This window comes from Miscanthus floridulus, chromosome 2, assembly GCF_019320115.1.
Source record: "Miscanthus floridulus cultivar M001 chromosome 2, ASM1932011v1, whole genome shotgun sequence".
NCBI lineage: Eukaryota > Viridiplantae > Streptophyta > Magnoliopsida > Poales > Poaceae > Miscanthus > Miscanthus floridulus.
The window spans coordinates 7,452,001-7,523,842 of NC_089581.1; the positions used below are offsets into that span (position 1 = coordinate 7,452,001).

At 47.2% G+C, this 71,842-nt stretch overlaps 2 protein-coding genes across 2 annotated transcripts; one reads left to right on the forward strand and one right to left on the reverse strand.

Annotated features, from left to right (window-relative positions):
* Nucleotides 1-32,904: 32,904 nt before the first annotated feature.
* On the forward strand, nt 32,905-56,672 carry LOC136516201 (protein argonaute MEL1-like). The gene is given in 23 exon segments (XM_066509565.1): nt 32,905-33,276; nt 33,279-33,791; nt 49,959-50,164; nt 50,253-50,402; nt 50,497-50,630; nt 50,729-50,829; nt 50,934-51,040; nt 51,425-51,563; nt 51,643-51,759; nt 51,859-51,966; nt 52,068-52,139; nt 52,396-52,515; nt 52,602-52,774; nt 52,862-52,982; nt 53,066-53,206; nt 53,360-53,505; nt 53,588-53,650; nt 53,733-53,796; nt 53,887-54,022; nt 54,073-54,150; nt 54,204-54,321; nt 54,416-54,447; nt 56,266-56,672. Coding segments are annotated over 23 exon segments (3,258 nt in total). The 5' UTR covers nt 32,905-33,042; the 3' UTR covers nt 56,451-56,672.
* A 1,007-nt stretch (nt 56,673-57,679) lies between these two features.
* Nucleotides 57,680-63,952, reverse strand: LOC136537808 (splicing factor Cactin-like). Its single transcript, XM_066529776.1, has 13 exons — nt 63,613-63,952; nt 63,411-63,502; nt 62,109-62,205; nt 61,745-61,816; nt 61,562-61,624; nt 61,137-61,277; nt 60,850-60,945; nt 60,202-60,486; nt 59,764-59,902; nt 59,541-59,683; nt 58,909-59,082; nt 58,233-58,499; nt 57,680-58,158 (listed from the first exon to the last, which is right to left on the reverse strand). The coding sequence occupies exons 1-13, from the start codon at nt 63,919-63,921 to the stop codon at nt 58,039-58,041; spliced, it is 1,998 nt and encodes a 665-aa protein (XP_066385873.1). The 5' UTR covers nt 63,922-63,952; the 3' UTR covers nt 57,680-58,038.
* Nucleotides 63,953-71,842: the final 7,890 nt, after the last annotated feature.

Here is a 71,842-nt window from a genome sequence, read left to right on the forward strand (position 1 = left end):
AAAAGTGGTTTGACAAGGCTAAGTTTGACAATTTTTGTACAATAATCGGGTTAACGTGTGATGGGGTATTAGGGCCTGTTTTAGTAGCTTAACATGCCCTCTCGAGTATGAAATAGGTGGTTTAGCAATTGAATCATCGAATTGGGTTTTTGGGACGCTTTAAAAAGCATGCATGGCACATTTTGAGCCGAGTTCCGCGCGTGGACGTGGTCACCATGCTCCTGTGCCATCACCGGCACGCCGACCACGCGCACGCAGCTGCTCCTCCCCACTGATGCATTGCGCGCTACCACTGATGTCGCTGCTGATGCTCTGGTGGCTGCCGTGTCACTCCGTGCTGGCTCTGCTCCACCTAGCACCGTCGCGCTAGCTCCGCATCGCTGCTACCGTGCCAGGCTATGTTGCATGACCAGAGCACGTACACTCCCACGCTATGCACCGCCACGCTTGGTGGGCTCGATGCCCTGGCTGGCCCACTGCTGCCTGGCTGCCTGCCTCGTCGGGTCATCACCACGCCGCAGCGTTGTGTCGCGTCCGCCTATGCTGCTGAGCCACCGTCATCCCATCACTATTGCGCCATGTTGTCACCGTCACGTCTAAGGATGAAAACGGAACGGAAATATCCCAAACTGAATCGCATCGTTTTCTATATTTAATCCGATCGAATCCGTATTTTCTTATCCGACTTTACCATTTTCGCTTTCGCATTTCAGATGTTTCGTATTTCAAATGTAAAAGTAGAAAGCGGTTTAGATATTTTTCGACCGTTTTCTACTTTTCTACTTTTAATTTGAAATATTCCAAATTGAAAATTCGGTTTAAACCGAATTTGGCCAACTGCACAGGTCATATAGCCCAATTACAGGTTGTTCACCATGCAGCTGCGTTCTTTCTACTGGTGGCCAGTTGCCCTCTCTTATAGACGGCGACCAGCCTCATCTTTCTTCACCTCATGAGATGGTGCTAAATGTCAGGAAACCAGCAGCATCTACACGAAAGCCCACCTAGGCCATAGCCCATCAAGCTCATCGGTTTAACCCCCACTTGCAAAGTCAACCATTTGATAGTTTTTGCATCAGCTGAATAAATCTTTGTTACTCAAAAAAAAATCTGAATAAATCTTTAAAATAAAATACTACATCTATTCTAAAAAGATTAATAAAATTGTTCTGACTCAGTTCGAGTTCATGTTTCTATAATATGCACTTGATAATTATTATATGCACTTGAACTTGATCATGTATGCACTTAGTCATGCACTTGGTCTACGGGTCGGTATTCCGTATTGAGTTTCCATATATCGACCGTGTTCGACATAAATCCGCTCGAATTGGTTCGTTTTTGAAATTCTCGATAATTCGTAAGTTCGCGTTCGTTTTCGTGTCCAGTTTTACTGTTTTCGCTTTCATTTTCGTATTTCAAATGTAAAAGTAGAAAACAATTTAGGAATTTTTCGACCATTTTCGACCGTTTTCATCCTTAGTCACGTCTACCTATGCCTCTGCATCGCTGCTGTCACAAATTAGTGCACGTGGCCCTACTAAGGCCACCGCTTATCGTTTGTCATTAATGGTGCCATGACTGCACGGCTGCACTGCCACCATCCACACGTAGGTGTGCCCCCTCTCCTGGCTGCACTGGCTCGCAATGACTGCTCGGGTGCGGTCGTCACATCCCGCCAAGGCTCAGGCCTACAGCCGGACCCCATTCCCTTCTTTTCCCCACCTTCCTCTGCTACCGGGCCACCCTGGTCGTGCCTTCAATCTGGCATGGTGAGGTCGTGTCCTTTCAATTCAACACGTGTCTGGCTCCGTCTTCTAGCCCGTTAGCCAACCGTCCCTGCACCGTGCCGCGTCGTACCTTGACAAGCTCAAATTTGGAGCCGGTGCCCGCTGTCATGCCATTAAAGGCTTAGACGCCATTGCTGTAGGCAGTAGCCGTCTAGTTCTCCCAAGTCCAATTGGTTGCGCGCCCCAGTCTTGCCTCACAGTCGTCCACCCCATGCGCACCCCAAGTTGCACTGCTACTGCTTGCCCAGCGCCGTTGACGCGGTCGCGCCACCATGGCCATCGCCGTGTTTGCCGTGTGCGCGTGGCTGGACTCACTTGGCCCATCCCCAGTCAAGCCATCACATCTGGTAGGTTCTAGGTGAGTTGCAGATGCCCGTCCTCTAGTCCTTTAGTCTTGGTTGTGCCTGAGCTCATGGGAACATGGCCGCCGCCACTGTAGGAGGTCCACCACCGTGGAGGGAGCTCAGGACCATGTCTCTGTTCATCGCTTCACCACCCATCACCTCGCTATCGGGGGTAGGGAGCGGCTAGGATAGCCGGCGTGATTGCCATATGCCAGCACCACCACGCCGGGGCGCGCGCGGGTGTCCAAGGACGTGGCCGTGGTAAAGATAGTTTGTACCGAGGGTTTATCTATAAAATAGCTGACTGTAGGAATAGTGTTGTGGATCTCAGGGTGGTTCACCGGTAGGTTAAGGATGTTTTCGCAAAATAGCTGAGGCGCACGGGCCTTCCCATTGTGGGCCGCTGTCGCGTGGTTGGGCCACGCCCGCGTGGGCCGCACCAGTGGGTCGCGCGTGCGCGCGCACGCTGCACGGACATGGGCCGCACCGCGAGTTAGTGGGCCACAGGTTGAATTCAGTTTTCTTTTTCTAGGAAATTAATAGATGCTTTTCTAATTTGAATTATGAGCTGATCTTTGGAAAATGATAGTAAATGTTGTAGGTGTCCAAAAATAGTGAAACAAAATTTGTTAGGTTCATAAAAATGTTATCTATTTGTTGGTGTAGTTAGTTTACAGTTAGCTATGATATTGATAGATTATTAATTCATTTAGGAATGCTTAGTATTATTTAGCTTAATATTTGTAGGAATTTTTGTGGCAAATTGGTGATAGTTTTAGCCATAAAATTTTGACAGTAGGTTTATTAGATTATTATGTGCTCACTGTAATTTTTGTAATCCTAGAGTAGGTTGAAAAATAGAGTATCTAGTACACCTTGTTTTATCATATATAGAGTAAATAGATATTAAGAATAGGGATGCCTTTAGTTGCTAAGTTAATATATGAAATATTTCATACCTGTTTAGTGGAAATGATAGGCAACTTAGCATCTTAGTCGGTAGAGCTAGTTTAGTAGCTTGACAGATGTATTGTATTTTAAGAGTTGTTGTTGCCGTATTATTAAGTATTGCATCAGCATTTCATGCATGTAGATAACGAGTTGGTAGAGTTTATGCCTGTGGACGACTAGGAGTATGAGGAGATCATTGAGGAGTACGAGTAGGAGATTCTCATATAGAAGGGAGCCATAGAGACTTCAGTTGCTAACTTTGTAGACACCCCGCCTGTCCAAGGTAAGTCCCGGTGCATAATCCTTATTTTTCTGATCACTGAATATATAGATGATGTGCATTTACGTTACAAGCATTTTATGGAACCTACCTACATAGATATACCTACCTATGACTATGAGTCCTACTAGCATAGGTCATGTAGTTACTATGCTCAGGATGTCGGTAGCATGAGTAACCTGCCGTTATTCACAATAGGCGATTATTATGATCACTCATGATAAAATGGTGGAAAGGAAATTAGAGACCAGGTAGGGATATGGTTTGGGTATTGGTGGATGTAAGGGGTTGTGTCCTATGGCCAACCGGGCATAGCTTGGTTACACTTTTTCTCTGTTTGTGTCGGTTAAAGACCGGCCATTGCAATGGACTCTAGATAAGTCACAGATTTATTATCCTGAGCACATACTTGGGTATGGGCGCAGAGAAGACTTGTTGCTCTCTTGTCGTGGGTTTTGGCTCTTTCCAGACCCACTGATTGGAGGCAGGGATGATGGAGGTCTAAGCATCGCACTGAGTCTGGGACTCAGGAGCAGGGGCTTGGAGTCCAAGTTTGGACGGAGACCTAGACCCCATGACAGGAGAGTGGTGGGTTGGTCCTGTTTGTGCCTGGGGTACAAATGGGGCGTGTGTTTCGGGGTATGCAGCTAGGCTCATTGATTTGTGAATTGCCGCCATGTCGATATGACTTGTCTACACTCTAGCATCGTAGTAAGAACTGAAAGATAAAAGGTGGTGAAATGGAACGGTTTGCTCAACTCCTGCTTGAAAGTAGAACATGTGCTTACATAGAATGGCTAGATAATGAAATAATTATGACTGCTTATAATAACATAAATAAGGATTCACTATTAGTATTGCTTTCTACAAAAGGAAAACCCAACAAACCATAAAGCTTATCATATTCCTTGGAGTCGGGAAATTATTCCTACTAGTCGGATAAGTCTTACGAGTACATTGTGTACTCAGGGTTTATTTACCCCTATTGTAGGTACTGCTTAAGGAGTAGCCATTGTGTGAAGGAGTCTTCTGATGGGCACAGACGGATCCTTGTGTATTATCGATAGATGTTTCTTTTTATTCCGCTGTTAAATTTCCGCACTCTGAATTTGGTATTGTAATAATATATCTTTCAAGAATTCTGGATATATGAAATGGACTATGTATTGTAACTCATTCTCATTATTGGATCCTTGGGAAAATGTGGATTATTTGGGCTCTCCCTTGGGGTGTGCTCGACGGAATCCGCCCAATGTAGCTCGCTCTCGGGGTGCTTAGTGTCTAGTGGAAGACAAACACCTCTGTAAGCACGTTATTTCAAGCGGTTCTGCCACAGTTGATATCAGAGCTAGGTTGAGCCTACGAGTTTCATCACCCTTTCCAAAACCTAAAATTCAACCAACAAAAGTTTTACAAAAAGTAGGATGCGATAAATTATGTAAATAAGTATAAGCCCTAGCAATATGGTCTATCTAGGATAGCGGCACTAGTTTTATCTAATCAGTTTTCTGCAGGTACACTAACTTATGTTGCATAAGAAATCGTTTAGCATACGGAAAGTGAGTGTGCGATGTGCTAAAAATTTTGCTAATGCCACTATATTCTGGCTTGAGTGAACATACATGCCGATGCATATCTCATGATAAGAGAATCTTGTTAAACTAAACTCTCCTACACGTATAATTGGATTAGTAAATTGATAGGATGAACTAAAAGAATGCTTTAATAAATGTCCTATCATTTCTCTAATCTTTTATTCCTAATCTAGAGGGTTGTCCTAAATGGTTGGTTCCTATCTGTTTTTAGATGAACTTGAGGTTTGGTCATGGGAGCACCAGTGCCGGAGCGGGCCATGGCCTTGGCGAAGGCCAGGGTGAAAGTGACCGAGGCAATGGGAAAGACAACGGGGAGAGCCATGAGGCCCCACTTCTAGCTCCTCCTCCTCCACCACCACCACCTCCAATGACTCATGTGGAGATGATGGCAGAGATGTTGGCTGCTCATCGCGAGTCAGCCCGTGCCATGGAGCTGTTGGCATAGGCTATCGGTGGCTTCACCCATGGAGGTCATGGGGGAAATGGTGGGGAACGGGGGTGGTGCCCGTGGTCCTAAGGGACCCTGCTCTTATCAAGATTTCTTAAAGACACACCCACCCATGTTCACGCCCATGGCTGAGCCTTTAGATGCGGAGCATTGGCTTCGCTTTCTGGAGCAAAAGTTTCTGCTGCTCACTGCAACTAATGAGAAGAAAGTGTGCTTTGCGATGCAATAGTTGTTGGGATCTGCTAGTGCATGGTGGGACACATTTAATGCCATGTAGCCAGTGGATCATCGGGTGACCTGGTAGGAGTTCACTATGGCATTCAGAGAGTATTACATTCCTGCTGGTGTTCTAAATAGGAAGTTGATAGAATTTCTAGACTTGAGGCAAGGAAGCATGTCCATGATGGACTATGTCAACAAGTTCAACCACTTGTCGTAGTATGCTGGGACTCATGTTGATACAGAAGAGAAGAAGAGAGACAATTTTTATCGTGGCCTCTCTTGCATCTTGTAGATGGAGTTATATATAGGAAACTACCAGACCTTTGGGGCGATGAGGAACACTGCTATCGCCATGGAGGGATTGCAGCATGACTCTCAGGTAGAATGGAAGCGCAAGCGGGTGGCTACTGGGTCTTCTAGTCACCCCTAGGCGGAGAAGGTGCAGGTTGTTAGGCGGGTGCCCTATCAGTCCTCGGGGGAGCATTCGTTTCGACCTCAGCAGACCTTTCAGGCACCTTCCACTCAATATCGTGCACCTACTCAGCAGGTGCAACCTCAGCATCCCCAAGGACAATAGGTCCCACCTCATCTGGGATAGGGGAACAAGCCTAGTGCTTATTTCAAGTGTGGCAAGGAAGGCCACTATGCCCGAGAATGTCCACAAAATCAGCCCACACAATCAGCTCAACCCTCAGCTAACTCCCGCCTAATCAAGTGAACAATTATAAAGAAGAAAGTGCTAGTGAGCCAATATGGACAGGTTAATTTCATGGAGGCTGAGGAAATATTGCAAAATAAACCTATGATGGCTGGTATGTTCACCATTAATTTCCATCCAGCTTATGTGTTGTTTGATTCTGGTGCATCACATTCATTCATGAGCATGGGATTTGCACACCGGCATAATATACCTCTCATGGTTGTACCTTTTGCCTATAGAATCAGTACTCTAGTTGTGTAGTTGTGCATTAATACTCTGACGGACACAGCGGGCTTAGTGTTAGCCACTCATACTTACCGTCTCTAGTTCATGGTGTTGCCTGGACAAGGCATTGATGTAATTCTGGGAATGAACTGGTTGCGTGTATATGGGGTAGTCTTGGATTTAAAGCAGAGAGTTGTTGAGTTATGACTTCCTTCTTCTAAGGATAGGATGTCTCTTCTTATGCCCTCAGATTTAGCCTTACCTGTTGCTGCTCACGCTGAAGCCTCTCCTAATCTTGCCTCTATTCATGTGGTCTGTGAGTTCTTGGATGTCTTTCTTGAAGATCTACCTGGGTTGCCACCAGAAAGAGATGTGGAGTTCTCCATTTAGTTAGAGCCTGGCACTGCTCCTATCTCCCGACACCCGTACCGCATGGCCCTTAAGGAATTGATTAAAATGAAGAAATAGTTAGAAGAGTTGTTGGAAAAGGGATTCATCCATCCTAGCTCATCACCATGGGGTTGTCCAGCCATTTTTGTGAAGAAAAAGGATGACACTCTTTGGATGTGTGTGGATTACCGCCCTCTCAATGCGGTAACCATTAAGAACAAGTATCCTTTACCTCATATTGATACTTTATTCCATCAACTAGCTGGTGCCAAGGTGTTTTCCAAGATTGATCTCCGTTCAGGCTATCATCAAATCAAGATTAAACCACAAGATATACCAAAGACAGTTTTTTCCACTAGGTATGGGATGTATGAATACCTAGTCATGTCATTTGGTCTCACCAACGTTCCTGCATTCTTCATGTACCTCATGAACTCAGTCTTTATGCCGGAGTTGGACTAGTTTGTGGTGGTATTCATTGATGATATCTTGATATATTCCAAGAACAAGGAAGAGCATGCCCAACACCTTTGGATAGTACTTTGACTTGATTAAGGGAACACTAGTTGTATGCTAAATTCAGCAAGTATGAATTTTGGTTGGATCGAGTGTAGTTTTTGAGGCATGTTCTGACTCCAAATGGCATCTCTATGGATCCAAGCAAGGTGCAGGATGTGCTAAATTGGAATTCTCCTAAGTTCGTGCATCAAATTCGTCAGTTCCTTGGTCTTACTGAATATTATCGGTGCTTCATTCCTGACTTCTCCAAGATAGCTTAGCCAATGACCAAGCTGCTACAGAAAGATTCCAAGTTTGTTTGGAGCCTGGCTTGTGAAGAGCCTTCCAATCTTTGAAGAAATTTCCTACCACTGCTCCTGTCTTGGCCCAACCAGATATTGATAGACCTTTTAATATATATTGTGATGCCTTAAAGATAGGGTTGGGATGTGGGCTTATGCAGGATGGGTGTGTGATAGCTTATGCTTCACGTTAGCTGAAAAAGCACGAGGTGAATTATCCCACCCATGATTTAGAGTTGGCTGCTGTGGTGCACGCTCTAAAAATTTGGAGGCATTATCTGTTGGGAAACAAGGTACACATTTTTACAAATCATAAGAGCCTCAAATACATTTTCACTTAGTCTGAGCTGAACTTGAGGCAAAGGAGATGGTTGGAATTAATCAAGGATTATAACTTGGAAGTACACTACCACCCTAGAAAAGCTAATGTGGTAGCTGATGCTTTGAGCCAAAAGCCATATCAGGTTGAAGAACCACCCCTATCTCTCAACCATACTGAGGTGCTAGCTCCATTGCCTTAGTCTTAAAATTATTTGAGCAGATTATTATAGAGCAAAGGCAAGACACTTTAGAAATTCCTCACATCAAGAAATTAATTGTAGAAGGGCGTGGCCCTCAGTTTAGTATTGATGAGCAAAGTGTAGAGAGATACAAAGATAGATTGGTGGTTCCATCAAATGAGGAGCTGGGAAGGAAGATTTTGAATAAAGCTCACTATTCCAAGTTGTCTCTCCATCCTGGCAGCAACAAGATGTACCATGATTTGTGCCACTTATATTGGTGGTCCAACATGAAGTAGGACATCACCAAGTACATCGCAGAGTGTGACACTTGTGGGAGAGTTAAGGCCAACCACATGCGTACCCTAGGATATTTGCAGCTCTTGCCCACTCCTGTGTGGAAATGGAAAGATATTTCCATAGATTTCATTATAGGTTTACTCCGCATATCCAAGGGCTATAACTGTATTTGGGTCATTATGGATCGCCTTACCAAGTCAGCTTATCTCCTCCCAGTGGATTCCAGATATTCTGCTAGATGCCAAGTTGTATTTAGACTAGATTGTGACCCTGCATGGAGTCCCCCTTACTATTGTCTCTGATAGAGGGTCTGTTTTTAATCTCTCGCTTCTAGGAGCAGCTCCATGAGTGTCTTGGTACTAGTCTCCTCTGTAGTTTAGCCTATCATCCATAGAGTGACAGCCAAACAGAAAGGGTAAACCAGGTACTTGAAGATATGTTGAGAGCTTGTGCCATTTCTTTTCCTGAGAAGTAGGACGAATGCTTGAAATTAGCTGAGTTTTCTTACAATAATAGCTACCAAGAAAGCATTCATATGGCACCCTTTGAAGCTCTATATGGGAAGAAATGTGGGACACCACTCAACTAGGTTGAAGTGGGAGACCATGGATACTTTGGGCCTGACTTCATCAAAGAAGCTCGAGAGCAAGTCAGTGTTATTCAGAGTCATTTGAGTGCAGCTCAGAGCCAACAGAAAGGTTATGCGGATAAGCAAAGAAGGCCTTTGTAGTTTGTAGTTGGGGATTATGTGTATCTCAAGGTGTCTCCTATGAGAGGGGTGCATCAGTTTGATGTCCATGGCAAGTTAGCTCCTTAATATGTGGGTCCTTATAAGGTTTTAAAGCAGTGTAGCCCAGTTGCTTATCGTCTCCAACTTCTAGATATTTTATTGGCGGTACATGATGTGTTCCACGTATCCCAGTTGAAGAAATGTTTGCGGGTACCTAATGAAGCTATGAAAATTGAAGGACTTCCCCTCTACCCTAACTTGACGTATATTGAGCATCCTGTCAAGATACTAGATGAGAAAGAAAGAGTGACTAGGAACAATATGGTGAAGTTCTACATGGTTCAGTGGCAAAACCACTCGGAGGATGAAGCAATGTGGGAGCAAGAAAGTTATATCCTGGAGCATTATCCCCATCATGTTTCTGGTCACTAAGGTAGTTGCTTGCGTTGAAATGTATTTGTCATCTCTTTTCCCACACTAGGCACATGAAATCTCGGGATGAGATTTTGTTTTAGGGGGGTAGATTTGTAACACCCTCGGTGTTACACTATAAATCTTTTGCTAAAACACTGCATGGGCATCATGTTTATGTGATAGTGTATGTAAAATAGTGTGTAAATCAATTTATGTAACTCAAAACGATCATCAGAAATGCAATAGTCAAGTTATATTACTTTAAATTCACATATTTTGATATTCAAATTTGTTATTTTTCCAAATAATCTCAGATGGAGATGCATCCTATATATCAAAGTTAGTCCTTGATAAGATTTAAAACTTTGTAATTGAAACTTTTTTCATTTGGGTTGATTTAATATAAAAACATTCAATACAAGATTATAAATATTTGCAAAAAAGATAGAATCCTATATATACTCACAAGTGAGCGTGTGGTGCAATGTTGTGCAGCTTTGTTAATTGATCTTTGGAGGCGGGCATCCTGACTTCCTTTGAAAATAAAAAATGCTCGCTCTGAAAATGTTTTTGTACTAGGGATTGTTTTGCTAGTATCATTACAAGTGTCGGTATTTCAAACAAACACCAACTAGTAAATTTATATCTATTGCGCGTTAAGCCCGGATGGTGTGCTAAAAGACACAAGGTTTATACTGGTTCGGGCATAATGTCCCTACGTCTAGTTTGCTGCTGCTGCTTGTATTATTAGCACTGAAAGGTTCGTAGTAGGGAGTACAAACGGTCGAGAGAGGGACAGGTCCCAAGTCTCTGATGGAAAGGTTGAACGGGTGCTAAGAGCTTAGATGCTACCTAGCTATGTGATGTGTGTTGTGGAATTGATCCATCCCCTTAATGGGGTGCCATGTCTTCTCTTTTATAGATCAAGGGAGAGCAGAGGTTATAGATGGGAGAAAGAAGAAAAACCAGAGGCTAGGAAGGTCCTTCGAAGGTGCTGGGTCTTCCTTTTCCTCTAAGCCAGCCCCACTGACATGGCAGATGGTGCCAGGGATAACACATTCACTGATCTTGATAGGGCCGTGCTCTGGCTTCGTTCATCAAGTGGTCACGTCCCATCCTGCCCCGGCGGCTGGCGCAACACACCAGGGTGCCGAGCCGCGACCCTACGAGGAGCAGATGGGGAAGTGACCATACGTCCGTACTGTAGATGATGTGAGTTCCCTCCTAGATTATAGTGGTTGTCGTATGCTTATGTCAGGATCCACATCTAAGGGTTGATGGCGGCGCCCACAACACTGTAAGACAAAAGTCAATGCCTACAACACTGTTCGGGCTCTATCATGCCGAGAAGGGCTTAAAGTGTCCGTCCCATCATATCCTGGAGGTACTTGCCCACAGGCGTGCAGGGCATGGTCCTCGGTACTATGGTTGACTTGAGTGTCCTATCTTACCCCGTGCTCATCATTATGAAGCAGCAGGGTGCAGACGTTGGGTGAGGCGGAGCCAGCCCCGGGACGTCGGGCGAGGCAGAGCTAGCCCACGGACATCGGGCAAGGCAGAGCCTGCCCCCAAACATCAAGCGAGGCGGAGACATCCCCCGGTCCTAGGTCATTGGGCGAGGCGGAGCCAGTCCTCGAATGTTAGGCGAGGTAGAGCCAGCCCTCAGTCGTCGAGAGAGGCAGAGTCCAACCCTCGGGGGTCGGGCGAGGCGGAGCCAGCCCTCGAACGTCGGGCGAGGTGGAGCCTGCCCTCAGACGTCGAGCGAGGCAGAGCCAGCCTCTAGCCATCAGGCGAGGCAGAGTCTGCCCTTAGACGTCGGGTGAGGCGGAGTCCAGCCCTTGGGGGTTGGGCGAGGCAGAGCCAACACTTAGGGGCCGGGCGAAGCGTAGCCAACCTTTGATCGTATGAGCAAGAAGTGTAGTTGTGTTCTTGTCTGTTCAGAAGCATCAACGTTTGGTGGTTATTAGCTCCACCTCTTTGGGTACCCCAGTATTTGGTCCCCGACAGTAGCCCCTAAGCCTTCGAGTGATTCGGATAGAATCGCCCGGGGGGTATTTCGATTTGCTAGATGGTGCGTGCAAGCGCACCCATCGGGTGTAGCACCCGAGCCCCCGGGTGATTCAGATAGAATCGCTCAGGGGGTAATTTGGACCCTTCATAGGTATGGCTGTGAGTTTTGGTGTTTTAACAACTATATAGTTTAAAGGGAACCCTGGTATCCTATTCATGGGGATTCGTGCAGGGTCAGCCCGGTTGAGACTCAATCATGGATCGAGACTCCCTAGAGGCTCATGCGCCTGAGTTTTGGCCATTCATGGGACCATCCCTCGTTGGGATGGCCGTCGAAATCATTGGGCCAGGCCTTGAACTCCTAGGCCTAGGCGGGCTAGAGAAACACTTTTTTGGCCCGTATCCCTTCTCTAGGAAAAGAGTCCTGGTCTGCTCGGGAAGGCGAAATGTCCAGCGCGACTTTGGTGAGAAAGGATAGGGATTGAAGGTGCATATCCCGCGTGGTGACATGGTGGTGAATCGTGGCAGGCGCGGAGATCTAGGCATATGGTTGCGCTCCTCGCATCCATCGCCCCTATAAAACCAAAGGGTTCGCCCTAGGGTTTCATACATTGCCTCCTTGCCTTCGCATCTACAACCTCCACCTCCAATCACTTGAGCCTTCTGCACCCGCAGCGCAGCCACCATCAAGCTCGCATCCATCCACCCCGATCATCCGATGGAGCCATGGTGCAGATCCAATGTCACCCTCCAGCGCCTAGAGGGCCTTATTCACCATGGCCTTCTTTGCGCGCAGACCGTCGCCGAGGAGTGGCGGCTGCTCGGCAATGAGGACGCGTCGTTGTCGCCTGATGACTATGTTGTGTTCTTCGCTCACTTTCATGAGCGGGGATTCATCACCCCCACTCACAAGTTGCTTCGGGGGTTGCTGAATTAGTACAATGTGGAGCTGAGCACCTTACTCCCAATGGGATCCAGCACATTGCGGCATTCATCACCCTATGCAAGGGGTTCTTGGGGATTAGTCCCCACTTCGACCTGTGATGGCACTTCTTCACCGTCACCCTCCTAAAGAAGCGGGAGAAGAGGTAGGAGCTGAGCGTGCCGATAGGATGCGCCGGCATTCAGCTCCGCAACAACCGGGTCAACGAATACCTATCGATGCGTCTATCGACCTCCAACAAGGGGTGGCATTCGCATTGGTTCTACGTCCAGAACGACACAGCTGCCCCCTTGCCAGCGTTCATCGGACGCCTCATTGAAGAGGCCCTGGAATCATGGAGGAAGTGGGGGTCCCGGATAAAGACAAGAAGAAAATCCAGGACCATCTTACTACCATCCAAATTTTGAAGGAGAGGGGCATGAAGGGGTCGGGGATCATCGGCGCCTACCATACGTGGAGGGTGGCGCCGCTGATGAGTCGCGCGCTTCCCCTATACCTGATGGTGCCCGAAGCATCACTTGATGGGACGACGCTTGCCGATGGAGCGCTCTCCCCCTTTCGAAGTGGTGTAGTGCATCAAGGAGGTGATGGAGCCTTCATGGGACGATGCTAGTGTCGCTCTTGATTTTGTGTATCCGATGGTAGGTACCCCCGATGCGTCTAGAATCGGGGTACATCGACTTCATAAGTTATCTTTCCCCGTGCCCCCTTTTTAATTGATCTCCCAACTCCTTGATGCTGATATTGAGATAGTGGGACTAGCAAAAGAGGCTCATCCTTATGGACCGCATGGCTCCGCTGCCGAAGGATCTGTTCGTGGCGGCGGTGAATTGCACTATTGCCAAGTGGCAGAAGAAGATGAAGGAGGCCGAGAGGAAAAAGAAGCAGCAGAAACTATAGGCACGGGAGCGAGGAGAGGAGATCGACAGTGATGATAATGATGATGATGACAAGGATGATGACGAGGTGCCCTAGGAAGCAAGGACGCACTGATAGGTACCCACTCATCAATGCAGGGACCCTTCCCGTTCCACGCAAGCGAAGGTGCGGCCATGAGGCCAAAGGAGGCGGGCTAGACCGTTGGCCCATCCTTAGAACCATTAGGGGTGGGCGGATCTACCGCTCCGCCCAAGGTCCCAGCAGAGGGGAGCGGCCTTGCCGCTATGCCTGAGGAATCAGCGGGGACAGGCGGACCTGTCGCCGCGCCCCAAGAGCCGATGGGGGCAGGTGGATCCGCCGCCGCTCCTGAGGCACCAAGAGAGGGGAGTGGCTCGGCCACTGTGCCCCCAGACATGAGGGAGGTGAGCCCCTCAACCAAGGAGCAGGGACATGCTCAAAATTGTCCTGCCCCGATGAGCTAGAGTAGGGAACTAGGGGTTCATCCCCCAAACGTCTCCACCGCCCAACATCACCAATGTAAGTTATCGACTCCTCTGTTATCTCTGTTTTCTCTATTTTTCATAGTGACTCACGCCTTTTGTTTCTTCTGCAGTGTCAAGAGACGGGTCAGATGGGGCAATTCTATAGCGCTGGCGCCCAAGAAAATCGTCGCCCTTCAGGCAAGGCGGGGGCCACCGCCTGACGTCGTTCTCATTTCGGGCAAGAGCGGAGCCAGCATCACAACCTCATTGGCTGATCTAGCACCGCCAATGGTGGTGCCCGTGCCCTCAATGGGTCAAGCGGTTGGTGAGGCTAAGGGGGCGCCCTTGGAGGTTGCCGCACAACCAGCGATGGAAGTGATTTCGCTGTCGATGTCGGAGCAAGCGAAGCTGTCGGCCGCACCCGTTACGTCGACCATGGTGGGCATGGCATAGCTGGTCGAGGTCCTACCGATAGAGGTGGAGGCGATGGTGGCTACGATGGATGGGTCACAGCCAGAAGCTGTGGTTGTGGCACCTGAGGCAGCGGCGCATCCCGTGCTACTAGTGGCACCAGAGACGATGCCTGTTGTGGGTAGAACGGAGGGGGTCATGGCCAAGGGACCCTCAGACACCATGGTGGTTGCTGAGGAGACTGGTAGGGAGTTGTCCCTAGTCCAGACATTGGAAGGCCACCACCCGCCCATGCAGGATGAGCCCCTGCTCCGATGGGTGAGTCCATGGGACCTATCGTCGGGACTCTTCACTCTTGATGATGCCACCGAGGGAATGGAACAGGAGAATCTCAATGAAGGTTCATGGCCACGCTAGAAGCTCTGAACTAGGCTAGGGGCATCCTTCGAGACATGATCGTTCCTACCGGCCAGGTATTCACTTGGTCTTTCCTCTCAATCTCTTTTTTCTTCATCTATTTTTGTTTTCTGACCACTGTCTTTTTTTAGTCCCTTGTTGCTCACAGCCGAGAGAAATCCTGGTTCCTTCATGAACACAAGGAGGATTGGGACCACCTCGTTGATGAGGAATGGCTACATAGGGATGTGACCACCCAACTTCACCAGAGGGTGGGCGAGTTGACTCTCCTTGCCACGGAGGCAGACAATCTTCGATGGTGGGTGGCCGAGGCCCACCAGGATGCGGAGGACGCCGAGAAGTTTTTTTATGAACTATCAGAGAGGGCGCGGTGGGATCAGGAGGAGGTTGCCACAGTGTGGAAGGAGCTAGACAAGCTGCTCCAGTGGGATGTCGAGACCCACCAGTGGATCATCGACCTCCTAGGTGAGGCCAACAAGGAGCGGGATCTTAGGCTAGAAGCCAAGGAGAGGTCTGTGGCGCTAGAGCAGAGGGTGAAACTAGACACTAAGGTGGTCGCTCGGCTTCATAAGGAGTGAGACGAGCTATGCTAGACTACGAAGAGGCTCTGCTTGGAGCGTGGTACGACGCATGGGGAGCGCGACCAGGCTGTTTGAGAGTGCGACGAGGCACAGCAGAGGATTAGCTCCCACCAGGCCAAGGTCAAGTCCATGAAAGCCTAGAAGTTGGAGGCCAAGGGCTCCGCTGCCAAACACCGAGGTGAGGGGTCTTCTTCAAGCAGAGAGTGATGAGCTCAATGTCCTAAAGGTTGCCCTTGGCATAGTCTACGATGACCTACAGGTGGTGCAGGCCGAGGGGACCAGCTCACTCACGGCCAATGCCATAGATATCATGGCATGAGTGCACTAGCTGGAGAAGGAAGCTCTTCGCTCAGGGATCATCCAAGCCTTCACCATCACCTACTCGCATTATGATGACAACATTGACTTGGAGGCGATGAGCCTTGGTTTCGTGCCAAGCTACGAACCCTCCGAGCTAGATGAAATAGAAGCGACGGTGACTCCTCTTGTAGAAACCCTAGCGAGCAAAGTTGAAGATATGGTTCTCCCCCAGAGGGAGTAGTTAGTCAAATGAGTCTGATGGACATTTATCTATAATCTGCGGACAAGTGTCAGCACTTTGGTATTTTGAAAATAGATTCACAATTTCGCTTCATTTGATTGAACTTGCTTTCTTCCCTTTTTGCATTCGAAAAAAGGTGCTCATGCAATCCAACCATTCCGTTCGTTAAGACGGTAGGGCCCGAGGTGTATAAGAGGAAAACTTTGATTATGATGGTGAGCAAAGTAACCGTAGTCATCGGGGCATGGGGTTTTTGCAGTATGACCAAACACGCTCGGTTATTTGTTCCCACAAACCTTGCCACTAGCCTTAGCATGAGGAAGAGGTCTGATGAAGTGGCTATTTTGAAAAAAAGAGGGTATTTATACCTTTATTAGCCCCTGAGTGAGATCCGACCCCTTGCGGTTGCTGGAGTCGAATGTCACTGGAGATCGAAGAGAGGATAGCGAAACTACTCTTGTATTCCCATGTACCCCTTCCTTAGGATTTTAGCTATCATTCTATGGCCGTGCGTTCAGTCTCATTGCAAGTCTATCCTTCCCCGAGCCCCCACATGTGGCGGGGATTTGGTTAAGGGTCAGCTCGTTTTTATGACTATCGCCCCGTCCGTGGTTTTCACAACTGGAGGGGTTGAGGCGACGTCACTTACATTGATGGCTCGAGTGACGCGCTTGATGAGCTCGTTAATGGGGATGTTCTAATGGACTCCGGTCCTGTCGCTCATGATAGGGTCGACAAAGCCCTCGGGTGGTATTCCGTTGCTCCTTAACCTACCTTCTAATAGATTCCCCCTCAATGGGGATTCTATGGGCTCGGCTAGAGGCTGGATTGAACTAGAAGGTTGAGATGACCCTATCCGCCTCTATGCAGGTTGGGCGAAGGCCACTGAGGCTCATCTGCATTTTCTCCCCTGGCTTTTGTTCGGCGCGAGGTGGCCTCGGGCCCTTCGCGGGCTGGCCTTCAAACCTCAGTCTCTTAATCTAGGATCGAGCGGCTCGAGCCCCCAAGCCCCTTGGGGTTTGATAGGAGTCGGTTGTGTTTCATGTGTCAACCCATCCTCGGCTTCTGCAACCGAAGGGGCTGAGCTAACGACACTTGCCTCGATGGCTCGAGTGTCGCGCTCAATGAACTTGCTAACAGGTATGTTCGTGTGGAATCCGGGTCTATCATCCACTGATAGGGTCGGTAGAGCCCTCATGTGGCATTCCACTACTTCTTAATGCGCCTCCCGGTAGATGCTCTTGCCGTTCGATAGGCTCAGGTGGCCCATTGGCCTCTCCTCGACAGAGATTTTGTGGGTTTGGCTCAAGGATAGAATCGAACAAGAAAGGTCGAGATGTCCTTGTCCGCTTTTGAGCGGGGTCGGGCAAGGCCACTGGGGCTCATCTCGGGTTTTCTCCCCTGGCTCTGTTTGACATGAGGCGGCCTCAAGCCCTTCATGGGCCAGCCTTTGAACCTCAGTCAGTTGCCTCTCATATCAAATGAGGTGACTTACCGCTTTGTGACGCGACGCGAAGCGTTGAGATGCGACAATTGCATATGCAACGCTTGAATATATGGAATGAATGTACGATGTAATGGAAATGAAAGTGAGGGTTGGTGATGTTACCTTGGCGGCATGAGAGATGAGAAGCTCTTATCAGACATGTCCGTGCAGGGTTTAGGTCCAAAATTTGCGACGGGGCCGGTGTAACCTGCACGAGCATCGCAATTTTTTGTTTCTATCTCTCGGCAGTGATCCGAGCCATTCGATCGACTTGGGTGACCTAACAGCTTCTCCTTGAATGAGATTCCATAGGCAGACCCCTCCAGACCCTTCTTGAGAAGGCGGAAGCTAAAGCTAGGGGTGTGGGGACAAAGAATTCGATTACGCTGGTGAACAAAAAACACCATAGCCACTGGGGCGTAGGGTCTAGCGGTTCATCTAGTTTTACTCAAAGTTTACACCCACACACCATGCCTCTGGTTTTTTAACATAAGGAGGGGTTAGACGAAGAGAATGTCTAAATGAGTAGACACTCTCGGTAGCCCCTGAGCGATGTCCGCGTCCCTACCATTGCTGGGGTTGGAGGCTCGGTAGTGAAATTGATATATAAAGTAAGTAAATAAGGATGCTTATCTTTCGGTGTCTATTTGGTTTCTCAACCCCATCGCTTGGGGTTCGCTTGGGCTGTCCGATCAATTCAGGAGGCCCATTGGTCTCCCCTTGATGGAGGTTCCATTGTTGGGTCCTTCTAGGTCCTGCCTAGGAAAGCGGAGAGCCGCCTGCTTGTGGCTGCGCTTTGTTTCTCAGGCCCGGCGTGCGGTAGTGGTGGACCATGCCTAGGCCACGTCGCATTTGATTAGGCACTGTCACATCGAGCAGGGCGTGACCCATCAGTCAAGATGCATCCCCTCGAATTCCCATCCGCATTGAATAGGGGAAGGAAGAGGGTTTTTCGCTCCAACCCTTCGTCTTTCTCCAACTGCTGTGTCTCCTCCTTAAATAGGGGAAGGGAGAGGGTTTTTGTCCCATTCTTCTGCCTACTCTTGAGCTGCTGCCTCTCCTCCTTCTTCCTTCTCGCCGAGTGTGTTCGCATGTTGCGGCGGTTCCTAAGTGAGAGAGGGTAATGCGAGGGAGAGGAGAACTCATAAATCCGTTCATGAATCCAGAGCGCGATGTTGAGCTAGAGGTCATCCAACGTAGATGAGATACTGCTAGCCGCCTTTATCGAGAAGGGGTCGCTTCTGCCAAAGGAGGAGGTGCACTGGAGGGTGCCGCCCGTCGCCGACTTTGTTATCGTCTGTGAGGCCTTCGTTGGGATGGAGCCATACCAAGACTTCTCTCAGTGAATCTTCTCCGGGCAAGCCTTGTCGGTGGGGGAGCCCCCCAGGACAGTGTTGATGGGGGGCTTCACCCTTGTAGCTGCTTAGATCGGTTAGTTCATGAAGTTTAATGAGATGTCAGAGACATCCACCAGTCATGGCGGCCATACTTTGGTGGGTAGCGTCCTCGTCGAGGTGTCGTTGTTAGGGTTACGGCTAATCACGGTGGCGTAGTCCCTAGATGCCCCGGTGAAGACGCCACGGTCACCGACGTGGTGCTCGACGTTGCAGACGATGGCACCCTCAGGGATCCCATGGAGTGGTAGGACGTTGCTGATGGAGAGCGTGGCGCGACAGCCGTGGTAGTACTTAGAGTAGAACTGGTCAGAAAATGTAATCGTTTAAGTTGTGGGGGAGCCCCTGTGTGAACAGTTTTTTGTATTCATGAATACATCAGTCCCTTCTCATGATGGAATCACTTTGTAAGCGATCAATTTGTGCAAAAATGAACAAGTTCTCAGATTTTGTCACGGCAAATAGCTTTTTAGCTCTTCTCTCTCTTTTTGTAAAAGAGGTTCAGTGCCTTCCGATGCTTCCCGTAGTTAAGGTCGCAAAAAGCTCGAAGTATGGGGGAGCTAATTCTGATCACGCTGGCGAGCAAAGAGACCGTAGCCACTGGGGCGTGGGTTTCCCATAGTCCTACCAGTTATACTTAGAGCTTGTTCCCGAAATCCTAGCCCTTAGGACTTACCATGAGAAAAGAGGGAAAACACAGAGAATGTTTGTAAGATAAACATACTCAAACCAACCCCCGAGTGAGGTCCGACCCCTCACACTTGTAGAGGTCGGATGTCACAAAAGATTGGGGATTTTGATGACAAAACTAATAAGAGAAAGTATGTGTTTATTTAGGGGTAAAAATGATGTAGCTGCTCGATGTTCCAGGCATTGGTGAAGACCTCACCATCGATGGTTTTTAGCTTATAGGCGCCTGGCCAGAGTACTTTTACGACAACGTACGGCCCCTCCTAGGGTGGGGAGAGCTTGTGGCGGTCCTTGTTGCTCTGGACGAGGCAAAGGACTAGGTCCCCAACATTGAAGGCTCGGCCCCACACCCGTCGGCCGTGGTACCATCGCAACGCCTATTGGTACTTGGCTGAGCGAAGGAGGGTGACGTCACATGCTTCATCCAGCTAGTCCATGGTGTCCTTGTGGGATGCCTCGACTCCCTGTTCATCATATGCTCTGATCCTCAGCGCTCCATAGTCGAGGTCAGTTGGGAGGATGGCCTTAGAACCATAGACCATGAAGAAAGGTGTGTAGCTGGTTGCTCGGCTAGGAGTTGTCCTTAGGCTCCAAAGTACCGCGAGGAGCTTGGTGACCCACCGTGCGTCGAACTTGTTTAACCAGTTGAAGATCCTAGGCTTGAGGCCCTGTAGGACCATGCCGTTTGCGTGCTCGACCTGCCTGTTTGTTTGGGGTGCGCGACGGCGGCCCAATTGACCCGGATGTGGTATTCATCACAGAATCGAAGGAACTTTTTTCCGATGAACTGCGTATCATTGTCCATGATGATGGAATTCAGGACTCCAAAGTGATGGATGATGTTGAGGAAGAACAGTATGGCTTGCTCGAACTTGATCGTGGAGATCGGCCGAGCTTCTATCCATTTCGTGAACTTGTCTATGGTGACAAGCAAGTGTGTGTATCCTTCGGGCACCTTTTTGAGAGGTCCAACCAGATTGAGCCCCTAGACCGCCAAGGGCCATGTGATAGAGATCATCTAGAGTGCCTGGGTTGGGAGGTGAGTTTGCTGAGCATAGTACTAACACCCTTCGTAGGTGCGCATGATCTGCTCGACCTCGGCTACTACAGTGGGCCAGTAGAAGCCCTGTCGGAATGCATTTCCAACCAAGGTTCTAGGTGCGGCATGATGACCGTAGACCCCACCATGGATATCGCTCAGTAGATGCTTCCCCTGTTCGATGAGGATGCAGCACTATGGGATCCCGGTGTGGCTCTGCTTGTAGAGTTCACCCTCCACAAGAACAAAGGACTTGGCGTGACGTGCGAGCCACCGAGCTTCCGTCTTGTCCATCGGCAGCGTATCACGAAGGAGGTAGTCGATGTAGAGAATTCTCCAGTTGATCAGAGGGTCAGGCTCTGTTACTGGATCTTGTTCAATCTCCATGACCTTAGGCCTAGCCAGAGCCGTCGATTGGTTAGCCCCGAGGCTGGATCGGGTGGACCATTATGGGCATGCTTTGACCCATCATAGTGCACCGAGGGCTCATGTTGGTCACTGGCAAAGACACCAGTTGGCACCAGCTCTCGGCCAGATGCCGTCTTCACAAGCGCATCGACCGCCTCGTTGAGGCGCCTTGGGATGTGATTGAGCTCAAGGCCATCAAATTTGTCCTCCAGCCATCGGACTTCTCAATAGTATACTGCCATCTTGGCATCGTGATAGCTTGACTCTTTCATGACTTGGTCGATGACCAGCTGAGAGTCACCCCGGACGTTGAGGCATCGGATGCCCAACTCAATGGCGATGCGTAAGCCATTGATGAGTGCTTCATACTCAGCCACATTATTGGATAAGGGGAAATAGAGACAAACCACATACCTCATGCGTATCCTGAGGGGTGATACAAAGACTATACCTACACCGGCGCCCTTCTTCATCAGTGATCCATCAAAGTACATTGTCCAGTACTCTTGGTCGACGACCGCCGGTGGCATTTGGACCTTGGTCCATTCCGCGATGAAGTCCGCCAGCACCTGGGACTTGATCGTTGTTCAGGAGGCATAAGTAATGCCCTGATCCATCAACTCGAGTGCCCATTTTACGGTTCTTCCTGTGGCATCCTGGCTTTGGACGACGTCGTCAAGGGGGAACGATGTCACAACCGTCACCGGGTGTGACTCGAAGTAGTGGCGTAGCTTCCTCTTGGTGATGAGGATGGCTTATAGGAGCTTCTAGATTTGGGAGTAGCAGGTCTTAGAGTCAGATAGTACCTCACTGATGAAGTACATAGGGTGCTGCACCTTAAGGGCATGCCCTTCTTCCTCCTGCTCCACTACTAGGGCAGCGCTGACCACTTGTGTGGTGGCCGCTATGTATAGCAGAAGGGATTCTCCATCGGTTGGAGGAACCAAGATCGGGGCCTTTGTTAGAAGCAGTTTGACCATGCCAAGTGCCTCCTAGGCCTTGGATGTCCATTCGAAGCGGTCGACTTTCTTCAAGAGTCGATAAAGGGGGAGACCTCGTTCGCCAAGGCGCGAGATGAATCGGCTGAGTGCGGTGAGGCACCCTGTGACTCGCTAAACCCCCTTTATGTTCTTAATCGAGCCCATCCTCGTGATGGCTGAAATTTTCTCTGGGTTGGCTTCGATGCCATGCTCGGAGACGATGAAGCCGAGCAACATGCCCCTCAGCACCCTGAAAACACACTTCTCGGGATTGAGTTTGATGCCATTCGCTCAGAGTTTTGCAAAGGTTCGCTCAAGACCAGCAACGAGGTGGCCACCCTATTTGGACTTAACCACGATGTCATCAACGTAGGCCTCAATGGTCCGCCCAATGAGGCCTCCGAAGCATTTGAGCATACAACACTGGTATATAGCCCCAGCATTCTTCAGACCGAACGGCATTGAGACGTAGCAGAATGATCCAAAGGGGGTGATGAAAGACGTTGTGAGCTGGTCGGACTCTTTCATCATGATTTGATGGTACCCAGAGTAAGCATCAAGGAAGCAGAGGGTTTCACACCCTGAGGTAGAGTCGACTATTTGGTCTATGTGCGGCAAAGGAAACGAATCCTTTGGGCATGCCTTATTGAGACCTATATAGTCAACACACATCCTCCATTTCCTGCCCTTCTTTCGTACAAGGATGGGGTTGGCTAACCACTCTATACTTCTTTGATGAATCCGGCCGCCGATAGCTTTGCTATCTCCTCGCCTATGGCCCTGCGTTTCTCCTCGTCGAAGGGGCGCATGCGTTGTTTCACCGGCTTGGAGCCTGGTTGGATCTTCAAGGTATGCTCGGTGACTTCTCTCAGGATGCCTGGCATATCCGAGGGTTTCCACGCGAAGATGTCTCTATTAGCGTGGAGGAAGCCGATGAGCGTGCCTTCCTATTCGAAGGAAAGCGTGGTACCAACGCGCACCATTTTACCCTTAGTGCTCCTAGGGTCTACGAGGACTTCTTTGGAGCCCTCTGTAGGCCTAAACGACCCGGTCGACTTCTTGGCATCGGGCGCTTCTTCGATGACCTCCTCCTTGAGGGCGGCGAGCTCCCCAGAGGCGACGATTGCTGCGGCGTGACCGCAGCACTCGACCTCGTACTCATAGGCACGAGGAAGGAGGTGCCAACGGTGATGACCCCGTGGGGCTCGGTATTTTTAGCTTGAGGTATGTATAGTTGGGGACGGCCATGAACTTCCCATAGCATGGACGTCCCAGGATGGCGTGGAAGGTTTCGGGGAACCCAACCACCTCGAAGGTGAGGGTTTCAGTCCTATAATTGAACTAATCCCCGAAGGTCACGGGTAGATCGACCTACCCAAGTGGCATGGCCTGCTTCCTGGGCACGATGCCGTGGAAAGGTGCTCGGGTTGGGCGGAGACGTGTCCGATCGACGCCCATTTCGTCGAGCATCTTGGTGTACATGATGTTGAGGCCACTGCCTCCATCCATCAGTACTTTGGTGAGCTGCTTTGGGCCAATGATCGGGTCGACCATGAGCGGATACCTCCCCGGATGTGGGACGCTCTCTGGATGGTCGGTCCGATCGAAGGTTATGGCGGACTCTGACCACTAGAGGTAGGGAGGTGTGGCTGATTCGGTCATGTAGACCTCGCGGTGCGCAACCTTCTGACGGCGCTTGGAGTCGTAGGCCACTGATCCTTCGAAGATCATAAGGCAGCCGCCTGGTGTCGGAAGGCCATCATCCTTCTCCTCGGCGTCGTCCGCGGTGGGGATAGGGTCCTTTCCATGCTCCCCTTTGTTGGAGCATCCGGACAAGAACCGCCGTATGAGGCTGCAGTCCTTGAACAGATGCTTAACTGGGAAGGCATGGTTCGGGCATGGCCCCTCGAGTAATTTTTTGAAGTGGTTCGGAGTGCCCTCCGTGGGCTTTCGACCACCCTTGCGGTCAGCAGTGGCCACGAGCGAGTCCTCGCATCGTTGCTTCTTAAGAGTGCCCTCCGTGGGCTTCCGACCACCCTTGCGGTCAGTAGCGGCCACGAGCAAGTCCTCGCGTCGTTGCTTCTTATTCTTCCTTTTGGCAGAAGGATTGGAGGCGTCTTCATCGGTGCCCTTGTCTCGCCTTGCCTTGCCCTCGAGACAATCGAAGATCGCTCCGACCGCCTCTTCTCCTAAGGCGTGGCTGGTGGTGATGTCCAGGAGTTCCTTCATGGTTTCGGGCCCTTACGTCCTAGCTTATGAACCAAAGACTCGCAGGTAGTTCTTGAGGTCCCATGGGTTCCCAGGGCGCTTGTATGTGCCCTAGAAGTTCCCCACAAAGATCTCCTTCAGATCCGCCCAACTCTGGATTACGTTGGACGGTAGGTGTTCCAACCACGCTCGTGCCGAATCAGCTAAGAACAGTGGAAGGTTGCGGATAATGAAGTCGTCATTATCCGCACCACCGGCTTGGCAGGCAAGCCGATAGTCTTCGAGCCATAGTCCAGGGTTTGTTCCCCAGAGTACTTCGAGATGTTGGTTGGTGCCTTGGTGGTCGGTAGCTTGGCGGGAAAGCAGCGTTGAGGATGTGACGGCCTTCAGGGGTCGGGCGAGGCGGAGCCAACCCTTAGGGGCCGGGCGAGGCGTAGCCAACCTTCGGTCGTATGAGCAAGAAGTGTAGTTGCGTTCTTGTCTGTTTGGAAGCATCAATGTTTGATGGTTATTAGCTCCACCTCTTTGGGTACCCCAGTATTTGGTCCCCGACAACAAGTAACTTGAATTACAAAATGAGAGAAATCCTCCAAAATCCCTAATATAAAAAAAATCGCATGCATAAGGTTAAATTTCAAAAGGCATACGAAGTGGATGTCAAATGTTGAGGAGCGTGCGAACTCAGGGTTAAATATCAAAATTTCTCTAGTTAGCTAGTTTTGTACTGCAAGATAAAAGAAGCAGGTGCCTTGACGAAGAGGGGTAGTTGTTGAATACGTTAGTTTAATTTCATGTTGTAATTTTCTGAAAATTTTGGTTCTGGGACAAAGAAGAGCCCCTCTTGCGAGAGAGGTGCTTTGGAATGCATGCATGGAACCACGTGACGTCGTATACATACATATCATCAAACACCAAGTCCCGGGTCCATGTTTCTTGCCTTAAGCTAACCCAGTTTGAAACTTAGAATAACGAGACATCCCCGGTCAAAGTGAAAGGTGTAATTTGCTGGGAGCTACAGACTACACTGTGTACAAAGGTCCAAGCGTCCAAGCTTAGCTAGGGAAGAGGACGCCTTTGCTGGATGAGGATGACAAACGTTCAAATGAAATATCGAATCAAATGCTACAATGTAATACACAGGAAGAACGATGACCAAACAATAGATGGATGCAAAACATATAAGATGATGCTTAATCAACTTATTATAGTTTTTAGTAATTTATCAGCACCAGTAGTTTTTAGTAATTGGAGTCAAGTTCAATAACTTATAATTATAACTTTTTCAATGTATTTTATACTTCAGTTTATATACAATTTATCAACATAATTATTGGCGGACAAACATTTCATAACGATTTCTCAACATATATATATATATATAGCGCAACTTTTATATAATGAATTTACGAATAACATAACTTGTACATATAAGTTTTTGTTCTTCAACATCATTTTGAAAATATTTATACACAACTTTAAAAAAATTGTTGTAGACTAACTTCTAAATCTAAAATATACCAGGTTGATAAAAGAAGTCGTTTTGGACAAGGTTTAGATCAAACATTGGAATATAAATCATGAATAACTTTTAAGTTGTTGAGTTTGAAAATGTGAAAATCATATGAATAGATTTGTCTTGAGATATACTTTCATAAAAATATACATATACCTCTTTTCAATAAATATTTTTATAAAAATAAAGAAGTCCAAGTTATACTTTGGAGCTGCTGATACTGCTACTGGACATGGCGGTGCTGGCCGAGGTAGTAGTGGCGTCCTGGAGACCTGGACCTGGAGTTGCCGATGCTGTCGATGGCATCGTAGACGAGGTAGTAGCGGAGGTGACGCTGGACCCGCGCGTGACGCGTGGCTGAGGGACAGAACAATGACGTACGGTGACGCCCTGCTCCTCAGCCATCTCGACCACGGCGTATGCAATCAGGTCTCGCTTCTATAAGCGCGTCTGCTCATGCGGATCAGCGGATGGCCAGGGAAGGGAAGACGCGAGAAGCGGCCGTCGCCGAGAGACGCGCGCAAAGCTAGAGCCTGAGGCCTTCCACTCCCCTCCGTCCGACGACGTTCTTCCCGGCCAGTCGGCCACATCCATCCGTAGGCCCTCCAGCTTGCGCACCGGATCTCCCTCCCACCACCCTCTCGTCCTGGCTTGCCGGTAATAAGCTAGGTCAAGCCTATCCACGCCGCGGTCCAGCACGTAGCCACGTAGATAGGGACGGAGCGCCGGGCCGCAGCCCGCAGCCATACATTATGGCTGACGCTCCGGCCGGGCTGGCGGCGGGGGAGCGAACGGGTGAGAAGGGGAACGTGGGACTGCCATGCACGGGCACGGCACGCAATAACTCAGACTCCAACTCGCCCAAGCAAAGGATGAACAACGGAGGTTCGTTCGATGCAGTTGACGCGGATGCGTGATTGTTCATTTGTTGGCACAGTGGACGACGTACGGCCTAATTGGAGTCGGAGCCGTCGATCATCTCTCAATCAATCATCAAATAAGTAAGGGAAGAATCCAAGAAACCAGAGCATACGTGTTGTTGTTATAGTCCAACATGCCGACAACAATATATATACTCCGTATCTCTTAGCCGCCGACCGGCCTCTCCACGTAATAAAACGAAATAAGGCCCCGGAATCTTCAAAATATTGCATCGGCTTCTCACGACGACGATATATAGCTGCTCTTCGTACGTATCTGATGGATCAGAACACCCAAAGTGACGCCTCGAAGTACAGGTATATATACGCTACTATATATATCTTTGTTAAAATCGTAGTTCATATCTTTATCTTGCAATTTCACTATAGCACCTTTTTCGATGCAATGTACCATATTATTGTTTTCTGCTAGCTGCATGTATGATGTATCTGATCCGATATGATACGGCAATGCCCTAATAAGCCACGTAGTTTCAGGGACCATTATATGTGCATCGTCTTCTCTTCTCAATTAGTGGATGAATCTTGAATTGTATATTAAGGGCACGTTTTGAAGGGCTTCTCATTCCAAAACACCTTTGATTATTCGAAAATCTTGATATGCTTCCGCCAGGTATGGTCTTATTAGCAGCCATGGTCCCACGAGGGAATAGGAACGGAAACTTGTTATTATTTTATAACGTGGGAACATAAATATTTTTGTTCCGGGACGTGGACGTTCCCGGAACATGGAATGTGGTCATGTTCCCATTCCCAGGCTACTAAGGGTATGGTAGCTTGAAGTCACAGTTAGGAGAAACCCTCCCAAACTATATAGCCCCCATAAAACTTCAATTTTAGGGGCAACGATAATGTCCTAACTATAATAGTGTGGGATCCAGTGTAAGTCGGAAATAATTAATTGGTGCAAGTCCCACATCATCATCATCATCATCATCATCATAATAATAATAATAATAATAATAATAATAATAATAATAATAATAATAATAATAATAATAATAATAATTGCAGCCCCAAACAAATTTGTTGAAGATAGGAGTGGGAGATTTAATTGGTTCATATTCCTATATGACCGTGTAACAAGCTTATTATTATTACTGGCTATTTGTTGTTTAACTGCATGTCCCTCCTACCTGGTAGTAGTAGGGATTTTTTAGCAATTATTAGCTTCTAGAGTAACGGGGTGTTTATGACAGCTCCACAAACTCTACCGTAGAGCAGCTCCACAAAAAACCGGAGTTTGTGCGTGGAGCACCTCTTTAGGTGCTCTCACAACTTCACCCTTTTATGTGGAGCTGAAACCGTTTGGCTGAAAATATAGAGCGGAGCTGAAAAACGTGGAGCGGAGCAGTCCCAAACACCTCTTAAGTTGTGGAAACCATTATCATTTTATATAATTATTACATCACTACTAGGTGGTGGCTTATAGTATATGTCTAATTTGCAGACGAGGACCTTGGAAGATTGTGTTTAAGCTGAGAGGAAAGAAATCTGGTATATATGTTAAAGACAAGCTTGGGACACGCAAATACGGTCACCAAGATGAACTACTCAAAATGACATCATTGGGTCGCGAAATAATGCAGCGTGTCGGGATGAGAATGTTGAAAGACAAGTATGATGATCTCAAATCTAAGGGGTTGCTACGGTGGGTAGCCTATAAAGAGGAACGGGCTAACATTAACCGTCTGATAGACTCTGTTAACCGGTCCCTTGCCATATACAAGCATCGGCGCCTGCAAGTAGGATTGTACTATTTGGTGCCATGTGCAAATGTTTACGATATTGACATCAAGAGTCATATCTTGCGGATGCCCTTAAAGGAAGCTCTAAAGAGGCGAAGGCTAGACATGAAGAAGAGGAGAAAGATTTTAGCTAATTCGAACTACAATGCTCCTGATACGACTGTGAATGAACATGTAACCGTTGTCCGACAATCAGTATTTGGGTCAGAGTGTACAAAGAGGTTGTTACTGTACACCGTAGCTTCAATAGTTTTAGGTTGCATTATTGTATTCTTCTAAGAAGATTCCTTATTTTGTGGAGGGGGTGTAATTTTGTTACTTTGTGAGAAGTGCACCGGTGTGCACGTTGATTAATATATGGTTTGTTTTTAAAAGGGTTTTGCTACGGTACTCTTAAATAGTTGTGGACCGTTGATTTGGATAGTAATTATCACATATTACCTCCTACAATGAGGTAATAGAAGAAAAAATATTTTTTTTGAAATAGGAAAAGGAAGCAATTAGGAATTATTGATTAGATATTTGGATCTAATGTGCATGCACATATGCACGCTGCGTGGGTCATATGGATATTTTTTTTAGAATTACACGGTACAACGTGGCACGGCCTCGTGGCTCTGCCGCCACCCTGCTCGCCGCCACGCTGGCACTCACGGTGGCCAGTCTGCGTCCGCGCGACGGAGCACGCGCAGGGGCAGCCGCTGCTGTGGTTCGGGCTAGGAGGAGTGTTCAAGGTGGCCCTATTCTCCGACCTGCATTACCGCGAGGATACGTGGACGAACTGGGGCCCGCGTAGGAAAAAACGTCCGACCGCGTCATGGCTGCCGTCCTGGACGCCGAGAACCCAAGTCCCCTCCCAGCTTGCCGACGCGTACTTCCGTCCAAGGCAGGGCGCTAGAAAGCAAGAAGAAAGGGGGAGAAGATGGAGAAGACAGGTGGGCCAGAGGAGGTGACTGATGGTTAAGCAAACCATCAGTCACCTGCCACAGGGACACACCCATGAACAGAGAAGACGGGTGGGGGTGGTGACTGATGGTTAAGCAAACCATGAGACATCTGCCACAGAGACACACCCTATAATAATTTTATCAGTGGCCAAACATTTTATTAGGATTTCTCAACATACCATATCTAGCGCAACTTTTATATAATGAATTTACGAACAACGTGACTTGTACATATAAGTTTTTGTTCTTCAACATCTTTATTTTTGAAAATATTTATAATTTTTTTTGTAGACGGACTTCTAAATCTAAAAAATTGTTTATAGTATGTAGAAGAGACATGGGTTGTTAATATGAAAATAAAAAAGGAATGAAAGAATAAAAGGAGAACAAAAAGAAACTGAGAAATAAAATTGCGTGGATGTCTAGTGGGACCACGACATATAGCTAAGGATTTGTTTGGACCAACTAGAACTAAAATTTAAAAGTTCATGTGCATAAAATTTGGTCTAGTGTTTTTGGATACTAGGACTAAAAGTGAATTAAAAACGAGTAAAGTACCTATACAAAAAATCATTTGCACCTTTTAGTCCCTATATCACCGTATGAGTTCACCTTTGCCAACTAATTAATGAAATAATTGCTAGTAGAATTGAAAACTAAAGATTAATTCATTCTTTATTCACATGTTTGGATATCATGGACTTAATTAACACAACTAAAATTTAGTACATGGTAAGGCCCTAAATTGGATTTGTAGTACTGCATTTAGCTTCCGTCATCGAGTGCCTCGCCTCAAGTATCTTCCGTCCAGTCTATAAAGCAACGTCCCCATCCCCAGTCCCCTCTCTCGCATCGGCATCCCACTTCCCACCCATCTGCTTCCGTCTCTGCCATCCCACCGCAGTCATCCGCCTGACCCGTGCCGCCCTCAGCCCATGGAGAAGTACCCCGCTCCTCCCGCTGCACGAAGCCGACCCCGCGGCAGCGCACATCCGCCGGCGCCGCCGGCGCGCGCACCCTCGCCAAGATGGCGAAGCCGAAGAAGGTCGGCGTCATGGTCAAGGAGGGCGGGGGCACCGAGGTGTTCATCGTCGAGAAGCCCATCCGCGGCGGGGAGCAGGTTCTTTCAGCGCCGGTCACCCGCTTCGCGGCTCTCGTGAGGGAGGAGGAGGCGGCGGCGGCTGAGGAGGCTCCACAGGCCGTCGACGGCGTGGCCCCGTAGGAGGAAAAAGCAAGCCGGTGGTGTGACTAGTTATCTTCATACGCTACTACTAGTATTATAGTATCATCTGCTGAGTTTTATGGTATCTCTACCAGTACTGTCATGTTAGGGACTTAGGGTGGATGGATCTGAGTTTGTATGGTGATTGATATATCCTTTGTCATCTGAGTTCGTGTATGGTGACTGTTACGTTAGTATCTGTCGTCTTTGCCTACTATCCGTATGTTGACGATGATTCTGGATGAACTGCATGCGTTTGATTTGCGGCTCTATCTTTGATTCCGCGTTTATATTTCGTCATCCATTCAAGTGCGTAAGTATAGTTGCTCTATTGAATTTCGTTGGATGGACTTAATTGGATGTGCATCCGTATTGCCAGGTCTAGTGTTGTTCCGATCCATTGTACGCATCCAGTTTTATTTCCCCACCACTACACTAACCCGCGGAGCGCTTTCACGGAGACGGCAAAGCTATGGCGGCCCTGGCCCGCGCGATCGCCTGACGAAAAGATCAGGCCTCTCCATCGCTGCCGGATCGCTAGACGAACTCGGCTCACGAAGCCTCTCTCTACACCGCGGGTCCTGCAGTGCTGCCTTTGCCACCGCGGGTCCCATCGTTTGGAAGCAGGGCTGATTAGCCCAGGGTGTGTTTGTTGATTTGAACGAGTAAACGTAAACTATAGCCAGAGAATCCTTGGGCTAACAAAAGCACTTGCTTTCCCGTAATTCTTTTTTAACAAGGAAAAAGAATATGCGAGCAAGGAAACTAAAACAAGTGCACAAATTAAAAAATATATATATCAGAAAAATAGAAAAAAAAATCAACGAAAATTATGAGAAAATATAATATACGATGAGAAAATTACTGCAACAAACTTATTTCAACCAAAAGAACTGAAATAAAATCAATACCATGATTAATTGATAAACATAATGACAAGAATACCCATACATTCGAGTTACAGTAGTTTCATAGTGTATCAAAAAAAAAAAGAGCAACTCCATGGAATGATAGCACGTGTAGCATTGAATTATCCAAGGCAATTTAACAAAATCCATCACCATGGTGGAAAAGAAGATTTGTACCAAAGAGGCTCAGGCGGTCCGGCCTCGAGATCTCGTACGTGTCGCATGCTGAACGGCCGTATTCACGTACGTGCGAGCCGAGCGTGCGAGAGAGGACGAGACGATCGAATCGAGAGCGTGCTGCGCTGTGCCATTGCCATCCATCGTCGCCTGCGCACGGCAACGGCATGCATGCATGCTTTCCCCACCACCAACCCGCGGAGCGCTTTCACGGAGACGGCAAGTGCGTACGATACGGTGGTCCGCGCGCGACGCCGAGTGCCCGGCAAAAGGAGTCTTCGCGTCCGCGCTCGCCCTTGGCGGGACGCGCGCCTGCATGCAGCAGTCCCCCGACCAGCTGCTCTCTGCTGGCGCTGGCAGTCCTCCCTGCAGCGCCTGCAGCCAGCCCCGGGCGGCCATGTGGCCTTGCTACCTTTTGCAGCCATACGTGTGGCCTCTCCCCAGCGGAGAGATGAGATGAGACTGTTCAACTGTTGATTCAAACTGGAATTTGCACCGTACGTGGAGTATGTGTCCAGGTCCGGATGATAACGTTCAAATGGAAATGGAATGCTAGGCGGTTCAAATCGAATACTATGCTTAACCAAGAAACTACATTTGATTATCGAACGAATTTGATTGTTGGGGGCTTTTGCATAATATTGTCTTATTATTCTGCAAGTAAACCACGCATGATTTTATGTCTGGGTGTTGACATGCATGGAGCGACACATGTGCATGGCAAGCCAACTCTCAACCTAGCAGATCTGAAACAAAGCTAAAACCAAAAAAAAAATCTTGAGGACTAGTTTTTTTTGACGAAAAATCTTGAGGGCTAGTTCGTTTGGCTCGTTTTTAACTTGAGAGGAAGCGAGGAACCAAAGTTAGCTTCATATATGGAAAACCTGAGGGGCTAACTGCTATTCACGCCCACAGCGTGCCAGGTATGGTTCTCAAGGGCAAAAAGGTCTATTCTCATTCTCACACCACTCCTTTGTGTTGTCCATGCATGTGTGCACCATGTCCATATACACCCATGCTCCACCTGGATCCAAGCATCTAGCCGATCTTGTTAATTAACAAAGACCCTGGGCCCTACTAAAGGAATTAAGAAAGACCTAATCATCCAGTGGCTTCTGTTGCATTAATTAATATTCCTTGATCGTCAAGCCAGTCACTAATCATGATTAGGCACTCGTACGGACACACACAGAGCGCGGTAAAGCTACCGTTGCGGTGAGTGGAGAGTGGAGACGGCGTACGTGCTGCACGCCCCGGCTCATGGCTCTAGGGTTTCCTCGCCCCCTCCGCCTAATAGCGGCCCTCTCTCCTCCTCACCTGCTCATCCGCTCCGCTCCGCTCCGCTCCCCTCTCCTCTGCTTTCCCTCGTTCCTATACACAGCCAAGGGAAACCACCAACCCCAGAGCCTCTGCTTCAACCCTTCTCCCATGGCTTACCGCCGCGGCGGCGACCGCGGGGACCAGCGCCCGCCGTATGGCCACGGAGGAGCCGGGGGATCCGGAGGCGGCGGTGGTGGCGGCGGAGGCGGAGGCCGGCCCTTCATCTGGCTGCCACCGCCTTCCACGCCGCGCCCGGTGACGCCGGCGCCGCCGGGGCTGTACCTGCTCCCGGTGCCGATGGGCTACCGCGGGCCCATGGTGATGCCGCACCAGGGCGCGTACGGGCCGGGGTGCCGATGGCCGTGTACCGGCCGTCCGGGCAAGCGGCTGTCTTCAGGGCGCTCGCGCCAGCGGCCTCCCAGGTCTCCTTCTCGCCTGCGCCTCCGGCAGCCCCGGTCACTATCAGGGCGCCGCCACCATCCTCGACGGCGACGTCGCCGGCTGCTCCGTCTTCCACTCCGGCGCCTCCACGCCAGCCCGCGCCGCAGAGCGCCTCCACGCCGGCGTCCGAGCCGGACCCGGCCGCCTCCTCCGCGCCGTCGCCCGCGGCCCTGGCGAAGGAGGCCGAGAAGAAGCTGTTCGTCTCCGAGACCGCGCTGGCGCCGCCAGCGGCGGCAGCGCAGGGTACGGCTGCTGCCGGTGCGGACGACGCGTCGGACCTCGACCTGGCGCCGGTCTCCAAGAAGGGGCTCGCGCACCCGGCTCGGCCGGGCCTCGCCACTGTGGGGAAGAAAGTGATGATCCGCGCGAACCACTTCCTCGTCAACGCCGCGGACAACAACTTGTTCCACTATGATGTGAGCTAGCCCTCCTCCTTCCCATCTCCCCCCTCATGTACTAGTATCTTCTCGTATCCATGCATGCTTGGTAAGATCTGGTAGTCCTGTGTGTGCGCGTGAGTCTGGTATATGGATATGCGTACGTATGACGTGATAACATGTGATGATGGTCTGCTCTCGTTTTGGTTCTTGCTTTTTTTGTTCTTGATCCGTCAGATTCAGTGTTTCTGCTGCTTGTTCTTGTGGTTTCTCGTTTGTAATTGGCTATCCGTGGAACGTTGGCCTACTAGCATATGAACATCTTGCGTTTCCAGTGCTATGCTATATATTGCTATGCACGTTCATGTGGGGCTTCTGTTCGTGGCTCTGTGCGCTAAAGCCTGTGTTTTCTCTTTAATTTGCTTCGGTTTCTTGTCCATGGTGCTGTTGCCTCGGTGATGGGACTGCTATTCATCTGGCCACATCTCTACAGTCATGTGAGAGGTTGTTCTGCAATCAGCACCCACGCCTTCGAAAAGAAATGGCAGGCTGTGGCTCTGTGCGCTAAAGCCTGTGTTTTCTCTTCTTGTCCATGGTGCTGTTGCCTCGGTGATGGGACTGCTATTCATCTGGCCACAACTCTGGGCCTTGTTTAGGCCTCGTTGAGATTGCAAGTTTTTTCACTCTCCCTCCATCACATTAAATCGTTGAACACATGCATGGAGTATTAAATGTAGATAAAAAAATAACTAATTACACAGTTTGATTGTAAATTACGAGACGAATCTTTTGAGCCTAGTTAGGCCATGATTGAACAATAATTGTTAAATACAAACGAAAGTGCTACAGTGTCAAATACTGATTCCTAACCCCAATCTAAACGAGGCCTTAGATTGTAAGTTTTTTCACTCTCTCTCCATCATATCAAATCTTTGGACACATGCATGAAGTATTAAATGTAGATAAAAAAAATAACTAATTACACAGTTTGATTGTAAATTACGAGACGAATCTTTTGAGCCTAGTTAGACCATGATTGGACAATAATTATCAAATACAAACGAAAATGCTACAGTGTCGAATATTAATTTCTAACCCCAATCTAAACGAGACCCTACAGTCTATGAGAGGTTGTTCTGCAATCAGCACCCACGCCTTCGAAAAGAAATGGCAGGCTTTCTCTGCAACGATTTTCTGCTCTTGTTTTTTGGACTGTTGTTTCTTGCATCGAGGAAGTGAACTGCAGATCAGTGCCCTGTTCCGTAAAAGGCTCTTGCGCGAAAGATGGCAAGCCTGAACATGAAATCAGAAAAAATCACCGCGCAGATGCGTTGGAAATCGTATCGATCTGCATCTACTTGCTCGGTTGCATCCGTTTGGTTCGTATTCTTTCGTTGGCCGTCGTTTGAGCACAAGCTTTTTCAGCTTTCAGAGGTAGGGATTTTCTTTTCGAATATTTTGCGTCTTTTTTCATTTGAAACTAGTTAGTTTTTGGCACTGTTGAATTAAAATCTCTCCCTCGGCTTGCAGTGAGCCTCGTGTCGTGTAACACATACTCCAAAACGTTCCATTGTTGCGCAGAAAGGCCCCAGCGGCCAGCGCCGTGCTGTCTTGATCTCTTTTCCTTTTTCTTCTTTCCTTTCTGATTTGTCAGATGCAGTTTTTGTGCTGCTCGGTTTTTTACCTTTTTGACTTGAGCTTTGTATACATGGAACTTGCTTTCAGTTCCATATGTGGTTCTTTCTTGTGTGAGAGATGGCCATCCATGAACCAAAATCTGAAGAAACAATAATGCAGATGCATCGTCATGGATGCAGATACATCCATGAACCAAAATCCCTGCAGCTTCTTCAGACGGTTGTACCAAGTTGGGGATGTGTCCTTTTGTTTGCCTGCCATTGGAGGTAGAAGCTTTTGATGAAACAGCTGCGTGCTTGGATGATAGTACATATTTGGCATCTTTACTTTTGTCCGCTTTTTGGTTGTTGTTGTTGCTCTTCTTTGCGATCTCCTTACCAGCTGAACTTTTGTTTTTAGAACACGGTCAGATCCATTGTGGGGTTTCTACAGTGACCCTCCCATGCCCTGCAGCACATATTTCCAAAGTTGGTCAGGAGAGGAGACCTGTCTGTACGAGAGGGGGAGATTCTTTGTGTCGTTTCCTTTTTGGAACTTTTCTTGGAATTTTCTCATCTTCGATTGACTATACAAAAATTTACAATGTTCTTGTCTAGGGCAGTAACTTTTCTTTTGGTACATAAATGATCGATGCTTTTTGAACGTAGTAAATTCTCGAACGAAGGGTTTCTTGGTGAACCGCGTTTTACAAATGCTTGAGTTTTTTTTCCTCAACTATTAGCAGCCAACGAAGTGTATGTCTTTAAGATTGTAATTTTATTATCACTTCCGTAAATGTGTGAAGGAACTGTTTAAAGTTAAAGCTTCTTTAACTAATGACCTGTTTGCTATCTCTATTTGAATTATTAAGTAGATTTGTTCTACTGTTACGCTGTTTTATTATTTTTTCTGTCATGTTTACAAGTGTAACCTGAAAAAAAGGAAAACGCATAGGCGGTCCTTCAACTTAGCATAGGGTGCCATCTAGGTTCCTCTACTTTCAAAATGCTAATTCTAGGTCTATAAAATTGGTTTTGGGTGTCATCTATGTCCAAACGGGTCCAAACAAGTACAGATGAAGACAAACTTTATATCAAAATTGTAGCCCACAGCAGGATCTACAACTTTGCAGTTGAAAAGTTTTTGAATTGAAACTGTTAAGGGTCCCAAAATATTGTTGTTAGTGCATATATTTTGAAATTTAAAATTTAAAATTATCCAACAATCTCGGATGTTGACATGGTCTATATGAAAGTTATAGTTATCAATACGATCTAAAAAATTGTAGTTTAAAAGTTTTTTATTTGAAGTTGTTTAGTGTCCTAAATATGTGTTATAAGTTTAGAGATTTGGAAATAAGAAACTTATAACACATATTTGAGATACTAAACGACTTCAAATAAAAAACTTTTCAACTACAAAGTTGTAGATTATATTGATAAATATAACTTTCATATAGACCATGTCAACATCCAAGATTTTTTGATAAATTTAAATTTTAAATTTCAAAACCTATAAACTTACAACAGTATTTTGGGACCCTAAACAGTTTTAATTAAAAAACTTTTCAACTACAAAGTTATGGATCCTATCGAGGGCTAAAATTTTGATATAAACTTTATCTTCATTCGAGCTCGTTTGGATCTAGATGGCACCCGAAGCCAAGTTCATGACCCAGAATTGGTATTTTGAAAGTAGAGAGACCTAGATGGCACACCTTGCCGGATTGCATTTTTCGTACACGGTAAAAAACATTAAAGTTACTTCATGTTTGGTTACTGTCGCTAAAGTTTAGCTTCTATCACATCGGATGTTTGACATATGTATGGAGTATTAAATATAGATTAATTACGAAACTAAATGCACAGATTGAGACTAATTTACAAGATGAATTTTTTAAGACTAATTAGTCTATGATTTGATAATGTTGTGCTACAGTAACATATGCTAATGATGAATTAATTATGCTTAATTAATTCGTCTCGTGGAGTACTGACGAAATTTATAATTTGTTTTTTTATTAGTATGCGAATACCCCACAACCATGACATCCGATGTAACACCGGTTAGACTTTAGTCACCTCATCTAAACACCCCCTTACACACTTCTTCCTCCTCCATGGTCCCACTTCGCCCCCCAATCCCCAACACCCGCGCGCGCTCTCTCTCCACCGCCGCCGCCGAGCTCGGATCAACTCAGCGGCGGGCGGCCCGCATGCGCGTGTTGCTGTGTCACCGGGAAGCCGCGCCTCTCCCCTGCCGCAGCTTAGCAATATAGAAGAACCCTAATCAATTAGCTCGTTGCGACTGCCAGATTGGGTCCTTTTCTAGCCAAACAGGCCACGCCACTGGATCCCCATGGCAGCGTCGTAACCAAATTGGCATACCAGGCTCTGCCGCACGAAGCAACCAACACCATGGCCACCACCCCCAAAATGCAGATCCTCTTCAACCCCACAATAGCTTAATTGGCTTGTCAATCCACCCAGAACTTGACAATTTCCTTCATACTTCATTGTAAGTTGCTTTACATTTTCTTAACCCTAGGATAAGTAACTTGTTATGTTGTCTTGTTTACTGCATCTAGGATGAGATTTTCATTATTCTTCCACTAAGGATACTAACTTTTTAGTGTTTATTTGTATGTTGTGATGTGTGAAACCATGTGTCGTGCAGAAAGTGACCAACAAGTAAATATTTGTAGTTTTGCCGTACGTTGTGATCGGAGGTGGCCTAACACTCAATGACACAGGGTTTATACTAGTTTAGGCAACGTGCCCTACGTCCAGTTTGAGTCGGTCGGTGACTTTATTTCTGAGCCCAGGTGCTTGAAGTTTGCTGTGAGGTTACAAACGGAAGGGAGAAAGATAGAGGGTATAAGAGGCCCGGTCGGACTCTGGTCTGAAGGGCCAAGAGCGACGGGAGCCCCGCTATGTGCTAAGTGTTCGAGCGTGTACTCGGTATAACTTTAGAATGTCTAAAGTTACAGAGGGTGGATTAATGTAAGTGAACTGATTGATCTGAATGAACTGAGTCTTCTTTTTGGGAGAGAGCGCATCTCCTTTTATAGTTGAAGGGGATGGCCTTATAAGTGAGAGGGAGAGAGTTCGTATGCTGCTAAGTCTTGTTGCCCATGTTGGCGGGTACAAGATGATGGTAGGCGCCCACAATACTGTTCAATGTCGGATGCACATGGGAGGTTGCGTTGTTTTCTTCTGGTATGGCAGATGTTGGTGCCTGCCACACTGTTGATACCCAGAGGCATGTAAGGGGTTTTACCATATTCGTCTGGTACGGTAAATGTCGGTGTCCACAACACTATTGATGCCTAGAGGCATGTGGGGAGTCTTACCATATTTATCTGGTATGGGAGTTGATGGCGCCCACAACACTGTAGGAAAAATGTCGGCGCCTACAACACTGTTGGGGTTCTGTCGTGCCAGGAGGGTCACAGGGTACGGTCTGGCAGGTGCACAGGGTATGGTCCCTGGTATTACGGTTTTGACTTGTGCGCCCTGCCTTACTTTCTCCGTCCGTTCCCTAGTCCTTACCGAGTGGGTGTCCTCGGTCGATTGGTCCTAGTCGGCTCTGATTGCGCCAGTCGGAGAGGAGCTGTAAGTAGGGGTTCAACGCTTTTCCAGTCGAAGAAGCGGGTAGGAGTCAGAAGTGGTGTTTTGGCCAGGCCTTTTGGTCAGAGAGGGCGTCCAGAGGCGGGCTGGAGACCGAAACGAGTGCTTCGGTCGGAGAGGCAGGCCCAAGTCAGAAGCGGGCGTCGTCCCCCCTTGGCCAGGCCCTTCGGTTGAAGATTGGATCACCCTTCCGGCATATCGTTTAGTTACTTGGGCCGGCCGAAGAGTTGCACATTGGTTCGCAACGTTGTCTGCTGGGTCGAGCCTTTGCTAGGAAGCCGGTCCATGAGGGACTCGGGTTTATGAACCCGACAGGAGCCCCCGAGCCCCCGGGTGATTCGGGTAGAGTCGTCTAGGGGATTTTTGTCTTGATGGCGGGTGCGCGCGAGCGCACCCGCGGGTGTAGCCCCCGGGCGATTCGGGCAGAATAACTTGGGGGGTTTTTGTGTTGCCAGTGGGGAAAGTTTCATTTTATCAGCGGGTGTGCACGAGTGCACCCACGGGTGTAGCCCCCGAGCCCTTAGGTGATTTGGGCAGAATCGCCTAGGGGGTTGTCAGCAGGCGCGTGTGCAGTCGAGGTGGTTAGTTTTAGGGATTGGGCAAGATGGACCCGCTCGGGTGAGACGGAGCTCGTGGATCCTAGCGTCGGTGCAGCCCGCGCAGCTGAGGCAGTTAGTTTTGAGATCGGGCGAGACGGAGCTCGCGGATCCTGGCATCGGTGTAGCCTGCGCAGATGAGGCAGTTAGTTTTGGGATCGGGCAAGACAGACTCATGGATCCTGGCGTCGATGTAGCCCGCATAGCTGAGGCAGTTAGTTTTAGGGATGGAGCGAGTTCAGGGTCGCAAACCCATGTGTCGATGTGTAGATCCAGGCATCGGGCGTAGCTGAGGCATAGCCGAGGGATGGGGCGAGTTCAGGGTCGTAGACCCAGACATTTTTTTGGGTGTCTTGAACCCCTGAGTCCCGTTGGGCTTGGTAGGGGTCAGTTTGAGTTTTGTGCGTTACCCCGTCCTCGGTTTTTTCCAACCGGTGGGGCTGAGTTTTGTCGCTTGCCTCGATCGCTTGGGCTTGAGTGATGCGCTTGGTGAGTTCGCTAACGGGTATGATCGAGTGGAATCCGGGTCCATCGTTCGTGACGGGGTCGGCATAGCCCTCTTGTGATATTCCAGTGCTCCTTTACCTACAACCCGGCAGATGTCTGGGTCGTTTTGGAGACCAACCCGGGTGGCCCGCTAGCCTCCCCTCGATGGAGATTTTGTGGGTTTGGCAGAGGTTTAGGATCGAATGAGAAGGTTGAGATAACCCTATTTGCTTCAGGGCAGACTGGGAGAGGGCTGCATGGGGCTCATCTGTGTTTTTCTCCCCTGCCTCTATTTGATGCGAGGCGGCCTCAAGCCCTTTGTGGGTCGACCTTCGAACCCTGATCAGTCGTTGCTCATGTTGAATGAGGCAACTGCCGCTTCATAACGCAACACAGAGCATTGTGGTGCATTTGACTACATACGTAATGCTTTAGCCCCCGAGCCCCCGGACGATTCGAGCCCGAATCATCCAGAAGGCACAGGTGCATGGAATGAGTGAGTGTATGGATGTATGAATGATTATATAAAGAAAGAGTGGGGGTCGGTAATGTTATCTTGATGACTCGAGTGACGGGGTTTGAAGAGCTCCAATCGGAAATGCCCGATCGGGACCCGTACTCGTCGTTCATGATGGAGTCAGTATGGCCTACATGGGGCGTTCCTTTGCTCCTTACCTGTCTCTCGGCATTTTCCTAAGTCATTCGATTGACTTAGGAAACCCGTTGTTTGGGTTTTTTCACGTCCCGCCTGGGGAGGTAGAGAGCTGCCTACGCGTGGTGGCGCTTTGGTTCTCATGCCTAACGTGCGGTAGTGGTGGGCCATACCTAGGCCATGTTCCATCTGACCAGGCGTCGTTCCATCGGGTAGGGTGTATCCCATCAGTCAGGGCGCGTCCCGTCGTTTCCCATCCGCATTGAATGGGGGAAGGGAAAGGGTTTCTCGCCCCAATCCTTTCGCCTTTCCTCAACTGCTTTGCCTCTTCTTTAAATAGGGGAAGGAAGAAGGAAAAGGAGAACTCATAGACCCGTTCGTGATATCAGAGTGCGACATTGAGTTGGAGGTCCCCCAACATAGATGAGATAGTGATGGCTACCTTCGCCGAGAAGGGGCTAGTTCCGCCGAAGGAGGTGGCGCACTGGAGGGTGTCGTATGTCGCCGGCTTCGTCATCGTCTATGAGGCTTTCATTGGGATGGAGCCGTATGTGGACTCCCTTCGATGAGTCTTCTCCGAGAGAGCCTTGTCGGAGAGGAAGACGCTCGGGACTGCGCCGGTGGGAGGTTTCGCCCTTGCAGCTGTTCAGGTTGGCCAGTTCATAAAGTTTGATGAGATATCTTCCAACCATGGTGGCCATACCTTGGCGGGCAGCGTCCCTGCCCAGAAGCTGCCTCGACTGCATAAGAAGGTCAGGAGCTCCATGCTCTTCTGCTGAGCATCTATGGGTGCGACGCCCTTGAGGTACCCATTGTGCTTGCCGAAGTCGAGGGAGCGAAACCGGGCAGGGCCCTTGCGGCGGTGGTTATGTCCAGCAATATTAGCTGATGCCGCCGAGCGGCCACAGTAGTATTTGGAGTAGAAGTAGTCAGCAAATGTAATGGGAGAGCCCCTGTGTGAATAGTTTTTGTATCAATGAATACATCAGTTCTGTTTTGTGATAGAATTACTATCCATTCCTTGTTTTTATCCTAGCATAGCTTTGTTTTTATCCTTTCTTTTTTTTGCATCTACCCGTTCATTCCGTAGGCTACAGCATTTAAGAACCTAGGCATGGCCCGCGGGGCTCGACTGCTCGTAACTGTAGGCCATGGCGGGGTGCGTTCGGTTGGGAGTAAGAACAAAGTTACGTAGGGTAATCAAAGGAATGGAATGCACTTTCGTTCGGGGACAAAGTTTTTACCATGTGATAATAAAAAAGAGAGGTAGTATTTAGTATTGTACCCTCATGGAGCCCCCGAGCGACCCGGGCTGAAAGTGTTCGGGCTAGGGTGCTTTACAAGAGCAAGTGTTGAATAAAAGAGGTAAGACTGAATTTAGGGAAAAAAACAACGTAGCTATTCAATGTTCCAAGTGTTGGTGAGAACGTTGCCGTTGTCGTCCTTCAGTCGGTAGACGCCTGATCGGATCACTTCTACCACCGTACAGGGGCCTTCCCATGGTGGAGAGAGTTTGTGCTTCTCCTTCATTGATTGGGCCCTCTGGAGTATGAGATCACCGACTTCGAGGATCCTTCCCTTGATCTTTCTTTCATGGTACCTGTAGAGAGTTTGCTGGTAGCGAGCAGAGCATATGATGATCATCTTGCGGGCTTCCTTGAGCAAGTCAATAGTGTCTTGCTAAGCCTCCACGGCTCGGTCGCAGTCGAAAGCCTTCACTCTTGGGGCGTCGTGGTCGAGGTCGGATGGCAATACTGCTTCAGCTCCATAGGCTAGGAAGAAGGGTGTGAATCCTATGGATTGGTTCAGGGTCGTTCTTAGGCTCTAGAGGATCGCTGGGACCTCTGCAACCCATCGTCCAACGTACTTGTTGAGTTGGTCGAAGATGCGTGGCTTAAGTCCTTGGAGGACCATGCCGTTGGCACGCTCGACCTGACCGTTAGTTCGTGGATGTTCGACCGAGGCCCAGTCGATCCTGATGCCGTTCCCGTCACTGAAGTCCAGGAACTTCTTCCTAGTGAAATTAGTTCCATGGTTAGTGATGATACAGTTAGGAACGCCGAACCGGTAGACGATGTCGAGGAAGAATTTGACCGCCTCTTTCGAGCGGATGTTGATGATGGGCTTCGCCTCTATCCACTTGGTGAACTTGTCGACTGCCACGAGCAGGTGAGTGAAGCCGCCCGGGTCCTTTTTGAGGGGTCCTACCATGTCGAGGCTCCAGATCGCGAATGGACAGGTGATGGGGATGGTTTGAAGCTCCTGTGCCGGCAAATGGGTTTGCCGAGCATAGAATTGGCATCCCTCACACCTGCGGACGACCTCCTCTACATCTCGTAATGCGATGAGTCAGTAAAAACCTTGACAAAAGGCTTTTCTGACCAGCGACCTTGGGGCCACGTGATGTCCACAGATCCCGGCATGGACCTCGAGAAGGAGCTGCTTTCCCTGGTTGGTAGGGATGCACTCCATGAGCACTCCCGATGGGCTCTGTTTGTGGAGTTTGTCACCGAGCACGATGAAGGTCTTGGCTTGTCGAGCGATCTGTCGGGCTTCAATCCTTTTGGGTGGGAGAAGTTCCTCGAGGAGGTGGGCGAGTAGCGGCGTTTGCCAGTTGGTTTGATCGAGTGCTAGCACGGCGATGTCAGCGGGTGACATCGTCACTGATTCACTAGGGTTGGAGCCCCCGAGCACCGGCTTGGCATCGGGGTCGGAGCCCCTAGGCGCTGGCTTGGCATCAGGGTGTGTCTGGATAGGACCTTCTAGGACGCGAGCAGACAGTTCGTGGAGGTCGTTGATGAAAATCCCGCTCGGAGACGGATCTCGCCTGGCGGCCAATTTTGTGAGAAAATCGGTGGTATTGTTGTCCTTTCAGGGGACGTGATGCAGCTTGATCCCCTAGAATTTGTCCTCAAGCTTATGTACCTCTTGGCAGTATGCTGCCATGAGGGGGCTTTTACAGGAGGACTCCTTCATGACTTGGTCAACGACCAACTCCAAGTCGCCGTGGACATAGAGTCGCGTCGCGCCGAGCTCGATGGCGATGCGCAGCCCATTCATGAGGGCCTCATAGTCCGCGGCATTGTTTGATGCTGAGAAATGGAGGCAGATGGCGTAGAGGAGCCTACTCCCGTCTGAGGAGATCAGAACCACTCCAGCCCCCGAGTCGGACACCATTACGGACCCGTCGGAGTACATTGTCCAGTACTCATGGGTGACGTCCGGGGTCGGTAGCTGCACCTCTATCCATTCGGCGACAAAATCCATGAGAGCCTAGGATTTAATAGCGGTACAGGAGATATACCTGATGTCGTGGCCTATGAGTTTGAGTGCCCACTTGGAGATCCATCCCACGGCATCGCAGTTGCGGATGATGTCTCTGAGCGGGTATGAAGTGACGACCACGACTTCGTGGTCGGTGAAGTAGTGCAGGAGCTTCTAGGTCGCCATCAGCATGACGTATAGGAGTTTCTGCACCTGGGGGTACCAGACCTTGGGGTCGGTGAGTACCTCCCCAACGAAGTACACAGGCCGCTTGACCTTAAGGTGGTGTCCTAGCTCCTCTCTTTCGACGACCAGGGCGGCGCTCACCACATGGTTGCTTGCCGCGATGTAAAGAAGGAGGGGTTATCCCCGCTCGGGAGCGACGAGGATTGGGGCTAATGTCAGGGACGCTTTGAGGCTCTCTAGAGCCTGCTGAGCTTCCTTAGTCTAGACGAAGGCGTCCGTCTTTTTGAGGAGCTTGTAGAGTGGCATCCCCCTTTTGCTGAACCAGGAGATGAATCGGCTCAGGGTAGCCAGACAGCCGGTGAGCCTTTGTACGCCCTTGACGTTGCGTATAGGGCCCATGTTGGAAATGGCCATGATTTTTTTAGGGTTGGCCTCGATGCCGCTCTCGGACACAATGTATCCTAGCAGCTTCCCCTTTGGAACCCCAAAAACACATTTCTCAGGATTCAATCTGATGTTTAACCTTCAGAGGTTCATGAACGTTGCGGCCAAGTTTGTGATAAGGTCGCAAGCTTGAGCCGTTTTGACCACTATGTCATCAACATAGACGGCGATTGTTGGTTTCGGTCGCTCGGCCTGATCAGGCTAATCGAGCGGGTCGATTTGGTCGGTGAAGCATTGCTGCATGCACCTTTGGTAGGTGGCGCCAGCGTTCTTCAGGCCGAAAGCAATGGTTACATAGTAGTATGAACCATACAGGGTGATGAATGAGGTTGCGAGCTGATCGGACTCTTTTATCGTGATCTGGTGATAGCCTGAGTAGGCATCTAGAAAGGAGAGGATCTCGCAACCTGAGGTGGAGTTGACTATCTGGTCTATGCACAGCAAAGGAAAGTGATCCTTTGGACACGCTTTGTTAAAGCCAGTATAATCAACGCACATTCTCTATTTTCCGATCTTCTTTTTAACAAGAACGGGATTGGTAAGCCAGTTGGAGTGGAATCTCTCTGATGAATCCGGCTGCTAGGAGCTTGGTGATCTCTTCGCCTATGGCCCTGCGCCTCTCGTCATCGAAGTGGCATAGGCGTTGCTTAGCGGGCATCGAGCCTGGGATGAGATGCAGTGCGTGCTCGGTGACCTCCCGCAGTATGCCCAGCATGTCAGAAGGCTACCATGCGAAGACATCGCGATTGGCGCGCAGGAAGTCGACGAGCTCACATTCATATTTTGCCGAGAGCTGGGTCCCGATCCGCACCGTCTTGCTTGGGTCAGTGGGGTCGATCCCCACCACCTTGGTTTCCTTGAGTGGGCAGAAGGCCATCGAGGATGTTGGTTTATTGCAGTCCGGGACTGCTAGGGTCAAGGACTCCCCGAGCTCGGATGAGTTGACGACCACAGTGGTGAGCTCGAAATGCTCGTGGTCACGCGTGAAGGCATGCGAGAAGGCGCTACCCACAGTGATGACGCCATTTGGTCCCGGCATCTTCAGCTTGAGGTAGGTATAGTTGGGGATAGCCATGAACTTGGCGTAACATGGCCGCCCCAGGATGGCATGGTAGGACCCTGGGAAGTCCACCGCCTCGAAGGTGAGAACCTCCGAGCGGAAGTTGGCTCGGTTGCAAAATGTGACGGTCAGGTCGATCTGCCCGAGTGGGTACGCTTGCGCTCCGGGGATCATGCCGTGGAAGGGAGAGCCTGCTGCGTGGAGTTTTGACTGGGGGATGCGCATGGCATCGAGGGTGTCGACGTAGAGTATGTTGAGGTCACTGCCTCCATCCATCAGCACCTTGGTGAGGCGCTTCTTGCGGACGATGGGGTCGACGATGAGTGGGTAGCATCCTGGTCTCATGACGTGGGAGGGATGGTCCCTCTGATCGAAGGTGATCAGAGACTCTGACCAGCTAAGGAAGGAAGGGACGGCGGTCTCGGCGGTGCATGCCTCCCTATAGCGTACCTTGTGCTGGCGCTTGGAGTAGATAGCATCGGATCTACCAAAGATCATGATGCATTCCTCAGGGTTGGGGAAGTTGTCCCCATCCTTGCTCACCGTGTCTCCCTTCTTGGCTGCCGTCTCCTTCCTTCGGCCCGCCGGCCTATCATAGGAAACATTTGAGGAACTCGCAGTCCTTGTAGAGGTGCTTAACGGGGTAGGCGTGGTTGGTGCACAGGCTATCCATGAGCTTGTTGAAGTGGTCAGGCAGGGCCTGCTAGGGCTATTTGCCCGTGCGATCAGCTATGGCGACCAACGTGGTGTTTTCCGATCGGTGCCGATCCTTTTTGTTCTTCTTGCCCCTCTGCGAGGAGGAGTCCTCGTCTTGGTCCTTGTGTTTGGCCTTGCCTTTGTTATGGCCTCCGTTGATGACCGCTCTGACTGCCTCCTCGCCAGAGGCGTGGTTCGTGACGACGTCGAGCAGGTCACGGGTGGTATGGGGCTTTAGGCAGCCAAGCTTGTGGATCAGGGACTCGTAGGTCGTCCTAGAAAGGAATGCGCTGATGACGTCTATGTCGACGACATCAGGGAGGGAGTTGCATCGTTGGGAGAACCTACGGATGTAATCCCATAGGGACTCGCTGGGCTCTTGCTGGCAGCTCTTGAGGTCCTAGGAGTTCCCAGGGCGGCCGTACGTCCCCTGGAAATTTCTGACAAAGATCCTCTTGAGGTCCGCCTAGTCACGGATGTTGTCGTGCGGGAGGAATTTGAGCCATGCTCGAACATGTTCCCCTACGCAGATGGGGAGATACTGAATGATGAAATGGTCATCATTCACCCCTTCGGCTCGGTAGGTGAGCCGAGAATCTTCGAGCCATATACCGGGGTTCGTCTCCCCGGTGTACTTAGTGATGTTGGTGGGCGGTTGGAAGCGTCGTGGGAACGGCGCCCTCCGGATGCGTTGGCCAAAGGTCCATGGTCCCGGGCCCTCTGGGCTGGGACTCCGGTCATCTGGCTGGCGACCATGCCTGGGGCACGTTTCACTGCTCCCCTCGATGGTCCGATCGGGGCCCGCGTCGCCTGTCCTCACCGGCGCCCGATGAACATCATCATCATGTCGGATCGAGCCATGACGCTACGAGCTTCTTGGTTCGGATCGAGCCATTCGCGTGCCGGCGGTCGGTGTGGAGCATGCGCCGGGTCAGACCGCGGCGCAGCTGTGGCCTCGTGTGCCACGCTTGGTGGTTGCAGCGGCGAGCGGATGGAGCGATCCATCTAGCGCGTCTCTACTCCCCTGGTGGGGAGGGAGGGTGCGAGTCGGAGTCACGATGTGGAGCTCTCTGCCTGTTGAACAGTGGCGGCTTCCACCAGCGCCTAGAGGTTTTGGTAGACCGCCCGTTCCTGAGGGTCGATGGGCTCAGGAACGCCGTGCAGAAGCATTGCCACAGCGGCGATGTTCTGGCTAGCCTGAGCGAACTGTGGGGGGTTGTTCCCCTCATTCATGATGTCGTGCTGGACCTGGCGGGCGCGACCCCGAGCGTCGCTCGCTGGGTCACGCGCATGGGGCGCAACGTGCTGCACCGAGCGCGCCGGTGTAGGCGGTGGCTGGTTCTGCCGCCGTTGTCATAGCTCCTCGGCGCGCCCTTGTGCAAGCGCGAGGGATCCCGCACGTGGGTCCGGAGGGGTGTGAGTCTGCACGGACTCCGCAACCATCGGCGTTTGCCTCGGAGCTTCCGCCATAGCGCACTCTCAGGACGGATGGTGTCTAGGTGCCACGTCTCCGATGCTGGAGCCGTCGCTTTCGACCTCGTCGTCCAAGAGTTTACGGAAAGTGGTGGGAGCATAGCTCGCCATTCCCACGAATTCGGATGTAAGAGGGGGCGGTGCTAGCGTCCCTCAGAGCCCCCGAGTGCACGCGTCCACGGGGGACACGAGGCCGCAAGGGAACCGGTCGTACGGTGTTTGTGGTGTGGATAATACGGTTCCTCCGGATAATCGGTGGGAGATGGTAAATAGAGAGACACGAGGCCGCAAGGGAACCGGTCGTACGGTGTTTGTGGTGTGGATAATACGGTTCCTCCGGATAATCGGTGGGAGATGGTAAATAGAGAGTAAATAACAGTATGTACATTACTCACAGCGGGATTTAAGTAGAGAGTTTGCTCGGAATAAAGCGCAGGCGCCCCGTCGTTGAAGTCGTTGTGCATCCCGGAGCCGATGGAGGGCGCCCCCCCGACGGGTGCCAGAACAAGTGCCTCCTCGCGGAGGTGTAGTACGCCGAGCCGGTCGGCGACGAAGTCCAGGCTTTCGAAGAGGAAGGTCTGGGACGGCTCGAAGACGGGTGGAACCCACATCCCAACAGGTGGGAGTGCGGGAAACTCCAGTGAGCCGAAGCGAGTCATATCGCTTGAGCCCGCCATGGCGAAGGTGGCGGAAAAGTGGGCCATCCGATGACCAAAAAGTGTTGGACGTACAACGTCTTCCCCACGGACGGCGCCAACTGTCGGTGCAGAAAGTGACCAACAAGTAAATATTTGTAGTTTTGTCATACGTTGTGATCAGAGGTGGCCTAGCACTCAATGACACAGGGTTTATACTGATTCAGGCAACGTGCACTACGTCTAGTTTGAGTCGGTCGGTGACTTTATTCCTGAGCCCAGGTACTCGAAGTTTGCTGTGAGGTTACAAACGGAAGGGAGAAAGATGAGGGGTACAAGAGGCCCGGTCGGACTCTGGTCTGAAGGGCCGAGAGTGACGGAAGCCCTGCTATGTGCTAAGTGTTTGAGCGTGTACTCGGTATAACTTTAGAATGCCTAAAGTTACAGAGGGTGGATTAATGTAAGTGAACTGATTGATCTGAATGAACTAAGTCATCTTTTTGGAGAGAGCGCATCCCCTTTTATAGATAAAGGGGATGGCCTTACAAGTGAGAGGGAGAGAGTTTGTATGCTGATAAGTCTTGTTGTCCACGCCGACGGGTACAAGATGATGGTAGGCGTCCACAATAATGTTCAATGTCGGATGCATATGGAGGGTTGCGTCGTCTTCTTCTGGTATGGCAGATGTCGATGCCTGCCACACTGTTGATACCCAGAGGCCTGTAAGGGGTTTTACCATGTTCGCCTGGTACAATAAATGTCGGCGCCCACAACACTGTTAATGGCCAGAGGCATGTGGGGAGCCTTACCGTATTTGTCCGGTATAGGAGTTGATGGCGCCCACAACACTGTAGGGAAAATATCGGCGCCTACAACACTGTTGGGGTTCTGTCATACTGGGAGGGTCGCAGGGTACGGTCTGGCAGGTGCACAGGGTACGGTCCCTGGTATTGTGGTTTTGACTTGTGCACCCTGCCTTACTTTCTCCGTCCATTCCCTGGTCCTTATCGAGCAGGCTTTCCCGGTCGGTTGGTTCCAGTCGGCTCTGATTGTGCTAGTCGGAGAGGAGCTATAAGCAGGGGTTCGGCGCTTTCCCGGTCGGAGAAGCGGGTAGCAGTCGGAAGTAGTGTTTTGGCTAGGCCTTTCGGTCGGAGAGGCCGTCCGGAGGCGGGCTGGAGATCGAAGCGAGCGCTCCGGTCGGAGAGGCGGGCCGGAGTCGGAAGCGGGCGCCATTCCTCCTCGGCCAGGCCCTCCGGTCGGAGATTGGATCGCCCTTCCGGCATGTCGTTTAGGTACTTGGGCCGACCCAAGAGTTGCGCGTTGGTTCGCAACGTTGTCTGCTGGGCCGAGTCTTTGTTGGGAAGCCGGTCCATGAGGGACCCCGGGTTTATGAACCCGACACCATGGTCTAGTTGATCTCAATAAAAAGATTATAATTCATTTTGCCTGGCATTTATGTGTCTTTTAGGTGTCTATTAATCCTGAGTCAAAGTCAAGACAAACCAACAGGGAAGTTCTCAATGAACTCATCAAGTTGCAAGGGAAGACAGCTCTGGGCGGCAAACTGCCTGCCTATGATGGAAGGAAGAGTCTTTATACTGCTGGTTCACTTCCTTTTGAATCAGAGGAGTTTGTCGTTACGCTGGTTGATCCAGAAAAGAAGGAGAAAGAAAGGTCTTCCGAGATCCTATTTTGGTCCAATTTTCAGTACTACATGAAAGTTATCTCTCACCAGCACATATTAATCCTTTTCAATTTATAGGTCAGAGAGGGAGTACAAAATCACAATTCGAATTGATGGGAGAACAGATTTGTACCACCTTCAGCAGTTTCTGCGTGGAAGACAGAGGGATATGCCTCAAGAAACCATACAAGTACTTGATGTTGTCCTCAGGGAGTCGCCATCTTGGAAGTATAATAGCTACACACAGTTTCCTGCTTTGAATTTTGCTTTAGTAATCTTTTATCCAGGGTACTGACAAATTTTTGGTTAAATGTCACTGCAGTTATGTCACAGTTTCCAGATCCTTTTTCTCTACTACTTTTGGTCACAGAGGCGACATTGGCGAGGGGCTTGAGTGTTGGAGGGGTTACTACCAAAGCCTGCGCCCAACACAAATGGGGCTTTCACTGAATATAGGTAATAGCCTGTCTATGTTTTTGTTGGCCCATGCCTTTTGTTTGATATGTTTTGGTAATTAACATTGGTTTTAATGTTGCCTTTTGCATACATATCAGCAACATCCTTTTTTAAGCCTGTGTCAGTTATCAAATTTGTGGAGGAGTACCTGAACATGCGTGATACATCTCGGCCTTTGTCGGACAGGGATCGTGTGAAGGTAATGTTTTTACACACTGACAATCTAGAAAGCTTCTTGTACAGTACATCCTCCTATTGGCTCCTTTTTGTTGAGTGATCTTATATGATATTAATTGTGTTCAGGTAAAGAAAGCATTAGGTGGAGTTCGCATTGAAACAACTCACCAACAGGATCAAATCAGAAGATACAAGATAACAGGGGTTACTTCCATCCCTATGAGCCAGCTGATGTAAGTATCTATATGCAAATGCTGCCTTTCTTTTCCCTTCTCTCTACAGCATTTATGTTCTGGAATATTAATGCTAAGATTAATCTTTGCAAGTTATGCCTTGAGTTTTGAGTATTTTGTGCATGTTTGTATGTGGGTAGGCAAAGTATAAGACAGGGTCTAGGAGTAATAAATATGTTGAAAGAATATTCAGTCTGAGGTTGACGTTTATGATTTGTGTTCACTGATGAATATTAATTCTTCACTAATGAATATTAATTCTGAATTACTGGCACATCACTTACTAACTGCTAAATAGCTGTAGTATTACTATATCACAATTGGAACGATCTGGCCTATGTCAACACTGTGTCATGAACTTACGGCTCCTTTTTGTCATTTTAGATTTCCTGTTGATGATAAAGGAACAAGAAAGACTGTTGTGCAGTACTTCTGGGACAAATACAACTACAGTTTGAAGTATGGTTCTTGGCCTTGCCTTCAGGCTGGCAGTGATTCGTGACCTGTATATTTGCCTATGGAGGTACTGTATCCATGATCATTCAGCTGTACTTGAATTATTCATGTTAAGTTCATTGTTTTAATAAAAAATATGGTTGTAGGTTTGCAAGATTCTAGAAGGGCAGAGATACTCTAAGAAGCTTAATGACAGACAAGTGACCAACATACTTAGAGCAACATGTAAACGTCCCCAGGACAGGGAGCAGAGCATACGTGATGTACTCTTCTGGACCCTTATTCCTCTGCTGTTTAATACAATAATTATTATCTCTGCAGGATATCGTTTCTAATGACAAATTTTCTTATGTGCTACATAGATGGTTCTGCATAACAAGTATGCAGATGATAGGTTTGCTCAGGAGTTTGGCATCAAAGTTAGCAGTGATCTAGTGACTGTTCCAGCCCGTGTGCTGCCTCCACCCCTGGTAACTTTGCTAATTTTGTTTTCCTTGCTCAAAGATTAGTGTCCAGGAATCACCTTTGTTTTATTCTTTGAGGAATAATCAGTTTCTTTGTTGTATTTCAGTTGAAATATCATGACTCTGGTAGGGAGAAAACTTGTGCGCCAAGTGTTGGACAATGGAACGTTCTCAATAAGGTGAGATTATGTTCTTACCTAGAAATTTATCACTGAAGTTAGTTGAGCATTGCCATAGTTGTCAATAAATTTATTGTGAACTTGTCCAGCATCTTTGTGCACTGTTTGTCAATCTTTTTTTTTCTGGGAAATGTTTGTCAAGCTTTTAGTAGTGTCTTTTTGTTTAATGCTGAAACTATCATTACCAAATTTTCTAGCCAGTCTTTCTAGATGTAACAAAGCTTTTTTTTACCACTGTTCTGGTACCCTTTTCCAGAAAATGATCAACGGAGGAACTATTGATAACTGGACTTGTTTGAACTTTTCACGCATGCGACCTGATGAGGTACAGAGGTTCTGTATGGATCTGATTCATATGTGCAATGCAACTGGAATGGTAAGTTCTTTACTATCTGTATGTGTTCTCAAGTCATTCCAGACAGTTCACTATATATTGAAGTTAACTTCTAATCATCCCTGTAGGTTGTCAATCCACGTCCATTTGTTGATGTCAAGTCTGCAGCTCCTAACCATATAGAGAATGCTTTGAGAGATGTACACAGGAGAGCCACACAAATGCTTGCCCAACAAGGAGTGGGAAATCAGCTGCAGCTTCTAATCGTAATTCTGCCTGATGTTAGTGGTTCTTATGGTATGCATACTTGTCTCTAGGTCTGGGTCATACACACCTTTACAATTTATTAGGATTTTTGTTATATAAATGACTCTCCTACTTTTGCAAGTAAAATCAAAAGAGTCTGTGAGACTGACATTGGAATTGTATCTCAGTGTTGCTTGCCAAAGCATGCTAGCAGGCCAAACAAGCAATATTTGGAAAATGTTGCACTCAAAATCAACGTCAAGGTCCAAAAACCTATATTTTTTGCATTAAGTTTTTTTTTTGGTTCTTTCATGCAGGAATGTATTAATTCCTTTCATTTAAGCAGGTTGGTGGGCGCAACACGGTTCTTGAGCGAGCCTTTGTACGCAATGGCATACCCTTTGTGTCAGAAGTCCCAACAATCATCTTTGGCGCAGATGTCACACACCCCCCACCAGGAGAGGACTCTGCATCATCCATTGCTGCTGTTAGTTTCTTCTTATAACTGTCAAGTTATCTCATATTTCAGTTGTATGATTTGCTTACAATGTGATATTCCTGTTCATAATTTAGTGCAATCTGAGCTATGTAAAAATAAGTTATCATGCTGCTAACTTTGACTTTCGTTGGAATTGTGTAGGTGGTGGCATCAATGGACTGGCCAGAAATCACCAAGTACAGAGGCCTGGTTTCTGCTCAACCACACCGACAAGAGATTATAGAAGATTTGTTTACTGTCACTAAGGATCCGCAGAAGGGGCACAATGTTAATGGTGGCATGATCAGGTAAGTTTTTGATTGATCTGAGTTGACCTATTGTTAGTTATCAAATGGTTTATCTGGGTAACTGACATGGTCTTGTTTGCAGGGAGCTACTGATTGCTTTCCGCAGGAAGACAAACAGAAGGCCTGAGAGGATAATATTCTATAGGTGTTGTGTTCCAGATTCCTGTTTTTGGTTCATTTTTTCTACGCTATTGAGTGAAGTATCTTGACTTATCACGCCTATACAGGGACGGTGTAAGTGAAGGTCAATTCAGCCATGTACTTCTTCATGAAATGGATGCCATGAGAAAGGTATGATTTCCAGCGTCGTAATTTGTCTGTCAAATATGGTTTGCTTTGTCGTATGCCCATGTCAATGGTTGTGTCCCTTTCCGTTTCAAGGCTTGTGCTTCTTTGGAGGAGGGATATCTACCTCCAGTCACATTTGTGGTTGTCCAGAAAAGACATCACACAAGGCTTTTCCCTGAGGTTCATGGAAGGCGTGATATGACTGATAAAAGTGGAAACATTCTTCCCGGTTAAGCATTTGCTGATCTGGGGTTATTTTGTGCCTTACTTGTGCTGCAGGAACTGTGGTTGACCAACAGATTTGCCATCCAACCGAGTTTGATTTCTACTTGTGTTGTCATGCTGGTATTCAGGTATGTTGGTACCTCGGTGCACATTCTTTTCCAGAACAGCACTTATCAGATATTGAGCGTCAAAAAATATTTCTTGTCACGGAACAAGTCGGCCCACCCATTACCATGTCCTCTATGATGAGAATCATTTTACTGCTGATGCACTGCAGTCACTGACCAACAATCTTTGCTACACGTAAGTTCAACTCCTCTTCACTCTCGAGTGCTCTTTCTCTCTCTGACTCTTTGGTTTACCTAACATCTGTCTACTGTTAATTGATGAAATGCAGTTATGCTCGTTGCACCCGTGCTGTATCAGTGGGTAAGTTTTTATTCTAGCTGCTCTTCTGTTTCCTATCATAATCTGCTCAGCTGAAGCTTTCATTGATATGAGGCTCTTTCTTGTGAGCTTGTAACATGAGAAAATTTCAAGCTCTTTGATACGATTTTAACTGCAAACTGGGAGTAGTGGTTCAATGAGTGAACACATTGGCAGCATTTCATTTAAATTGTAGATGTATTCTCAACCAGTGCAATGTAGTTTGATTAGTGAACACGAACGGTATTCTCTACATCTGTGCAATGTGTTATTTGAATTTACATTCAAGAATATTGTTGTCAGCTCTAACACCATCTTTATCTGTTGGGTTCATGATCATTGTTTCTTTGTTATTATTAGTCCTATTGTTGCTCTGTACAGCTGTCACTATCGTGTGAACAACTATTTTCTTGAAGGGAAAATTGTGTTCTTGCCCTTGTTCAGTAGTCCAATTGTGATTTTGCTCCTGCTTTTTCAACTTTGTATGTTTACTCCTGCTATTTTGAAATAAATGGTCCGTTTGCCCCTGCTTTAGACGTCCGTCAAATGGACATGGATTAAACGAATTAAAAAAATTATAAATCTGAAAAGCAAAGGCGAAATGACCACACTGCCCTCTATCCTTATCGCCTCATCCCAAACAGAAGCATGGGTCGCCTCATCCCAAGTCTCGTACGCGGCTGCATCCGACGGCGGCAACGGCGGAAGAACCAGCGGGGCGGGGCTGCCTCCTGGCAGCGGGGGCTGTATCGGCGGGGCGCGGGCTTCCTCTAGGCGGCCGCGGGGAGGTCGCGGCGCTCACCCGCGGGTCTCGGCACACGCGCGCGCTAGGCGGCGGCGGCACCCTGCCGCGGGGATCCGGTGGCGTCCGACCGCACGTCCCGGCATCGCCCGCCACAGGCCACACCGAGCGTGAGTAGCGAACGCACCAGCAGAGCAAGCAGGGGGGCTGTCGGCTTGCCACGGGTCCGCCGGTGCCGCCGTGCCAGCCTCCAAGCAACACCGTTGCAGCGCTGCGTGCCGAGGCAGGGACGAGCGACGGCGATTCGGCAAGCTCCATGGATTCCTGCGTCCGCCAGGTCCTAAAGGAAGAAGCAAAGAAGCATGACCGGAAATCTGGAAGTAGCAGCCTGGCTTCAGTACAAACGGAGTCGTCGTAGCTTGGAATCTCGCATCTATGTAGTATGAGACTCGAATACTCGATCTTCTCACTTGTGTGCTCAATAATGTATATACAAGACTCGATCTCCTCTCTATTTTGTTCGATGAGAATACAAATTGTGTTGATATGCTGCCTGAGGCTGGGTTAGAACCGACCCGAAAAAACTGACCCAAAATTTCGGTTAGAACCGAACGCCCAGGCCTAGTCATAATGCTATCATAATACTGCTAAGGCGCTGCCAAAATTTTGAATATTTTTTTGGATATTAAATCTGAACTGAAATAGTTGCAAGTTGGGTCAAATATATTTGATCAAATATAAATGTCTAATTCCCAAATCAGGGGCAAAATCACAAATAGGCATAACAAACAGGGGCAAAATCACATGGGCATTTCTGTCCTTTTGTATAAAATGTAACACCGTTAAGGGAGGATGACGGAATAGGGGCAAAGTGGTGTTTCTTTTAAAAAACAAAGGGGTAAATTCACAAAGTCAAAAAAACAGGGGTAAAATTACAATTTTGATACAAAGCAAGGATAAAAATGCAAGAGCCCCTTTCTGAAACCATGCATCATTTCCTTGTGCTCTTTTATGATGTAGACTAGATGCAAAATAGTTGGTTACCAGTCATCACTAATGGGGTGTTCTTTGCTTTCCAGTCCCGCTAGCCTACTACGCCCACCTTGCCGCATTCCGTGCACGCTACTATGTGGAAGGTGAAAGCTCAGATGGTGGGTCAACCCCTGGCAGCAGCGGGCAGACAGTAGCCCGGGAGGGGCCTGTGGAGGTGCGTCAACTTCCGAAGATCAAGGACAACGTGAAGGACGTTATGTTCTACTGCTGAGCTGCTCCAAGTTCGGCATTCAAGCTTTCTTTTTGCTAGATGATGGGATGTTCTCTTCTTTTTATGGATGTTTCTGGTAATCTTATGAGTGACTTGTCCTTGATATTGAGCTAGTTGCTCATATTTTCATCTCTTGGTATTCGGAGTAGCTAGGTTATGACTGGAGCTCGGTCTTGAAGGCCTAAAACTCTGTTTGGATGAAACCAATGCAAGCACTCCATAAGTTTTATGTTCTTGCCTGCTTTCTGTTTGATCAGTTATTATCTTATCTGCTTTGCTGCTTAGTCTGGGTGACATGTTATTTTTCTGGAGATATTAACATGAAGTATTTTCCCAGCCATTTTGATTGATATTTGGTTCTGAACCTTGGGTGGTCAGGCCCTTGTAGAAGTCACATGCTGCATCTAGTGGTTAGTGGCTTGGACCTTTGACTTCCAAATGAGTCCGCAGAACCAAATGAATGTGGCAACTTTAAGCTTAACTGGTGTTGCAAGATAGCAAGTTCTCTTGTTGTTTCTGGTATGTATCTGCTGGAGAAAGGATTGAGTAAGATTTACTCTTTGCTGTTTGGTCACGGTTTTTTAAGTTGGCTACATCACAAGATGTTATTCTAGTTCAGTTTCTGGGTGCAGCATAACCTTTCATGGTTGATATGGCCACTGGCCAGACATGGCTTGTGATCTGCTTCCATCGAAACACAGGCGAAGTGGTTCGTCGGTACCTTTGGCGACACTCATGGTTGCAAGTGATGGGATCTAACTAGCTGCAGAGCCCAGCTTCCTAGTGTCTCTAGCGGCTGGCATGTGTGATCACTTGCTAATATCGCTCTTTGGTTGCGAAAGCAAGTAATGCTTCTCATTTTAGATCCCATACAGTTACTAGTACAGGTGTATGGAGTACAACAAGCACAGACAACTCTACACAGCCTGTTCGTTTCGCCGTGGCTTGTCGTAAACGATCGTAAATTTTCAGCCGGAACAGTATTTTTCTCTCACACAAACCAACCAACAGTACTTCTTCACGAACAAGCAACGAAACGAACCAGCCAACCGAACAGGCTGACAATCGGTCAGCCAATGATTTGTGCTGCTGAGTTGGTCACGTCATTGCTCGGCGGTATTTACGGCACAGAGACGGCATGTCACGGCCATTCTGCCAGCTACAAGCTGCTTTAGATACAAGAGCAACCGCAGACCATGCTACTTGGAACAGCACTAGTAGGAGTACTATTATTTCGTTGCTCAAGAAAATTTCATAGAAATAGAAGGGCATCCGGTGTATACCAGTAGCACACATGTACAGAGCTAAGTTTACACAATCTCTAGTACAGATATCCTCATATCAATTCTACCAAAGTAGAAACTAGCAAGCATAAAAATTTTGAAAGAAAACTATCAGCTTGCTATGTTGTATTATCGTACAGCCTCCCAAAGGGGGAATCAGTCAGTACAGCCAAAAGGTGTGCTCTCATTTGGCATAGGATCAATATATTGCAGGTGCATACTTGACTGGTATCCATGCCAGGGTACACCAGAATCACGATCCAGCAGTCCAATCGATCCAGTTTTTCCCTGCCTCTTGAGGTACCTCAACGCCTGTAACGGTGACGCTTGAAGTTGAAATAGAGATGGAGAATCCCACGTTCAAATGTACACTTGAACCCCTTCTTGTGTGAGTATTCCCACTCCTTGTTCACAATACGGAAAGACTGTGGAATAAAACAAAGTGAAAAGACTGCCCATGGAAAAATCTATACGAAACATTAGAAGGCACAAGGCTTACAATATCCTCGTATGGAGGGCCGGCGTGAAATCTTATGAGACAAGTCTCACCAGTGCTTCCATCTTTCTCTATACTGTACGTTGGTGCTTTTGATTTATCGACAAGATCAGGGTAAAATATATTGAACTTGTAGCCTTGAACGATTTTAGGCGGTGGGTTATCATGGTCATAATGAGTCTGGTTGTATTTATTCCATTCATATCCAGTGTGCACCCGATTGAAGTACTTGGGCTTTCTTGGTCGATACTTGTCGTGCCACCAGTACACCTGCGAGCATATTGAACAAGCATATGCCATCAGAAACCAGCTGAGTTCATAAGCGGTAGGATGCACCAAAGTTGCTAAATCACGCTTCTTGTGTGTAAAACTTGTTACCACCCATGGTATCGAACTCAAATATGGCATTACCCCTATATTAAACTATCAAAATATACTCAACTACAATTACATGAGTCAACAGATTACTTGAAAATTTTGGTGTAGCTTAAGGTGTGTTATATATAGTCCAGATTATAGCAAGACAACCATCGGTCCTTCTGGATCAACACTAAAAATTGTCGCAGTCACACCATATCCCAGTTGAATTCTGAGAACTCTCTCGCTAATCCAGTATCAAGGCAGAATATTGGAAAATATAGATAAAAACGCAATGGGATCAAAGGAAAATCATCCAAACCTGTGAATCAAGGTTCACTTCAGCACCGACACCAAATACTGCATCTCCTTCCTCCATAGCTCCCATCGTTTTTATGGCCTTCATCTCCATCTCATCAGGTACTCTTGCCTTTGCTTTCATGGCTTCCTGAACTTTCCTTTGATGTTCCAAAACTACAGCTTCACGTTTTCGGTCCTGGAGATGATTAAAAGCATTAAGTATGAGTTGCCAACCTCATTCTAATCATCTAATCAACTCATAAAATAAACCCTAATAACTTGATGTTCTTAAGAAAAATCTTCACCCATTGTGTTTGTATATGAACTCTAGAAAGCCCTCAAATTTAAGTCACCATAAGGAGCATTGCCATCAAAAGTAAGATCTAAATGAATCAATGCCCCCCTCTTAGGGTAAGACATGCAGGAAGGCCTGCAGAAGCTTGAAAGGTTGTCTTCTAATGAAAAAAATATCAGTAGAACTTTTCGTCCTAATATTGTTAGTTAGCCTCTTTTGTTGCATAATATGGAGTCCAGTTACTAACAATCTGTATTTGACAATTAAACTACTTAGTTAACTGCACTGCAGCAAATAACTAGTACAGTTCCAATCATGTTTCTATTAATACTATTAGAAATAGAAACACAGGACTCTACCAGCTCAGCTTTGTCCTCTTCAGGATCAATTGCATCTTCATCTTCATTGCCATGCATTAGCTGTGGAGAGAAGGATCCATCTTCCTCTTCAAATTGGTTTTCTGTGTGCTGAGGTATAGGCTCAGGCGAATATCGTTTATCATCTACAAATAGAACATACATCAGAAATCACTTCATTATCTTGGAAACATAGTTGATTGAGTAATCAGAAAAGAAGGTAAACCTTCGTCCTCATGCATCTCATCCTCCAGTTTATTATCATCTTCTTTCTCAGATTCCACATCCTGTTCAACAGCACCAGGATGCTCCAGTCGATGTAAATGCTTCCTTAGGATAGAAGCATGGATCTCCCTCAGGCAAGCCTGCGATGCAAACAAGCATTTTTCGTAAGTATAAACTGCAAAATCAAAATTCAGAAGTTCAATGTAATAGCTCAGCTCTAGATTATAAAGGATTACTGTAATAAGCCTGTAAAGAAGTTCAGATCATGCAACTGCACCACAGGTTACCAACCAACCAGTGGTGGCAAAGTAGCGCCTTTTGCCTATTACTGAGGCCCTAGTCAATAAACCCATGCATCCTTATTTTCAAAAAAAAAATGCATCGTTTTACTTTGTATAACGGTATGGATAGACTGGCATTTGCAGACCCACTGGCATACCTTTGCTTTGTAAATATGAAGCCGTTTCAGGATAGCTTCCCAGTATTCAACAACTTTTGCAGTTCCAGAGCGCATTTGGGACTCAATTTGACTTTGCATATCTTCAAGCTCTGTGGAAGTTTTACCATCCAGGAGACTTTTTACATCCCCCTCAATACTTGCATGCAAACCTCTCTCTTCTGCAAGAACCTCAGGTGGTGGTTCCTCACCACGGACCCTAGCCCGATCTAGGGCATCTCTTTTCCGAGCCTCACCTAGCTCCCATTCGCATACCACCATGAGTGCCTGATAAATTTTCAGATCAACATAGACATAATGCATTAGCATTCTTGCTAATCATATGAACAAGTTTCTGTAAGGAACTGAGGGGAAATTATATATACGAAGTTAGAGATATATCATGACAAACTAAAGCATTTTTTCCTAACCAAATAAAATCTATTATAGGAAAATGGAGGCTACTGTCAGTTTTGTATCCCACCACAATCCCTAGTTAGGAGTACATTGTTCCATACTTAGCATTTTCAACATAAAAAACTATACATTTTATACATCTTGCTCACAGTTATTCAGGAAGAAGGTAACATTATCATGCATCTTAATGCCAACAAGTTATTCAGGAAAAAGGTGAAAGAAAATGACATATACCTCCCAGTACTTAACATTTGTTTGGCTTTCCCTGTCCAGATCAAGATGCATCTTAATGTCATCACGTAGCTCTTTCATTTCTTTCACTGTTAATCCCTACACATACATGTCAGGAAGTGCTAAGTTATAAAATGCATATATTTTGAATGCACTGTATGATGGTGTCAGAATATTATACAATAGTTGGTTTTAAAAACCATACAGAAAATTACACAGGTAAGTGCTGCTGGGACAGCACTTTTTTCAGTTGAATTACAATTGGATAAGGATGAACAAAGGATGCTCACCTTGAACACCAGATAGGGCTCATTTAATTCAATGTCAAATCCATCTGAGAAATTAAGATTCTTAAGGAGAACATCAATAGGCTTTGTACGCCCCTCCCGCAACCTGATCTCAGACCTGACCTTGCTTTGGTCAAAATGAAACTGCACTCCAAAATGAGAAATGCTAGATAAATAACAATTCCATATTAACTCCAACACAAATTGAATAGTGTTTGAAGGGCGGGCCTGGTGCAAGTGGTAGAGTACTACCGACTGTGACCGGAAGGTCCTGGGTTCGAGCCACAGCCTCCTTGCATTTGCACATCGCAAGGGTAAGGCTTGCTGCTAATACCCTTCCCTAGACCCCACACAGTGCGGGATGCTCTCAGCACTAGGTACGCCTTTTTACAAATTGAATAGTGTTTGTCAGGTTTTAAGATATTAACCTCTTCCTCCTTCTTCTCCCAGTCTTGAAACTCGGCACGTGCTCTTTCTCTAGCTAGCAATGCCTTCAAAATGGCAAGTACATGTATTTAATTCCAAATGGAAAAACTGTCTGAATGTAATAAATGATAGACATAAACCAACAAAATTATTGTAAAAGAGATTTATGATCGACAAATACAAACCATTTCCTCTTCATGCTGTGCCTTTTCAATTGCTCTTTCTTCCCTTCTTTTCTTAACCTTCTCTATTTCAGCCTACATTTGACAGAGCGAATATAATGATTAGGCACTGCAAGAAAAACATAATCTTCAGTTTTTCTTTGAAAGAAGACTGAACAACAAATTTTCTGGCTAGCAAAGTGTACAGTGCACTACATGACAAAAGCATGAATAAAAAAATACATATGTACAGTACACCTTATTAATTCATTGGAAGTAGACATCCAAGTAAGGAGGTAGGATGACTACGATATGCTCTAAAGTTCCAACTAATAAACAATGGGATTAGATATAGAGAACTAGTCCAGAAATTCATGTTCCATTGTACCATTCTTTCTTGCTGTTTCTTCTTCTCAGATTTGACAGAAATGTCCACCTTCTGTCCCTGAGATACATCACGCTCTATCTTCTTTCGCCACACAAAACTGTAAAGAGACAAGATAGAAGGCATCCTTCTTTGAATATTGTTTTGTCACAATGAAAGCAGCTGCTCAAGGAATCTTATAGTGGTAATGCAAAAAGAAGGTAGCAAATAATTTGGGTGCTCAAGGAAGCCACAAACATTTTAGTTTACTTGACAATATGTGCAAACATTAGAAATCATATCCCAAGGTAAACATATTATCAGAAGAGTGTGAACATAAAGTGCAAGAATATGCCAAACTATAAGGCAAAAATATGGTGTCTGAAAGGATATATATCAATAATTCAAGATTGGGCACACAAGGGAACAAAGGCAAAAATAATTAAGCAAATTCGAATGAACAACACTACAAGTCTACAAATCCAAAACTTTGTTTAAAAGTACCATAACCATCTTGTGAAAAAAAACTACATAAGCCATTGAAACAACAAACAAAATCCCCATGGTGATGTAAGAAAATTGTATTAAAAAAAACTTCGCAAAACTAGACGCCTACTAGATTTTATCATGTCAGAGATAATAACAATGGATGCTTACTGGCTCGAGCATCACTAAGCTCCACTTTCATTTCTATGTTTTACTTTTACAAATTACAACAGCCTAAGTTAGTTCAACTCTTCATGAATTGTTACCACAATAACCTAATTAGTCAGCAAGTGAATTTTTTCCCTTGATCTATTAGTTGCGTCCAGCAACCTAAATCAGCTTTGTTACTGGAAATGTTAAATACCATTACAATTTTATCACCGCATAAACAGTATTTATGTACCAGGAAACCACCCCGATATCTGCCCAGGTACAATCATCTAGAGCATGCCACTAGTTGCCACAACAAGTTAGTTCTATTGATAGTCTTATTATAGGTGCCATTAGCAGCAGTATTTATTTGGATACAACATGGGTAAGTAAGAGTGTTAAGATGTTTGCAATGGTGTTGGTGTTATAGGTGACAATTGTTGAACTAGTTTTGTCAATGTACGACATCCTGCACGATTTTCTCAGTTCTAGTTCTAGCATAAAATAGCCCCTGCTTCCCAACTCTCTGTAGGTTTCTCTCTCCTTTGGTGGTTATTAGCTATTTTGGCGTTGTTGTTTTTTTTCTCCCCAGAAAGACTGGGCAAATTAGACCCAAAATCTTTTCCCCAGATAACAAGAATTACTGAATTGCTGCACAATTTCATATGAGAGGGAAAAGAATTCACGTACTTCTCTGTCAGGTTGGGATCGCCAAAGGGGTTTGAATCGTTGGAGTAGCCAGAAACCGCATTCGCCTTCAGCTTCTTCGCCACTTTCTCCGCCTACGCATCCACCGCCGCCAACAACGAGTCAGCAATTAGAGCCCAGACCGCAACCCTAATCCCAACCCAATCAAAGGGAAAGCCACCACTTCAACAGCTCAATCCCATACCTTCTTCTGCGCCTTCTTCGCCATGTACTCAATGATCTGCTCCTCGGTGACATCCCGGCGCCTTCGGCCGCCGCTCCTTCCCCGACGTCCGGAGTCCGACCCCGAATCCTCGCTCCTGCTGCCGCTTGCGTCGCTGGAGGACGGGGTGTCCCTCCGGCGGTGGCTCCTGCGACGGTGGCGTCCCCGGCTCCGGCGGGGTGAGCCGCTGGAATCGGAGGCGGCGTCCGAGCCGGACGGGGACGGGCTGCGCCGCCACCGAGACGACGACGAGCGCCACCGGCCCTCGCTGTCGCGGTCCCGCTTCGGCATGTCGGCGACGAGAGGGAAGCCGCGCAGAGTCTCGCGGCCGTGGGCTGGTAAATTGTTTAGCGGATTAACTGAGGTCGGTTATCCATGTTCATTGGGCTGGGCCGCAAGGAGCCCAGCAGAAGGCCCATAGTGTAAAAGGCACATCTAGGCCGAAATCGGACTCCAAAACGGAAGTACGGCCTTGTCTCCACCACATCCTTCATGGATTTTTTTTAGATGACATCCTTCATGGATCTGTGATTAATATAATAATAAATAAGGGGAAAAAAGGATAAAGGTGTGGTTAAAAAACAAAATGGGTTTCAAAAGTGGCCTTGGATGCAAGAATGATTGAACGGTGCCATGAACATTGGTGGCCCAAAGGTATGGATCCAGCGGATTAATTTGGGCCTCGATGACATGTCCTTCCTATTCTAGGAGTTGTTTGAATTTCGGCCGCACACGGGCACGCCACAATTGTGGCAGCCACAAAGTGTGGCGTGGAAAATCATCACCCCTACTGTGACGCGAAAACGCGTTGCAATGAACTGAAAGCTATGTGGCGTGCCTAAACAACTCTTTCTTTTTTCTGTGGTCGCCGAAGCTGAGCTTGACGAGTTAAGGCTCGCAACCAAACAACCTCCTTCATTTCTGACATTCAACTATATTTGGCAGACATGGATGAAAAAAAACGTTTTGAATTCATATTCACTCTGGTAGAGTGGTAGGTTAGATTTTAAATAAAAACATATTTTTTATATAAAAAACATATAGATCAAAAATTTTATAGAAGAATTCAGAATTTTTAGTGGGCGTACAATCCATTTGGACTTGTTCTACTTAAAAAGGATCAACCGAAAAGTTACTAGTGCATAGAGGCCATAAAAAATCAGTCAAAAGTGAAAACTGACTTTTGGGCGTTTCACTCATGTAAGCAAAACTCTGGAACGGTTTCGACCATTTCCGAGATACTAGAAACGAACCGGGAAGAGCATTTGGCACCGCGCTCGTGGCCATCTGCGTGAGAAACGGAACCCATCCTCACGTCGAAACCGATTTTTTTATTTTTTAATCTTTTTTGAAAATTTTTCATAAATATATTTCTGGACGTATGATTTCAAAATTTGGACTCTTAGCTCGACGTTATCATTGTTGGCGCCGAGCTCGGGGCCACGTTGACGCCATGGACGCTGATATGGCAGTCAGCTCGGCGCTGTGGATTGTTGGCGCCGAGCTCAAGCCCTCTTACGTATGAGCTCGAGGTTCCTTTCTCTCTTCCTCTCTCTTTCTCTCTACCGTCCCCGCCCGCACCGTCCGCACCGTCCTCGCCCGTTCGCTCGCGCCGCCACGGCCGCGGCCGCTCCCGCGCACCCGCGCCCTCGGCGACCGTCACCGCTCGCACCGGCCCCGCGCCCACGCCCACATCGGCCCCGGGCCCTGCAGCGCCCAGCCGCGCCAGGTAAAAATTATGAATATGCAATGTAGATGCTTAGTTAGTTTTGATTGTAATGTAGTAGTTCGATTATTTGTTATTTACTAGTTAATATGATGACTCAGGTAGGTGATTTAGTTACTGATCTAGTAAGATAGATATGTAGATAGATAGAAAAATAGATACATAGGTACATAGATATAGTTAGATATGTAGATAGATAGAAACATAGATACATAGGTATATAGACATAGCTATTTTGTAAGTACACTGTATATATATACGTAGTTATTATCTTATTTACTTAATTTGCAGTTAGAAAGTACTTGTTAGGTACTATCTATCTTCTAATTTGGACTAAAGGACATGTATTTCGTTATGTTTTTGAACTATATGGACAACCTAGTGATCATATATCATGGAGGCACCGTTGAATGCGATCGTTATGGATATGTTGAGTTTATTAACATGTAAAGCGTGCCTGTGCTATTCAATGATAGACCTTCATTTAGTTAAATGGTTGCAAGGGCTCGGGAGGAGCTGCATTACCTTGGAGATGATGATGATGGCATTGCAGTTGAGGATGTCTCAATTTAATTAATTATGCATGTCTCAATTTATATATTAAATTGTGTTAATTACGTATACATTTTTAAGTTCATGTTTCATCGTATATTGAATTTCTATTTCATTGGTTTTTTTTTTAGGATGGTACAATTCCACCTGCTCGGCCCGACATACGAGGCGACCCACCAAGAACGTCTCATAGCGGAGGGGTAGGTAATAATATATACGTTTTGTTTAATTTTTTGTGAGCGTACATGTGTTCATGAAGTAACGAGAGACTATGTTTTATTCCATGCAGGACCTTCTGCTCCTTCGTCCTAGAACCCACAATGGGTTCTTAGACATGCAGTACGACAACAGGTACACTCATTTCTTGCAAAGAGCTGGTCTGGACGTCATCTCTTTTTAGGTTTATCGTGGGTTGCCCAAGTTCAATTCAGCGGTCATAACTGCGTTGGTTGACAGCTTTTATCTTTAATCATTGTCTCCATTCATTGGCATTTGTTCATACGCTTGCCTTTTTAACATGTAATACTGCTTTTGTCTAAAATATAGGTGGCCGTCGAAGATTCATAGCTTCCACTTACCTTTCGGAGAGATGACAGTCACGCTCCAAGACTGTCAGAAGATGCTAGGCCTGAGGATTCACGGCAACACAGTCACTTGACAGTGCAGGTCAGAAGGCTGGAGAGCACGAGGAGAGGCTTTCTTTGGGCGTGAGGTTGGTAAGCAAGGGGCTCGCACTTCTGGAGTTCTAATCTCCTGACTCCGGTAAGAGTTCGCACAGTGCCCAGAGGAGCCAGATGAGGAGATAGTTAGGTACTACTACAGGGCGTGGATCCTACACCTGTTTGCCTGTGTTCTCTTCCCCGACGCCACGGGTGACACTGCATCGGGGAAATAGTTTAGTATACCATCTAACATCTTGTTTGGACATATTGCAGGTGTCGTGGGAGCCGTACGATGGAGAGGGGGCACTTCCTTTTCATTTGAGCAACATGTGTGGGTGCGACAATGACTTCTATAGGATGAGGTGCCCTCTAATATATTTCTATGCTATCGAGTTCCACCTACCAGATAGAGTTGCACGCCAATTTAGAGTGAGACAGCTTTGGCCAACGGCTCCGTTCTCAACTGGCATTGACTTACACAAGTAAGTGTTTTGCTATTTCAAATGTCTCATGATGATCCATTTCCATTAATATGGTGACATGTACATGGATTCAAGTAACGATGACATACGTGCAGGTTGGATCGTCAGAAGAATAGAAAGATTTTTGACTGGGAGAAGCACCACCAGTGCTACATTAAACAATGGGAGCAGATGCATGACAACGTGGACGAGAACAACGAGCCGCACACGAACCGTGAGTTCAGGCGGTACCAAGCTTGGTACCAACGTGTGACATGTTGTAGGTTGACGCTGCAATGGACAGAAGATGACTACGCCGACATCGAGTCCTCCGACGATGAAGACACGATGTACGACCAATCTACTCATGCAGGAAGGCAAGTGGAGGCAGGACCAATCCTGGAAAGAGTGGTAAGTCAATTGCCTTATTTTTCTACGTTAAGTTGCATACCATTACATTATGCGTTAGAGGTATCTATTTTAGTTAGTGCCACCTTTGAGCCTTAGCATCCTTATAATATGTTAGATTCTTATACAAAAGAAAACAAAACATATTGCTATTTGTTCAGAAGTATTATTACTGAGAACTTTGTTGCAGGGCAATACCCTAAAATGCTCCGTTGAAGACATTGAGCGCTTTCATCTGAGAGTCAGGGACGACAACTCGTGTAGCTTTCTAGACGTAAGATTCAAAATATTCTTTCAAACATATTATTAATATGTTAGATTTTTTCAGTTAACATAATTTTGTACAACAGAGGCTGTCACGTCGGCTACGCCGTGCGTCTGCTAGTTGTGGTTGCAGGTGAAAGGTCCTAATGGCTAGAGAGGGGGTGAATAACCTATTAAAAATTTCTACAACAACAACACTTAACAACACTAATGGCTAGAGAGGAGGTGAGTCGGAGGGCTTTTGCTAAGCTCATAAGGTTGCTATGTCAATGCAAAATGAGAGTGAGCTAGAGCCGGCAATGGGGCTTAAATAGAAGCCCCCACGAAATAGAGCCGTTGTACCCCTTCATCGAGCACTGCTCGGGGCGACCGGACGCTCCGGTTAGATCGATCGGACGCACCCTGCCAGCATCCGGTCAACGGATGGCTACCACGTCATCCCTCTCTTCAAATACTGAATGCCCGATCTCAACGGTTAAGTGATGACCGGACGTAGCACAGTGCCATGACCGGACGCAGGACTCTAGCGTCCGATCACTTCTAGTAAGGTTCCAGCTGCGACCGGATATGTCAGTTTGATCATGACCGGATGCAGGACCCCAGCGTCCGGTCATTTCTAGTAAGCCTCCACTCCCGACCAGACTCACCTAGCGTCCGGTCACTCAACGTCTCCTCTGTGTGTCGCCACATCAGTGGGACCGGACGCACCCCTCCAGCGTCCAGTCACAAAGTGACCCAACGTCTGATCGAAGACCGATGCCAGCGTCTTCACTGCTTCCACTGACCGGACGCGCCGGTCCAGTTGAGGCCAGCGTCCGGTCCACTCTGTGAAACCCTATCTTTTCTGTACAGGGCACCGGTGGCACCGTCGGACTGTCTGCACTCTACAGGTGAACACTCCACTGGTGAAGTTATGAGCCCTTGCTCAAATGTGCCAACCACCAAGTGTATCACCTTGTGCACATGTATTATCATATTTTCACAAAATGTTTTCAAGGGTATTAGCACTCCACTAGATCCTAAATGCATATGCAATGAGTTAGAGCATCTAGTGGCACTTTGATAACCGTATTTCGATACGAGTTTCACCCCTCTTAATAGTACGGCTATCGATCCTAAATGTGATCACACTCACTAAGTGTCTTGATCACCAAAACAAAATGGTTCCTACCATTTATACCTTTGCCTTGAGCCTTTTATTTTTCTTTCTTCTTTTCCAAGTCTAAGCACTTGATCATCACCATAGCAACACCATCATCATGTCATGATCTTCATTTGCTTCACCATTTGGAGTAGTGCTACCTATCTTATGATCACTTTGATAAACTAGGTTAGCACTTAGGGTTTCATCAATTCACCAAAACCAAACTAGAGCTTTCAATCTTTCCTTTTTGGTAATTGATGACAAACATTACTCAAAGATATAAATTGTAATTCAATTGAATCCATGTTGCTTGCCCAAGCATATTTACCATGTGTAAAAGGATATGGATAAGTTTCATGAACCCCGTATGGTAGCAATTGCTCTCCCTACATATGTGCTAAGAGTTTGGATTGAAGCTTGCACATATGCTTAGATCGAAAATATAGGAGACAATGTCTACCAAATGATGCTAAGATATAAAAGATGGACCTTTGAAGAGTGATACTAATCGGAGTGCACCAATATACCATCCTTAGCACCATGGTTAGCTCGATATCACTTGAAAATGAAATCATTAGATAACCTATGCATGCTAGTTTTTTATTTCATCATTCAAACTTACAACTAGCATACACCACACAAGCATTGATATTTGAAATTTAAAACTTGTGCCATGCAAGCAAACATATGAAATGCACATTCAAATGCACCATGCAAGTTCATGAGCTTACTCCCTCTGCTTGTGTGCTCAATATTTTAATTGATCCCTTTTTTATCATATCTCTCCCCCTATGTTAAATTTTCCTTCTTTGTTGTCTTTTCACTATCTTAGTACACTAATATCTTTGTTTTTTCTCTCCATAGTACTAATATCACTAATATTTTTGTTTTTCTTCCCCTTTGTCATTAATGACCACAAAGGTTCAAAATGTAGATAGGTTGAGATTATCAATGTCAATCAATGGAGTGAGGATCATTTTCCCAAATTTGGTTCAAACTAGAATACTTGTCAAAGATATTTAACTTGGTTTGATCCAAGGACAAGCTTCTTCACACCTCCAAATGAGGGTTATCTTGTACCATGTTGAGTTAAACACTTAGAGCTCATTTTCTAGATCAAACACTAGGTTTATAAGCCCACAAACATGTCATATGCTACCACTAGATCAAAATAAGCATAGAAGCAGTAGTGGTACCATACAATCATCAAATTCATTTGATTTTCATGAATGTGCCTATTAAATGTGAGAGATGACTAGATGCACTAAACATGTCCTTAGCAAGGATGTATGGCATGCCAATCAACTTTTACCTTGAATTGCTCAATGGAGAGGCATGTCATATAAGTGAGGGGTTCATCAACACATATTTGAGAAATCCAATATGTTCAACTCATTCCTTAGCTTATAAAATCTTTTCTCATCCAATGGCTTGGTGAATATATCGGCAAGTTGATCTTCGGTGCCTACACTCTTAATGCAAATGTCTCCTTTTTATTGGTGATCTCTTATGAAATGCTGGCTGACATCAATGTGCTTTGTTCTTGCATGTTGAACCGAATTGTTGGTCAACTTGATTGCACTCTCATTGTCGCATAGCAATAGCACTTTCTTGAAGTTGATTCCAAAGTCACTCAAAGTGGCCTTCATCTAAAGTACTTGTGCACAACAACTACCGGTGGATATGTATTTGGCTTTGGCGGTTGATAATGCAATACTATTTTGCTTCTTTGATGACCATGAAATAAGTGATCTTCCCAACAATTGACATGTGCCTGAGGTGCTCTTCCTTTCAACCTTACATCCCACATAATCTGAGTCAGAATAACCAACTAGCTCAAACTTTACTCCTTTGGGATACCACAAACCAACATTTTGTGTATGCTTCAAGTACCTCAATATTCTCTTTGTAGTCTTTAAATGATTTTTCTCCTGGTGAGGCTTGAAATCTTGCACACATGTATACACTAAATATAACATCCGGCCTTGATGCGGTTACATAGAGTAGGCTTCCAATCATAGACCGATATAATTTTTGATCCACCATATTGCCATTTCATCACTATCCAAGTTGCCATTTGTTCCCATTGATATACTAATGGCTTTGCTATCACTCATTCCAAACTTCTTGATCATGTCCTTGATATACTTGCCTTGACTCACAAATGTACCATTTTTTAATTGCTTAATTTGAAGACCAAAGAAGTAACATAACTCTTCAATCATGGACATCTCAAACTCATTAGCCATTATCTTTTCAAACTCATCACAAAAGTCTTGATTGGTTGATCCAAATATAATATCATCAACATAGATTTCCAACACAAATAAATTTTTTCCAATCTTCTTGATAAAAAGAGTGGTGTCAACCTTGCCCATCATGAACCCTTTAGAGAGTAGGAAGTCTCTCAATCTCTCATACCATGCTCTAGGTGCTTGCTTCAAGCCATACAATGGCTTCTTCAACTTGTACACATGGTCGGGCTTCTCATCATCTTCAAAACTAGGAGGTTGCTCAACATATACTTCTTTATTGATGTAACCATTGAGAAATGCACTCTTCACATCCATTTAATAGAGTTTGATGTTGTGGGCGCAAGCATAGGCTCATAGGATTCTAATTGCTTTCAATCTAGCAATCCGAGCAAATGTTTCTCCAAAGTCAAGACCTTCAACTTTGTATATCCTTGTGCTACCAATCTTGCTTTGTTCCTTACTACTATCCTATCTTGATCTTGCTTGTTTATAAAGATCCATTTGGTTCCAATCACATTATGTCCCTTTGGTCTCTCTACTAATTCGCATACTTGATTTCTTATAAAGTTATTCAATTCTTCATGCATAGCATTCACCCAATCAACATCCTTCAATGCTTCATCTATCTTCTTTGGTTCAATGGACGACACAAATAAGAAGTGCTCATAAAATGAAGCCAATCTTGATCTAGTTTGCACACCTCTAGAAATATCACCAATAATAGTGTCCAATGGATGATC

Bases quoted from the DNA above. Each gene is read 5' to 3' on its own strand.
- LOC136537808 (XM_066529776.1), bottom strand. From the start codon at position 63,921: ATGCCGAAGCGGGACCGCGACAGCGAGGGCCGGTGGCGCTCGTCGTCG. The intron at 59,903-60,201 runs GTATGCCAGTGG...TTTGCATCGCAG, and splicing joins TTCATATTTACAAAGCAAAG to GCTTGCCTGAGGGAGATCCA. The intron at 58,500-58,908 runs GTTTGGATGATT...ATATGCTCGCAG, and splicing joins AAGTGAACCTTGATTCACAG to GTGTACTGGTGGCACGACAA.